This window comes from Chionomys nivalis, chromosome 8 (genome assembly GCF_950005125.1).
Source record: "Chionomys nivalis chromosome 8, mChiNiv1.1, whole genome shotgun sequence".
Taxonomy (NCBI): Eukaryota; Metazoa; Chordata; class Mammalia; order Rodentia; family Cricetidae; genus Chionomys; species Chionomys nivalis.
Window position 1 is genome coordinate 54,591,092 of NC_080093.1, and position 70,404 is coordinate 54,661,495.

The window sequence follows — 70,404 nt, forward strand, 5'->3', positions numbered from 1 at the left end:
AAGTCCATCAACGAGACTATGGAAAAGGACTTAGCTCACACTGAGAAACTAGAGAATGCCTTAAGCATCAGTCAGAACCTGTTGAAGGTTTAGGCCACAATGAGAAAAAGGGAAAGTCTTCAGATTGAGGGAAAAATCTGTCAAAGTCTTCTAGACTGTGGGATAACATGGAAACTTTTTAAAAGCACCCTTGAGACCCTAGGGAATGTCTCAGGTACCAGAAGACCCTGGGCAAGGTTTTCATACCTAGTGATAACATGGGAAAGTCTTAGACCTCAGTTTCAACCTTAAACCACAATGAAAACTTGCAGGAGGTTTTAGGCCTCAATGAGAACCAAGGGAAAACCTGTCGATGGCCTTATAAAATTTGTGAGAAATTGGGAATTTTTTATGTATCAGTAAGACCTTGGGTAATGCCTTAAGCTCCATTGAGAACCTGAGCAAGGCTTTAAGACCCAATGGGAACTTGCATAAGATGTTAGATCCCAATGAGAAGTTGGGGAAGGCTTTAGATCACAGTGACAACCTTCAGAAGACTGGAGGTTCCCATTAGAACCTATAGTAGGTTTTAGTCTCCATTGAGAACCTGGGGAAGGCCAAAGACTTGGTGAGACTTTAGAGAAGGGCTTTGATCCCACGAGAAGGTCTAGATGTATTAAACCCCAATAAAAACATATAGAAGATTAAAACCCACAATGAGAACATGGGGAAGGTCTTTAGGTCCAGTGAAAATCTGTCAAAGGCCTTAGAGACCCTCTGAAAACTGGGGGAAAATTGTGGGGTCCAGTGAGATCCTGGGTAATGCCTTCAGCTCCAGAATGAGAACCTTGGGAGGCCTTAGGCCCTAATGATAACTTGGAGAAGGCCTTAGACCCTAGTAAGAACCTGAAGCTTTAATATGCCGTGAGAATATGGGAAAGATCTTAAGGTCCCATTGAGACACTGAGGAATGTCTTAAACTTCAGCGAGAACCTGTAAAAGGTTTTAGGCCCCCTTTGTTCCTCAATGAGAATTTGGGCAAAGCCTTAGATTCCAGTGATAACCTATAAAAGGCTTTAATTCCCAGTGAAAACTTGAAGGTTTTAGGCCATGGTGTAAACATGGGGCAGGTATTCAGACCTAGTGAAAACATCTTGAAGGCCTTATAGCATCTGTGAGAACTCGAGATTGAGGCCCTAGAGAGACCCTAGATCCTGGGTCAACTTGGTCAGTGCTTTAAGACCCATTGAGAACATGGGGAAGGACTTAGAGTCCAGTGGCAATCTGGGAAGGCCTTTGGCCCCAGGATTAACCTGGAGAAACTTTAAGACCCAGTAAGACCATAGTAAAGGCCTTAGGCTCCGGTGAGACCCTAAGGAATACCTTAGGCTCTGGTGAGAACCTAGGCGAAGACTTAAGGCCAAGTGAGAATGTGGGCAAAGTCATAGATTCCAGTTACAACTTTGGAAGTCCTTGAGCCCCAGTGAGAACCTACAGAAGGTTTTAGGCTTCAGAGAATACCTGTGGAAAGCCAAATACCTAAATAAGACTTTGGAAAAGGCCTTAGATACCTGTGAGAACCTGGAGAAGGCCTTAAGCCCTTGTGAGAACCTGTAGAAGATTTTATGCCACTTTGAAAACATGGGGAAGGTCTTTGGCCCCAGTGTGTCTTAGTGTCCTGTTGTTGTGGAGAGTCTCCATGACCATGGCAACTCTTATAAAAGTTTTAACTGGAACTTGCTTACAGGTTCAGAGACTTAGTCCATTATCCTTGCAGTAGGAAGCATGATGGCACACAGGCAGATAGGAGAATTGACAGTTCTACATTCAGACCTGTGGACAGAGGGAACAGAAACCCACTGAGACTGGCTTGGACTTTTGAAAATCTCAAAACCCACCCTCAGTGACACATCCTCCAACAAGGCTACTCCTACACTAACAAGACCATACCTCCTAATCCCCTTTCAATATAGTGCCACTCCATGGTGACCAAGCATTCAAGTGTGTGAGCCTATGGCGGCCATTTTTATTCAAACTACCACACAGTGAAAGTCTGTTAAATGCTTTAAAGACCTTGTGAGAACTAGGGGAGAAAAGTAGGTCCAGTGACACCCTGAATAATGTCTTAGTGCCAATGAGAACCTGGGAAAAGCCTTAAGTCCCAGTGAGAACATGGGGAAGGCCTTATAACCTGATGACAACCTGGAAAGTCCTTAGGCCTCACTGAAACGTTGGGGAAGACCTTAGGTCCCAGTTAGAATCTGGATAAAGCTTTAAGCACGAGTGAGGATGTATAGAAACTTTTAGAACAAGTGAGAATATTAGAGGATCTAGAGACCCAGTGAAAATAGTTAAAGGTTTTATTGACCCTGTAAGAATTTGGGAAATGTTTTAGGTATCAGTGAGAGCCTGGATAATGCCTTAGGCTCCAGTAAGAACCTGGGCAAGGTTTTAAGACTCACTGAGAACATGGAGAAAACCTTACTATCCAGGGACAACCTGGGAAGGCCTTAAGCCCCAGTAGGAACCTAAAGAAAGTTTTAGGTTCTACTGACAACATAAGAAGATCATTAAGACTCTAGATACAGCCTTAGGACCTGAGGCTTAGGCCCCTGTGAGAACCAGGAGAAACCCAGTAGCAATCTTTAGAATGTTTTAGGCCACAATGAGAACATGGAGAATGTCTTCAGACCTACTGAAAACCTGTTGAAGGCCTTATAGTCTCTATGAGAACTTGGGGAAATTTTTAGCTTTATTGAGAGACTGAGTAATGCCTTAGGCTCTTGTGAGAACCTGGAAAAGGCTTAAGACCCAGTGAGAATATAAGGAAGGACTTAAACCCCAGTGACAACCTGGGAAGACCTTAGGCCAGTGAGACCCTGATGAGTGCTTAAGATCCAGTGGGAACTTCAAGGCCTTAGGTCTCAGAGATAACAAGGAGGGTCCTTAGGCCCTACAGGAAATCTGAAGACAGCCCTAGACTCCAACAAGTACCAGGAGAAGGCCTTCAGCCCTGCTGAGAACATGGGGAAAGTGTTAGGTCCAAAGAGAACATGAGTAAAATCTTAGGACCCAGTGAAGACCTGTTATAGGTGTTAGGTCCCAGTGAGAATACAGTGTAGCCCTTAAGTCATAGAGCAAACCTGGGGGTAGCCTTAGACTTCAGTGAGTACTGGCAGAAAGCTTTAAGTTCCAGTAAGAACCTGAGAAAGTCTTGGGCCCCAGTAAGAATATGGGGAAATACAGTGATACCTGACATTAGATCTTAGTCCTCCATGATATCTTGGATAAGTCTTCAGTATCTGTGACATCTTGGAGATATTCTCAGCCCCCATTGTAAACCCTGGAGGTCTTGATGGCCTGGGGAAGGTCTGGGTCCCAGAGAAACACTGGGAAGAGCTTAAGCCACAGAATGTCCCTGAAGAAAAACTTTGACCTTGGTGAAACCCTGGGAAGTCATCAGGTATCACTAGAACCTGAGATAACCTTCAACCACCTTGAGACCCTGGGCAAGATTCTAGAATCCCCAAGATGTTACTCCTCTAGGAAGGCCCAGTAAGATACTGAGGAAGGCTTTAGCTGCAAATAATATTTGAAGAAGCCTTTCTGCCTCTGTGAGAAGGAGGGAAAATTTTATGTTCCCTTTAGATGTTATGTTCCATTGGGAGGCCTTAAGGACCAGTCAAGTCAGTAAGCCCTAGTGAGACCCTAGGGATGCCCCTTAAGTTCCAGAAAGACCCTACTGAATGCCTTAGGTCCCCAGAGAGTCCATAGAAAGATCTTGAGTCCAGTGAGACCCTGGGAAGTCCTTATACCTTGTTGAAACCCTGAGATGCTCTTAAGCTCAAATCAAACTTTGAAAAAATCTTAGGTTCCAGTGAGTTCTTAGGGAAAGTATAAGGCAAGTTTAAATCCTGGAGACAGTTTTATTCACCACTGAGACCCTGGGGAAGACCTGGGATCCCAGTGAGAATCTGGGGAAGACCTCAGGCCCCAGCCTTAAACTCCTGTGAGAACCTAGGAAAGTCTGATGCCCCAGTAAGTGCCAGGAGAATTGCTTAGGTCCCAGTAGGAACCTGAGAACACCGTAGGTCACCTGATGTAAGACCCAAGTCCTCAGTGATAGTTTAGAATCTGGGGTCTTACACCCCGGAGAAGTTCTCTGTCCCCATTACAGCCCATGCAGGACTGTAGGCTCCTGGGAAAACTTGGGTAAGGCCTGTGCCCCAGTGAGACACTGGGAAGGCCTTATGTCACAGAGACCCAAGGGAAGCCTTTGGACTTCGTGAGACCCTGCTCAGATATTAGACCCCGGTTAGACCCTGGTGATAATATTTGGCCACAGTGAGACCCTGGGGTAAGCCTTTGGCTACAATAAGGCCCTAAGAAAAGAGCGTAGAGAAAATCTTAGGCCCCATTGAGACCCTGGTAAAGCCTGGTCCCGATGAGTCTCTGTGAAAGGTCTTAGGTTTTTCTGAGATATGAAGAAGCTCTTGAGCTACGATTCAGCCACTGGACAGAACTTGGGCCCTGATAAGTCCATCTATAGGTTTTAGGCCTAAGTGATACCCTTGGAAAGGCTTTAGGCTCTTAACAAATACTGATATCTGAGCTTAACAAGATGGCTCAGCTTGTAAAGGAGTTTGCTTCTAAACCTGATGACCTGCGTTTATCCCAGGACTCATTTTGTGGAAAGAGGAACTTGTGCCCCGTGGAATGCCCACATTTGGAAGTGACCAAACAAACTGATTAATTAGTTAGAACATAGAGGTAAAAAAAGAGCTGAAACTTCAGAAGTCTGAGTTTCGCTGAGGTCATGGGACCTTGGGCCATGAAATCTAGTGATACCCTAGTGAAGGCTTCTAGCCCACAGATACTCTTGAGAAAGCCTTCTCCCCTACTGAGACACTTGAGTAATGTTTGAGTATTGCTGAGACTCCGGAAAATTCTCGTGTTCCACTGAGGCCTTAGAAAACGTTGCTAGGCTGCTGAGACCCTGAGAAGGGAGGAGAACACCTTTAGGACACTGTAGAAGGGCCTTAGGCCTCAGAAATTCTTGAAAAGTCCATGAGCCCCACTGAGACCTGGAGAGGAGCATGGAACAATGTTAAATCTTGAGTAAGGCCCTCAATCCCTTGTGATCCCAAGAAAGACTGACTTTCCTGAGCTCCTAGGGAAGTCTAACCCCACTGAGGTGCCAAGGCTTTAGTTCCTTCAGGGCCCTGGGGAAGTCTGACTCACAACACAATTCCCAGCGGGAATTTGGGGAGAGCCATGAACCCTACTGAGTGTAAAAGACGGAGTCTTCATTAAGAATCTGGGACCCCAGGGTAGAGAATAAGACTGTTTAGAACCTGAAACGGTGTTGAGACCCTACTGGAAGCAATGCACCCCACTGAGATGCCTGGCGGGTTCTCTGTTCTTCTGAGACCTTAGGAGAAGCTGTGGGTCCCACTGCAGCCATGGAGTAGGTCTTGGGACCCACTGAGTTCCTTTTGTGATGGTTTGAGTGTGAAGCTTTACACACACACATACACACACACACACACACACGCTCACACGTTTGAACATTAGGTCTCCAGCATGTGGTACTGTTCCTGAAGATTGTGAAACATGGGGCCTAGCTGATAGACACAGGGTCATAAAAGTGAGCCTTAGGGTCACAGGCCCGGCTGGCATCCAGTCTGACCTCGCCTCCTGACCAGTGCCTCTGCAAGCTCCTGCTGCTACAATCAAACCAACTCCAGCCATCATGCCTTCTGTTCCATGATGGTCCATGTCCCCGCAAACCCTGAGCTGAAATAAACTCCTTCTTCCCAAAGTTGCTTCTTTGGGGGATTCATTCACAGGGATATGAAAGGAACTAATGCAGGGAGCCAATGAATTAGATTCTTTTCAGATGTTGGGAAGTCAATGAAGCCCAATGAGACCTTAGGGAAGGCCTTACAACCCCTTGTGGCCCTCAGGAATATCCTGAGTTTGAATGGGGGCCAGGGAGACAATATGAGCCCCACTGAGTCCCCAAGCAGACGGGGCTTCACTAACACCTGGAGAAAACCTAAGTCCCGTTAGTACCCTGGGGAAGGCTGTGAGGATTTGAAATAACCACAGTAATGTAGGACCATGGTGCTTATTAAGACTCTGAGGAAGGTGGCTGTGAGCTCCAGAAATGTCTAGAGAAGGCCTTAGCACCACTGAGAAACTGGAGCTGTCTCTGGGTGTCATTGTCCTTAAGGATGCTCGATAACCTCACAGAGACTTGAGGAAGACATTTGTTCTGTTGATGCTCTAGGGAAGGCCCAGAGCCACACTGACACCTTCACAGGGAGTGGATGCTGAGCCATGTGAGGCCCTAAGGAAGGCCTTAAGTCACAGGGAAACCCTGAACTAGGCAGTGAACCCTGCCGCAACCTTGGGGTGGGGTAAGCCCATTGTAGTGTTGGCATGTTCATGAACTCCTTTGAGACTCAAGTCAGCTGTGATCCCCATGGAAACCCTGGAGAGGTTTGAGCACCTATGATGGGCCTGTGGAGGGCTTAAAGCCCTGCAAGCATGCTCAGGGTTGTCCCTGTGTGTTACTGAAACCCCAGAAAGGGTTTAAATGTCACAGAAAAACCAAGCCTTTTTAAAGTTCCAAGGAGAGCCAGAAGAGGTGATACATACCTGAGTATCAGAACTTGGGAGGATGAGACAAGGAGGTTGTGAATTTAAGACAAGCCTAGCTATACCACAGGACTCTTTTGCCAAAAGAAAATTCTCCTTGGGAAGTTGGAGCCCCAGTGAGACCCTCAACAAGACTCTCTAGCCTCTCTATGGTCCTGATGACACCCCTCCCCCACTGCCCCAGCCCTGTTCTTGCTTTCACTCCTCTTGAGGTACCCACATCTCCCCTGCTCCAGTGGGTCCACTGGAGTGTCCCAGATACCCAGAGTATGAATGGCTGCAGCACTTCTCGGGGGATAGGGAGCAGGGAGTAAGTGGCTCACAGCTCTAGTCTAGTGGCTATAAAGCCCTGCATAAGGTAGAGTCTAGCTCATGCGGCTACACCAAGGTTTTTTGCTGGTTGGCCGGGGAACAAGACAGTCCCAAATCAGGGACAGGAGGGGTCAAGGAACCCCCAACCACTCCAAGTCGAGTCTGAGAAGGGTTTTGTAGCTAGGGTAGAGCCTGCACTAAGAGATGGAGGCAGAGACTCTGAGTTCTGAAGCATGTTCTCTGGTGGCAACCTGCTGGCCTTCGGGTGCTTGTCTTGGGGTATTAGGATAGCAAGGTGTACCACAGGTCTTCAGTACAGTTAACCCCTGAGTGGTCTATGGGTTTGTGAAAGGAGAGACAGAGGGGAAGGGACCAACAAGCATCTTGCTGCCTGAATTCTGCTTTCTTCCTACCTCTGTGGGTGAGCAGGAGTTCTCAGCTGAGCTAAGGACCTAGCTACCAATGGGAACTGTGAAACAGTCCAAGGGACAGAGATATCAGGTCCCCAACAGCTCCAGCTCCCTGGGGAAATGATGTGGAAATTGCTCAGTCAAGGCCAAAGAAGGCCTAAATCTAGCTGGGGCAATGCCCCCTGCTGTGAAGTGGATCATTAGGCCACCCTGCCCCTTGTTAAGACTCTAATTACCCTAGGGCTAAGTAGAGGTGTTGACGTCCAAGGAGAACTTTCTGCAGACCCAGCACCAGGAAAGTGTTCAGAAACTGCAGCTTCAGCCCCTCTGGCCATCTGCCGAGCCACCCCAGGGAGACCTTAATGGGCTGAACACCAGAGTCCAGGGGGCAGAGGGGAGGGGCTTTCAACTATAAAACTAGTGGGGACCCAGTAGCCCCCAGTCCTACTTGACCAGCTACAATCAGAGGCCATCAGCAAGCAGGTACGTACTCTCCTTATTTGACCTGACTCCACGGCCAAGACTCCCCGTACGTAAGGGAAGATGTGCTGGGCTCCTCTCTTTGATGAGCCTTTTGCTAGTCTCAACCCTGCCTATCTTCCAGGTCATCGACCCATCATGGCCCTGTGGATGCGCCTTCTGCCCCTGCTGGCCCTGCTGGTCCTCTGGGAGCCCAACCCTGCCCAGGCTTTTGTCAACCAGCACCTTTGTGGTTCTCACCTTGTGGAGGCGCTCTACTTGGTATGTGGGGAACGTGGCTTCTTCTACACACCCAAGTCGCGACGTGGAGTAGAGGACCCACAAGGTGAGCTCAGCCCCTAAATTCTGTCCCCAGTGCTTATCACCCTGGTTTTCTTTACCCTCAAGACCTCACAGATTGTGTCCTGGGTGTAGAGGGTCTCAGGGTAACTGGGAGGGGGAAAGTGGGGGTATCAGGGTAACTGGGGGGAAGGTGGGCGCACACTTTCATGAGCAGCTGGACATAAGTAAATACGGCAGCTGCCAGGAATAAATGAGGATCCTGCCTTAAGGCTCCTAGGTTCTGGAGACATATGAGTAGGCCCTGGGATAGGCGCCTATTTTGGGCCCCCATAAAGCACTTCACTGATTGGGGGATGGTGGCAGGGTGTGTAGCCTTTGGAGCTCCTTGCGTCCATGCCCAATGACTTGGCCCACATACATGCAATCAATGCCACCTACACTGACTTAGCAGGGGACAAGGTGGGAGAAAGCCTGGGGTAGGCAGGGGGCTGCTCCACTGCTCCTAATTGGATTGTCCTGTGTTTCTTTGTTTCTGTGCTGCTGATGCTCCGGCCTGCCCTGACACTGCCTCCCTGGCAGTGGCACAACTGGAGCTGGGTGGGGGCCCCGGAGCAGGCGACCTCCAGACCTTGGCGCTGGAGGTAGCCCAGCAGAAGCGCGGCATTGTGGATCAGTGTTGCACCAGCATCTGCTCGCTCTACCAGCTGGAGAACTACTGCAACTAGACCCCGCCGCCACCCAGCCTGCTTCCTCACTTTCCTGCAATGAATAAAACCTCTGAAGGAGCATTACAAGTTTTGTGTGTGTGTGTGTGTGTGTGTGTGTGTGTAGGATGTGAGCGGGGATGTCTGGGGTGGCCCCAGCTTCACCTGCCTGACCATGATGGCTCCTAAAGGATCTCCCCAAGACTCTCTCTTCTGGGCTTTCTGCACTCCCAGTTTCTTCTTGGCTCCCCGGGCAACCACAGGTGTCCACACTGGAACATAGACAATTCCCTCCCCAAAGTGGTCCACACTTTCAGGTAACCTATAGCCCTTACTCTGCGTTGTGCTGGCTGAATAGAGAAGATCTAGGAGTCTTTAGACAGCGCAGATGGCAGCTAAGAACTGGTGCTTCATTGCCTCGTAGCCCTGGAACTTCAAGGGCCCCAGAAAACTTTTAAAAGAAAGAGGATCAGAATATTCTAACAAAAGCTTCTAGCTAGCTTTCCTGAGTTCTGTTTCCAGAGCTATTTTAGATGGAGTCCCCAAGGACCAGAAACTGGGCTTGGGAATGTAAGGCTATGGAAACCTTTCTCGGGGTGCTTAGTTCTTAGACAGAGAACATCCCCAGCCCCTCTCAGACACTCCAAGCCACCCTTAGTGCTCTGGACAGGAGAGGTATTCCATAGGGATGAGCCTCAGAACCCCCAGGGCTCAGGAGTGACCCAGTAGTGAGTTCTAGGCAATGTGGGCCATGAGGGAGCCAGATGATACAAGGCCTAGGCCTGGGATCTCCTGTCACTTCTCAGCCTCTAAGTAGGGTCTCTCACCAGATTCCTTGAACCTGACTGCCTAGAAATCCTTCTAGGAAAATCCTCGGTCCTAAGGAAAGGCCACATAACATCTAGGTCTTTGGGGAAATCTCAACACAAAGCATACCTCTCTCTCTACCTCTCTCTCTCTCTCTCTCTCTCTCTCTCTCTCTCTCTCTCTCTCCAGCACCCGCTGAACACAGATTGGGTGGCACCTGTCAGGCAGAGGAGAGCTTAGTGACCCTGGTCACCCCAAAGGGCTGGCTGACCTACCAGCTACCCTAGCCAAACCAATCTGTGTCTCCCTGAGAGCTGGACCCAGGGCCAGAGTGACAGGGCTCTGAGCTAGACATGGAAGCTTCTTGCTGAAACTTTTAGAGCATCCCTGAGGACCCCTTTCCAGTCACCTCCTCTTTGTGACAATACCACACCCCTACCTAGAGAAATGTCATAGGCCCCTTGCAAGCCCTGCTCCTGAAAAAGGGGCCATAACTGAACGGGAGGGTGGATGGCTGGACACAGAGCCTGGAAGAGGAGAGAGGGAGGTGGCTGTGATTCTTCTAGGAGAACACCCCAGCGGTCAGTTAGCATAGTCTGAGATGGGCACTCGGCCTGAGTGGAGGTATGTGAGTCTCTACAGAGCAAGAGCAGAAGCAGAAACAGGAAGTAGACTGGTTGGGAGGGGGAATCTCTTGAGCATCCAGAAAGCCATCGGCCATGGTTGCCTGGGCCTTGGGTGGATGGACAGATGTGGCACCCCACCATTCAGGTGCTACAAACTCTCTAGAGCACATATGAGTCAGGGGTGACGGGAACAAGAGTCTTGGGGTCCTTGGACCTGTGGGACAAGCCCAGCTTTGCCCAATATGCAGGAGACTCTTGCTATGGGTTCTGGGAGTTCAGAAGTATGGCCCAGATATCAGAATTCCTGTCTTTGGCTTCACTCCTGGGGCCTTTGACCAGGCCTCAAGGGAGAAGCAGGTTGCCCCCAGAACCCTTAACCTTCCCAGGCTGAGGCAATCCTCACCTTCCTGGTTTCCTGGGGCCTCCTGAAACTTTGGTTTTGGGCTCTCCTTCTTGGCCTTGAAGAGGAGAAGAGGTAGAATACTACAGACCGGTGTGTGCTGCCTCTGAAGCCCTCCAGGGGACAAAAAGCAGTCACCCAAAGTGGCTCAGTGCCCAGGGAGCAGAGGTTGGATCAGACTCGGCCTTTGATTGGCACCACACTGAGTGCTAACCCCAGAGATGCCAGCAGAGGACTTCGGAGGTTCCCATAAGCCCCTGGGTTGCCCCATGTAGGTCATTCATAGACCTGCCTCAGGTGCTCCTGCTGACCTTGCCTCACTCAGCCACTTCCAGGCACACAAGAGCCTGCAGCACAGAGGCTCCTGCCTGCCCCTGGAACCAAGACTCCCCTTGTCCACAGGGCTCACCACGATAAACGTTTTCTTCAAGCTATGCCTGTCACTTTGGTGTTGGAATTGGGGCTGTATGGGGACCTGCTCCCTAACAACCCCCAACCTTGCTGGGGCCCCGCATCACCTCCGCCTACCATATGGGGGTCCAGGATCTTTTAGATTATTAGCAAGGACAGCCATTATAGCCGTGTTGTACTCTTGCCTGGTCTAATCAGGTGGTTCGGCTCCATGTATGTGGGATGGAGGGACTCAAACCAATGTTACACACAGGGTGGCTGAGGCCTGGAGCCAGGGAAGCCACTCTTTTGCTGTGCACTCACAATACAGGTCTCCAGGCACCTCAAATGATCTGCCAATGTAGCTGCCTTCAGGTTGGCTCCACAAGGTCGAACTGTCTCCTGGCACAGATGACCTGGCACCTTAGCCCAGCCCCAGAGACGGTCTTTGCCTTCTTATGTTATCAATAAATGTTTACTGTGATCATGTTCTCCAGGGCTAAAAGAGACCCTGAGTGACATGAAATGTGGATTCAGGGATGCTGAGGTCCACTTTTTCCCTCTGAGGCCAAGGGCTGGGAAGCTCCACAGAACCAGGTTGCTCTTAAGTCAGCCTGCCCAGAAAAGTTACCACTAGGCAGCCCCAAACACTGGCTTGTAGGTCTCTGGCCTAATTGTGAGTGGAGGAGACCCCTGAGGAGTCTTCCCACAGACTCAAATCAGTTGTCCCTCAGTGTTTTGAGGTAGACGTTTGTGAATTCTGGACAATATAGTCAGAAATGGCTAGTTATAGAAGTGTCCAACAGAGGGCACCAGAGCCTTGCTTTTGAGGCGCTCCAAGTCCAAAGGCCCTACCATAAGCCCTTCTAGTGACTGCAGTTTCTCCCTTTGCTCCCTTCACGCACAGGGACAAAGGGGTTTCCCAAGGGACTGGCTGCTCTGGACTCTGGAGGGTAGGAGGCTTGAGAAGCAGAGAAGGTGTCTGATCATGCTGGGTGTGGCCTTTGGGGTCTAAGCGTCCTAGATGCCCATGGAGCAGATGAACAAATGCCCAGGTAGGTGTCTGCAGTATTCCTGGACTGTCTTAGGTTAGAGTTGTCTACTGCCTGCCTAGAATTGCAGCTGCCGAGAGGAGAGTGTAGGGGTAATCCATGCAACTTCTCACATAACGGCTAAGCAAACAGGCCGGGGGTGCAGACTAACTGTTTCCGGGTAGGACCTTGGTGGTAGTTCTTCAAAGCCCTAGGGGGCACTGAGAAGTGCCCCAGTGGTCAGAAGAGACAGTGGTCTGTACCTTGCTCTTCTTGGAGTTTTCTTAGGCGCATGAGCTGGAAGGCCAAACCTGGTTTGCACAAGAAGTTGGGTCTATAGGGACCCCAGGGTGCAGGATGCCTCAACAGAGCCCATCTGGGACAGCGTCAACCCTTTCCCATGTCTACCTTCCGCCCAGTGCTGAGAGGAAGGGAAGGTCAATTTTGAAAAGAATGCCGGGGGTGGCGTGGCCAGGGGTCTGAGAGCTGAAGAGCAGCCTGGATTCAGTGTCATTCCCCCCCACCCACCCACTATTGTTTCTGGCCCGGCCACAGAACAGCCAGGCAGATTCCTTCGAAAGTGAAGCTGTGGAGGCGGCCCCGTGTGGTCTAGTCGTGCTGTGCTGGAGCCAAGTCACCCAGTGGCGTTGAGCCAGTCCACTTGGAGTCACTGGCTCACTGCCTGGCCCCCAGGTAGCCCACCCTCTCCCCCCCACACACACATACACACACCTTGGTACAAACACTTCACCTGCCACCCTTCTGGTGTAGGTAGCCAGAACCCTGCCGCTGAGCTGCAGACCCCTGAGGCTGACTCTTGAATCCGGGCCTGGACTAAGACATGGGGTTACCAACAAGCCTCTGACTCCAAGGAGGACCTAAACCAGGGCTCCTCAGCCTAAGAGCTGTCACACTGTTGTAACACCCATCCAGTGCTTCCTTCATATGTTCAAAGTGACTAGATCCAGATTCAGGGTCAAGGTTACTGACTCGGGTTGGCTGGGCCAGTCAAGTCCCAAAGGCCATGTGTGACTCCCATCTGTGGACTATCTCCCAGACATACCTTGTACTTTGCCAGTGGCAGAAGTAGGTCTTAAAGTTGCCAAACCTAGACATCCACAGACCCTCGTGTTTCCATCAGGACTCATTCCCCGCAGTCCTGAGGAGCCTTTAGAATCATACAGCTGACAATGACCCACATTCCACCAGGACCTCCCTCTGACTCTCCCAGCCCATCTGTGTTTGTGGACAACAGAGTGGGAGCTCTCAGCCCTGCCAGCTTGTGGCTGTTCATGCTGAGGCCCTGGCACTCCCCCTCTGCTCTTCAAAGGCCACTGTGGCTTCAGAACTGAGTCCTACTCCAGCTGGGTCTCTAGTCTCCTGTCCATCCCTAAGACCCACTGTGACCTGGGCTGCTGGGGACCTGGAAGATTCTTTGTAGCATCTCTGGGACACAGGTCCTCAACATGGGTGAGCAACATCTGGGAACTCAGAAGTAGTGAGAACGGGCCTGGGAACCAGGGGAACACTGAGGCACTCAAATCTGTGCTCTGCTGATTGCTTCTCCAGGTCTGACTTCTGAGGACCAAGAACAACTTGAATTGGCAGAGCTAGGGAACTGGCAGAAGGTGAAATGCCTCCACCTGGACCCAGATATAGAAAAGGAGATGGGAAGGGTGGCTGAATTTGGAAGAAGAGTGGACAGAGAGTCAGCAAGGGGAAGATCCCCATATCCCGGCTCCAGTTGCATAGTCAGACCCTAAAAGCAAGGAGGAAATGAGTGGTGGGAAGGCCTTCTGAAGCAATGTCCATGCTCTAGTTCATAGCCTTGAGACAGGTCCACTATGGCCTCTCCATAGTCCTGGCGAGGCACAGCTAAAAGCCACTATTGGGTTTATGCTCTTCCCTAAGACTTAGCATATGGGCTGGCCATGACATAAACAAGGGGTGGCTACAGCTACAAATCATACAAAATGTGTATCTTGTGAGTATAAGAAGAGATTCTTGTCTCCCCTTTCACCCTCAGCCTCCTTGGGTCAGTGGGCTAAATCATGAGAGCTAGTGGGTCAGAGAGATGGAAGATTATGTCTCGGACCTGGGAGTCTCTGGCTTTCATCTCCTGGAGATGACACTGGCTCCCATGTGGGTTTTGTGGAGAAAAGGAAGCTGGTGTACTTCCTGCATGTGTTCCCCGCATAGCCATGGTGACATGACTGGGAGCTTATGCAGGATCCTGTCTCCAGGGATGGAGGTTGGAGCCCTATACTCATCTTAGAGTAGATCAGGGAGAAAGGGTTTAGCCAAGAGCAAGATCTTGGGAAAGACCAACAGTGCCATGGTGCAGACGAGGGATGCTCTGGTCATGACCAGCAGGGCCATGCTGCAGACAAGGGATGCTCTGGTCCTGACCAGGAGGGCCACGCTGCAGACGAGGGATGCTCTGGTCCTGACCAGGAGGGCCACGCTGCAGACGAGGGATGCTCTGGTCATGACCAGCAGGGCCATGCTGCAGACGAGGGATGCTCTGGTCCTGACCAGGAGGGCCACGCTGCAGACGAGGGATGCTCTGGTCCTGACCAGGAGGGCCACGCTGCAGACGAGGGATGCTCTGGTCCTGACCAGAATGGCCACGCTGCAGACGAGGGATGCTCTGGTCCTGACCAGGAGGGCCATGCTGCAGACGAGGGATGCTCTGGTCCTGACTAGGAGGGCCACACTGCAGACGAGGGATGTTCTGGTTCTGACCAGCAATGCCACACTGCAGATGAAGGAGTCCTCTGGTCCTGACCAGCAGGGCCACGCTGCAGACAAGGGATGCTCTTGTCCTGACCAAAAGGGCCACGCTGCAGATGAGGGATGCTCTGGTCCTGACCAGAAGGGCCACACTGCAGACGAGGGATGCTCTGGTCTTGAGCAGAATGGCCACGCTGCAGACGGGGGATGCTCTGGTCCTGACGAACAGGGCCACGCTGCAGACGAGGGATGCTCTGGTCCTGGCCAGAATGGCCACACTGCAGACGAAGGAGTCCTCTGGTCCTGACCAGCAGGGCCATGCTGCAGACAAGGGATGCTCTGGTCCTGACCAGAATGGCCACGCTGCAGACGAGGGATGCTCTGGTCCTGACCAGAATGGCCACGCTGCAGACGAGGGATGCTCTGGTCCTGACCAGAATGGCCACGCTGCAGACGAGGGATGCTCTGGTCCTGACCAGCAGGGCCATGTTGCAGACGAGGGATGCTCTGGTCCTGACCAGCAGGGCCATGCTGCAGAGGAGGATGCTCTGGTCCTGACCAGCAGAGCCATCCTGCAGACGAGGATGCTCTGGTCATGACCAGCAGGGCCACGTTGCAGACGAGGGATGCTCTGGTCCTGACCAGCAGGGCCACGTTGCAGACGAGGGATGCTCTGGTCATGACCAGCAGGGCCACGCTGCAGACGAGGGATGCTCTGGTCCTGACCAGCAGGGCCACGCTGCAGACGAGGGATGCTCTGGTCCTGACCAGCAGGGCCACGCTGCAGACGAGGGATGCTCTGGTCATGACCAGCAGGGCCATGTTGCAGACGAGGGATGCTCTGGTCATGACCAGCAGGGCCACGCTGCAGACGAGGGATGCTCTGGTCCTGAGGTCCACTGTGTATGTTGGGACAAGAAGGTTTTTGCAGTTTTCTTAAGTCCTAACTCAGTTCTTAAGGCAGCTCTAGCCAGTGTTCCACTCCAAATCCCAGAGTCCCACCTTGAGTAAAGTTTTGTCTGAACAGGTAGAAGAGCTGTTATAAGCAGGTCTCTCACAGCCATGGGCTCTGGATTGTTTCAGCTATAGTTCCACATGGTTCCAGAAACAACCTGTGAGGTCAGGAGGGAAAACGGAAGCTCAAGGTAGATTGCCCAAAGTAATGAGCAGACTAGGTATTTGAACCTTGGCAGTCACCAGTCCGTTGGACCCGGTCTATTCCTGTGTGATACTCAATGAGTATATAGAATGTGCCCCTCATCCCCGAGCACAAGGTTTCCTGGGTTCTCAGCTATGGTCTTGTACCTTTTGAGAAGGTGGCCCTTTCCTGCCTGTCCACCAAGGGGAGGAAGTCAATGTGCAGGGTTAAGGACAGTTAGGTAGATTAAGAGGAGATTTTTTTCTGTGTTATGGATTGAATCATGGCCTCCTGCTTGCAAGATACTCTACCACTGCATGACATCCCCAGCCCTGACACCTGCCCTCTTCTCTCCATTCCCAAGGCTTCATAAAGCACCCTGTAATTATGATTGTGGGGAGAGGTTTTCTGAAGCTTCAGTGTAATTTCTTAAATGGCCACCAGATGTCGAGCTTAAGCCAGGTTTGCAAATTCCCTTTACAGATGCAAGATGGTGGGGCTGCCAAGAGGAATTTTTTTTTTTTTTTTGGTTTTTCGAGACAGGGTTTCTCTGTGGCTTTGGAGCCTGTCCTGGAACTAGCTTTTGCAGACCAGGCTGGTCTCGAACTCACAGAGATTCACCTGCCTCTGCCTCCCAAGTGCTGGGATTAAAGGCGTGCGCCACCACCGCCTGGCTGCCAAGGGGAATTAAGAACAAAATTTAGCCCACCCTAGTACTCCCTAGGGTCCCCACTTCTTATCTGGGATCCTGGGATTATGCCTAGAAAGAGTTCATAATAAATTTATTTTTAATATAAATATGACATAGTTTTTATAGAACTAAGTGGATGATTCAAGTTGTTTGGAGTTTATGTAATTTGGGGTGCTCCTAAGTCCTAGAACAGGAAGATAAGCAAAGAAAAAAATGCCTGAGAGACCAAAAAAAAAAAAAATCCAAGTACAAGGCTACAGAACTCACTCATACCCTGATGTTACAGAAGGTCTCTCTGTAGGGTGAAAGAGTCATAGTGTCACCTATCACCAGTTCGCCTCCCTGAGTACCCCCAAATTCCTGCAGTTAAGAACTTTAAATTGTGCGTTGTAATTGCAGATGTGGCCACTAGATGTCAGCATGAGGCCACTTTAGCAGTCCAGCAAGGCCAAGTAGATGCTCAGCATTTCTAGGGGTACCTCAGCTCTCTTTTCCATAAATGAGAGCTCAGATAGATCCCCTGAATTAAGTTACTCTTCTCTCCCGAAATATCAAGTGAGTAGATTGTTTCTGTGCCGTGTCTTCATGATTGTACCCCAATATTAGTTCTTCTTTTATGGTCCCTTTCTCCTGTGTCCCATAAACTGTGTCCCTCAATCATGGAACACCTACGAAATATAATTCTGAAAGATCATGCCCCTCAAATTGTAGCTCATTGATGCCCGGTGCCCCATTTATTTCTGCCTCGGTGGCACCATGGTTTAGTTGCTCCATGGGCATTCTTCACCTGCATTCTCCTCTTCCTTAAATACTCTGTGTTATAAGACCCTAGTAGAATAAAAATAGCCCTGGGCCTAGTCAGAGGTAGGAATTCGGGGGACAGAACTTGGATTCATTTGGAAGAAGTTAAGACTGTTTCTCTGACTGTGACCTTTTTCCTCCAGCCCCTTGGCCTTCTACTTTCTCAGAGTACCTCCTCTTATGGCACTTCCAAGGAATTGCTTCATGGGTTTGGAGTAAGCCTTCACCTTCCCAATGCCAACTTCTGGCTTGTAAATCCCAGCCAAACGTTCTCAGAAGGCCCTAGCATCATCCAGGCACACTGCAGCAGACAACAGAGGGCAGCACTTGCCACATACTTCTGGTCACCAGCCCCAAAGCACAGCTAGAATCTTCGTGAGGAAAAAATTGCCTCACCTTTGTGAAGTGTGAGGTGCCCTCTGCTATGTACCACAGATATGACTTGGGAGTCATCTACAAGCATAGTGAGAAATCCCATCTGCCCTTTTCCCGTGAAAAAGGATGTCCGTATCATGTTGAGTCACCCCCATCAGATATGAATTCCTCTAAAGTTTGATTATCTTCCCCTACAGAATGTCTCATTCTCCCCAAACATGCCTATCTCTGCCACTAAGTAAAGAAGTTCAGGTAGGACTTGGACAACAAAGGGAGAGGGAATCATTAAATCTTAGCTTGGGCTGATAAGATAAGTAAGATAAAAAGATTAGCTGGACTTCAAAAGTGCAAAGGGTAGAGACTAGTGGGTTTTGGTGGAGTACACCTTTTTTTGTTTGTTTCTTTTTTCTTTTCTTTTTTGAGTCTCTGCTCTTCCTGCTCTCCCTCAAAACCAGGGGTCAAACATTTCAGAGTACAAATGAAACTTTAGGCAATGCTTGTATTTGAGTCCCATACCAGCTGCTGTCAGTTCTCAGTCTGTGCCTTGAACGGAGTTGCAGCTAGGCTAAAAAGGAGTGAGAACCCAGCCAATCAACATCCTAAAAAGGGTGAACAAGTGTCACTATACATGCCATCTGCATCAGTATGTTTAGTGCTTGGCACTACTCACAGAGGGCAGGGGGCCAGGTCAGATGACTGATGACAGAGAAAATTCTAAGTTGAGTAGCCATGAAACATGAAACAACAAGATGGCGCTGTACCACACAGATGCACCGGAAGCATTTTAAAAGTAATTTTAATATTTATTTTGAACCCGGCTTCTAATTTAAATAGGCCACGCCCCCTTTTTACCTGTGCCACGCCCACAGACATTCCAGGGTGTCAAGTGACTGCCAAGTGTCACTCTAGTGAAGTCCTACCCAGTCCCCACCCCCTGCACATAGTCTCCACCCCCTAGCTAACAGGAAGTGCTTCTAGCTTATGTTCACGCCCACATAGATGTCTTTCCATTTGACAGGCATAGGCCAAAGCCCCACCCCTTAATGCCCCCATGCCCTAGTGTGGGAAAGTGCCATAGTCAGCTGCCCCAGAAGTCTTTGCTGCACTGTGCAAGCACATTATTTCCCAAATTTGGAGGGGCCGGGGGCTGGGCGTGGAGGGGACGAGGAGGTGAGGGGCAAAGATATAGTGTCAGTTATCATTTGAGCAGGTGCCTTGCTCAGTGGTGGAGAGCAGGACCCACTTTTAGAGGCTCTGTTATCATGCACACTCTAAAAGTTCCTTTAACCGTCTCTTCAGCCTCAGCCTCGTCCCCTTCCACCTCTTCCTCAACATCGACCCGGGTGGAGTGTCTGGACACGGCAACCGGAGCACCCCCTGCTTTGGCGGAGGCTGCTGGTACTGGCCCGGCCAGCAGATCATCGCCCAAGCAATTTCGGAAGAGGATCTTTGGCACCAGTGAGTCCCCAGTTCTCTTTATCCACCGTCCGGGAACTTCAGGGACTACGAGGCGACTAGAGTACAGGTAACTAACTGGCTTTTCATTCCTTCTGTGTATGGGTGAAACTATAGTTTAAATATTCTCCTAAGGGTAAATGGGCTGGGGACTTGGGGCAATTAAGATCTTGATCTCTGAAGTGGGAAAAACAGCCGCTGGACTGGACGGATCTGAGTAACTTCAGCTTCTGATAATCGGGCTGGGGACTTAGAGGGCTGCACAAAACTACAAGGAAAGTAACCATTCCTTCACTAATCTACCATGCAAAAGGGGAGAGGCAGATCTCTTGCTCTTCCCAGCAGGAGTACACAGATGTTTTCACAAATGTGGAAGTTTTTCTCTGTGAAAAATTTCCCCTTGGTGCACACTCCTTTCCACTCTCCCCATCCCAACTGTGCAGACAGAAAGAGATTCTGGGGCAGCGTGGGGTGTATGCGTTATATACATGCATAAAATGCACATACATAATACATGCGCTTTATATATATATATATGAAATTTAAAAAGCAAAGCTTCCCTCTCTATATCCTATATCTGCTGCCACCAAGAGATAAGTAGAAGAACCATGAGGATGTTATCCCTTGCTGTTCCCTAGCAGGGTTTAAAAAACAAAAGTTGCTCCTCTGCTGATAGGCCAGTCCCTTTATGCACTCTCCCTCTAGCGTGCCCTGTCTGCAAATATAAATTTGGGGCAGTAACAGTACTCCTGGGTGCACATTTGTTTGTGCATAAAGTGTGTTCTTTCCTGCAACTGGGATCCAAGATGCCTTAATCCACCCATTATAGCATTCACGGGGAGCGGGGCTGTTTCCTGGAGAAGCCCCTACCACCCTTTCCAGACGCTGCCCTTCCTAAAGCAGAGCCATGTGCCCTCTTGATTTTTGTTCCCATTCAAGGTGGGAGTGTGAGGACAGGAGTGGGAGGGATTTCATAGCTTTAGCTGCGGCCCTTCAAAGAAACCTTTTTGTGTGCAGCACCCTTACCCATGCCAAGGCAGAAGCCCACCCCTAATTAGAAAGGGGCCAGCTTGTCCTTTCCAAAGGAGGGTCTCCTGCCTCTCCCTGAGCAGTTGTCAAACTTGGCAAAGTGACTTCTCACCAACTGCTTTCTCCCTTCTGCTTAGAAAGCGGGAGGCAGGCAGCTGAAGGGAAGGGGTGTGGGAGCAACCCTGACAAGCTGACCCACTGGCTTCTCCATCCAGCAGCAAGGGGGGAAGAGGGCCAGCCTCAAGTAGAGAAGACTTGTTCTTGATAAAATCTCAAGGACTTTTGCTTCTCCTAGGGGCCGAGTAGTCACCACCGAGCTCCAGCTCATTGTGCACGAGGAGGACCCCAGGCGATTCCGGGGTGCTGCAATTTCTAAGGCTAGAGCTCTTGCCCTGCCTGCGCCGAGGCCTGCACCAAGGCCTGCACCAAGGCCTGCGCCAAGGCCTGAGCCGAGGCCTGAGCCAAGGCCTGAGCAGAAGCCGGAGCAGAAGCCCGAGCCAAAGCCCGAGCCGAAGCCCGAGCAGCCACCGGCCAGAGCAGCCCGGGATCGTGATCCCAGCCCCGAGGCCCGCTGCTGTGGCCTGTGGCCCAGGAGATCCCCACGCTCTGAGAACTGAATGGAGCCGCCCACCAGCCCCAGTCCTTCCCCAGAGGTGAGTGTCCATTGCACATCCAGCAGGGCAGAGGTATCTCTAGCACAAGAGTCATATCCAGACTCCTGCAGATACAGGGCTCAGCCAAAGTCCCTTGCAGCCAAGGGGCCAGCAGAAGCTAGGAAGTCTATTCAGTCACACAGCTGGTATCTGGAATTCAGGTGGGCTCCAGGGTGCCTCTCCTTGGGCAGAGCAGGCATCCAGCAGTCTCTATAGCCTGCAGGTACTTGAAGCTGTGCTCCCAGAAGTGTAGGGGCAAAGGTGGCAAGGGCTGAGGGTCAGACAGCCCCAGAGGGAAAGGCAAAGGTTCCAGATCAGGAAAGAATCTGAGGAAAGAAAAAGAAAATAAACGGTTAATTAGAAAGAATTGGGAGACTGTGGAAAGCTTGGCGCAGGGGGCCCTGCCCCCCCTTTCCCGGGCCGTGCAGTTGCTGCTGCAGTGCCTCTGCACCAGTGGCTTGGCCTTTCTGTGTCTATCCCCATTTGTCAAAGTGTATGACAGTCTCAGGCCTCCTGACTGAACTGTGAGCAGAAAATGAAATAATGACCAAAGAGACATTCTGAGACTTGTGAAGGGCCTTGGGAGAGCTTGTGTCCTGATTCCATTGTGTTCTGGAGGCCATGGGCTTCCTGTGCGTGAATAGGGATGGGAGGTAGCTAGAAAGAGCTTGGGGCCAGAAGCCCTGTGGACTCTGCCGGAGTAAGCTCTGCTGCTTGGTGACCCTGCAGTTCACTGTTCAGGTACTGGGGATCAGGAAGGCAAAGGCTCTGTGTCTGGCTGAATGTCGGAGGTTGGGGGAAGGGGCAGCGTGTGGCTCTGTGTCCTTGTGCCTTAGCCTCAAGGGCACAGGATTCCCAGAGTTGGTGAGGTGGGGCCCAGCAGGTGAACTCCTACTCCACCTCCAGGCTGCTGTGCCCATGCCAAAGGGAAGCCATAAATCTTCTTTTAAAGGATGGTTCAGACACTAAAGGAATTAACATGACCTAGCCTCTGTCCATCCCCATCCCAGCACACCGACCTTCTCTGCTGCCCCATTTCCAATGCCCCCACAGTAACTTTTACTTACTTTGGGGTTTGAGTGTGTTGATCTGGCTGATTGGTAGGTAGGGCAATCCTCATGTTGGCGGTTTCAGGGGTGACTTCCCAGGCTTGCAGGATAACACAGAGCACTGCCTGTGTCTCCCTGGTCTGGAGTCTCTGTGTGGTGGCCTCTGCAGCAGTCATCCCTCCAGCAGGGCATGGGGGAGAGCATACTAGGGACCCTCATAGAGAAGATGGCTGTGCAAAATGCTGGGCTTGTTTCCAAATTTAGGCAACAGCAGAGCTGGGAAAAGACAGAGAAAATAAGGAAGGCCTGAAGGAAGATAGAGCCCCTGGCTAAGGGTGCGGCCAGGCTTAAGGGGCGAATCTGAATCTTAAAGGGTATTTAGTTTCTTCAGGATTTTAAGCCCAGAAAGACTTGGACTGTCATGGTGGTGGGGCAGAGCAGGGACTGGGGGTGCACTGAGGGCTCATGTCTAGTGGGTCCCCTGCCTAGAGAAAACCACAGCCCCCTACCCATAACATCCTAAGGCTGTTGTAAGGGGTACGGGGAGTAGGGGAAAGGAAAGGGCCTTGGAGGGAGACTGACTCCTGTCATTGATCCTGGCTAAGGGTGGGTTGTGCACTTTTGAGCCCTAGGTTGACTGGGAACTCTACAAGCCTCTTCCCTGTCCCTTGAGCCACACTTTGACTAAATAAGGCCAGGTGAAGGTTCTATGGACAGCCACGTAGAAGAAAGAGACTATGCATGTCCCAGCCCCCTCCCTACCCTGCCTGCATGCCCTGGTGGCTCTTCAGTGAGCACTCAAGGTGACCCCAGCATCTCCCTACCTGGCAAAATCCAGGAGTGCGTCTCCCGGGTGTTCCTGTAGCTTTCTTCAAGGCACCTCTGCAAGGTAGAAAGTGGAGATTAGGCCATGAAACAGGCCTCTGGTGTGGTTGCTGCCTTCTCAGATGCCCCTTAGGAGCAATAAAGCAGGACTCCAGAAATGGGGCTCTGGTCCCAGTATCTTGATCATCCCCCAACCTGTGCCACTTCGTGGGGGAAAGGTAGAGAGCCCTAAGCTGGCCCCTGGGAGCCAGTTTCTTCCTAAAGGAGACCCTCAGGAGAGGGCTTGTAGCCTGCTCTAGCTTCACAAGGACTGGGAGGACTGGGTGTTCACAGACACCTTTTTTTAAAAAAATGTTCCTCACTCCCCCCAAATTTACAAGATTCCTCCAGAATGGGGAGCATTATCATACCCCAGTCTTTCTAGCTGGAAGCTTCCTCAAGTCTATAGGCACACAGGCAGGCAAGCCAGAAAAGTCAGGGATAGAGGTTGGTGGGAGGGGGGCAGCATGGGGGGGGCAGACCAGATGTTCTTGGAATAGGACACGGGGGTGATTGATGCGGACTGGAATTTGAAAGGGGAACATTCCCCACGTGCCTCATGCTCTGGGTGGAAAATGGGTGTGGGGGGCTCTCTCAATCTTGCCAAGCTAATATGAAGGCAATGCCTCACCCAGCCTGGGTCCCCGCACCTGTCCAAGGACATTAACTCCTGCCTCCCCAGTGTCAGGCTTTGAGAATCCTCTCCCCATACTATCCTTTTATGGGTCTTTCTATGGGTGACTATAGAGACAAGCAATGCTTACAGTCATGGTTCCAGGGTTTCCCCCACTTCGCTACTCCCCAGCACCTCCCCTATCGAACACCCCACCCCAACACCCAGGTCCCGCTAGAATTGTGGCCTTTCACCTCCAGCATTGCCCAACTTTGAGGGGGTGGCCTTGTTCCCAACAACAGCACGGTGAGCCTGTGTGTGGGTTTAATATTTGCCTTTAAGAAGCTGGACTTTCCCCAGCCAGAACTGAGAGGCTAGTCGCCGAAATTTTCTGAGAAAACGAAATGAGGGCCCTGGCACCCGGCCACTGCTATCACTGTGTCATTCTGCGCTCCTCTCACCCCCCCCCCACTTTCTTCTCTGCTCCCCCACGTTTTACCCTCTTTCCATACTGCCCAAACAAAACAGATTCCTGCGTTGTTAATTGTTAGAGAGCGGGCAAGGCCTGATCGGCGCGTTCGGGACACGGGAGGGGCAGGGGTGGCCACTGGGGGTGCTCCGGGTCCCCAAACCGAGCCAGGGACGAGCCTGCCCCCGGCGGCCGCCTGGCCGCGGCTTCGCCTAGGCTCGCGGCGCCTGAGCGCGTGGGGCGCAGGGGCGGCGGGGAGTCGAACGGGGCGCCGGGAGTCCAGGGAAGTCTCGGGGAGCAGCGCGCGGCTGCTTGCTCGACGTTCCCCTCCCTCGCCCATGCCCGTCCGGCTTTGCCTCAGCCACCCAAGCCCTCTGAGTAACTATCAGGCAAAAGAACGAAAAATGCGCGCGCTCCGCGGCGCGGGTGCTCCCAGTCTGTTTCGCTTGCGCCCCTTTACCGCGCCCGGGTTCCCCCGTGAGGGCGCCCCTGCTCCGTGTGAGTTCCCTGGCACCGCGGATCCTGGCGCCCCGTCCTTCGCCGCCTTGGAGTTCAGTTTCTCAAATGCAGCTCTAATTCTCTGTGGTGTACGTGCAGCCAGAGCAACTTGCCGGCTTCTCTGCACCTCAGGCGTTGTTTCCTTGGGAGCCTCAAAATTTAAGCATTGCTTTCCGGGGGCCCTCCAAAATCATTCCGTGTTTGTTCTCACAAGTGAAACTTTTTTTTTTCTTTTTTGACACTTGATTTCCAAACATTTCAAAAGGCGGGAATTCCGCCTCCGCTGGCTCCCCAAAATTAGATTATGTGGCCTGAGCCCCCAATTTTGCTCCTGTTTCTTAAGTTTCATATGCAAGCTCCTACCTCAGTTCCCTAAAATTTAAACGTAAGTCCGGGTCCTTAGTCCTTCTGACAAATTTTTCTTACTCTGGAGAGTGGACAGTTTCACAGCATTTAGGCGCAGTACCCACGGGGCGCGCGGGGGGGTTATTTTCCCGTGTCCCTATCATTTTATATCTGCAGCACTGACCCGCTAACTCTCTTTTTCTGCCACCCGCCCTCCAGTTTTATTAACGTGGAACATAATACACTAGATTCTGTAGTTTGTTCCCCCAAGCCCATTTTTTCAATTTTACAAGTTGAAACCCACCCAGACCTCCCTAACAATTTTCCTGGAACCCTCATAGTTGTAGCCTTCTTTCTATGTCCTTCCCTAAAAATGTACGCAGCTCAAGCAGCCGACACTCTCATTTCCCGGACTCCAGGAAATCGAGGGAGTGTTTTCAGCAATTACCCCTAAAACTCACTCAACAAGAACCCCAGCCGCCCCCCCCCACACACACACACAAGGGTCATGGTTGGGGTTTTCTAGGGCTCTTGGAAGCTTTCTGGCCACAGTTAAAGTTCTTTAAAATGCAGACGCTCTCACTCAAGCCCCTAAAGCAGACTAAGCAATGATCTAGGTGCTCACATGTGGCAAGAGCTTTCCGTGCTCTCTCAAGTCATACATGTCTCTCTGGGTCACACAAGAGACCAGATTACAAAATTAACGCTTGGCCAAAGCCTTTTTCGTTATACTAGAATGTGGAATGTCCCCAGTCTTAAACACTCTGAGCATTTTCTCTGCACCAAGTATTAAGAGTTTCTGGGTCCTTTCAGCTTAACAATTTGAATTTATTTATTTTTTTTTTAATTCAAACACCAGTTGCAAAGTCCAGCACCATCCTGGACCCTTCTCCTCACTCCCCCATGTTGGCCCATGCTGAGCGTCCTCAAACATTAGGCAATGTTTTCCAGGCCCCCAAACACCTTTAGTTAGCTTTGGGTCACAGAAAGGTTCTGCTATCTCCCAGTGCAGTGCCAGCTGTGCACCCACACAGCCTCTTACATTTCAACTTTTTTTTTTCCAGTCACCCTGCACAATCTCTGCAAGTTACATATCTGGGACACTGATTCTCAGGTCCTATGATTTAGGAACTCATAATCTCTATTCTTTAAAATGTAGGAGTTGGTCCTAAAGTGTTCCAGGGATAGTGGGAAACTTTAGATTCAGAAATTATTTTCCTGGGGCCAAATTCAGGTACTCCAAAACAAAATGAGATTTTTTTTTCTTCCAAAGAGTTTGGGTTTTTATTAAACTTTAATGAACCTTGTTGAATTTATGACTCCTGCCAGAGTCTCCCTAAATTTGGACAATGTTTTATGGTCCCCCAAAAGCACGGTGGAAAATGTCCCAGATCCCCCAAATCCTAGGTTTTAAAGGTCTGTATCTTACAACTTTCCTAGCTACTAATTCTGCTCCCCGCAATTTAGATTTCAACATCCATTGGGTAATTTTTATTGATCCCTAAAACTTGGAGTACATTTCTCCAAACGCAAACATTGTCCAAGAAAACATACAAACTCCCCCCTTGTTCAACAAAGAGACCAACTGAAATCTTTCTAAGAAATTAAAATATTAAAAAACATTGATTTTCTGTCTTCCTCAAATGGACTGCTTGCACTCCCAACTCGCCCACATTTAAACAGCATTTCCCCATTCTCTGAAGGACTTCTTTGAGGCCACGGAAATTATAAAGGTGATTTTTCCCGGGTGCTACAAGATCTATTGGCCTTCAGGGTAAACCTTAGTCTCCACTCCCACCCCCCAAAAAGAATTGACCTAGATCCCTAAAATCCCTACTCCCCATTTTAAGCAATTAAAATGAAGTTTCCCCAAATTTCATGTTGGGAATTTTCTTAAACTCAACAGCAACTATAAACCCTCTAACTTCTACAAACTAGTCTAGGATTTTGTGGGTTTCCCAAGCTTGCTGACCAAGATGTTGGGTTCCCCAAGTTAGGCCTGGATTACAATGTTCCCTGTTTTTGCATAGAATAATTTCCCAACTTGGATTCTAATTTTTCTGGAATCTCAAATTTGTCATTAGCCAGTTTCCCCATTTCTGGAGTCTCCCTTGAGTTCCCCTACTTCGGGACACTCATTTACAGGGCTGCAAATCAAACAAGGGTCTGACTTGGGATCCCCGAAATTTGAGCATTGTTTCGGCTGGCCACTCTCGGCAGCTTCCCCTGTCCTGCGCATAACATTGGTTTCGGCCTCTTCATTTTCTTACGGTGTCCGGGCGGCGGCTCAGATTTTGGAAAAGTCTGTGTGCCCAAAACACGCTCAGGACACCGCCGACGGCCAGGACGTGGGCAGTGCTGCTCCCTCGTCCAGGAAAACGACTGGGCATTGCCCCCAGTTTCCCCCAAATTTGGGCATTGTCCCCGGGTCTTCCAACGGACTGGGCGTTGCCCCGGGACACTGGGGACTGCCTTCGGGGTCTCGCTCACCTTCAGCAGCGTCCACTGCGTTCCACAGAGCCTCTCCGGCCCTTCTCCTCGGATCCTCCTGCGCCTCCCGACGCGACCTTCGGCCTTGCGGTGAGCTCCCCATGGCGCGCTCCGCGTGCCCCAGCTCTGCGGCTGCAGGCACCCGGCTCCTTCGCAGCTAGTCCCCAGGCCTGCTGCCGAGTAACGCGGGAGCGGGCTGATGGCTTCTTTCTTGGCGGCTGGGTGCCCCCGAAACACGCGCCACTTTGCATGCACTCTGCAAACAACTAGATTGTAGGGAAAGCGCCTGGCGGCCAGGAAGCGGGAAGGGCAGAGCGTTGGGCGAAGCTAGTCGGGGAGAGGCGCTGAACTCTCCAGCGGCTTGGAGCCTCCAACCCTGCGGGTCGAAGGCTTGGGGAAGCGTGCGCAGAGCGCGGACTAAGTGATTAATGGCCCGGCCCGGAGGTTAGCCCCGGGCACGCGGGTTTCCGCTGGTGGTAGCCCCTTCCACTCCTAGAGGTGCGCGGCGCGGGGTGGTGGGAAGCAGGCTGCACCGGTTTATGAGTGGTTTTGACTCTGTAAAAATCACAGTGGCTTTTTACATCGTCTGAACCCTTCAGGAAATAGTTTCCTCAGACCCCCCAAATTATCGTGGTGGCCCCTGGGGCCGAACCCGCGTCTATGCAAGTTCAACACACAGAGGACGGGGTGACTTTATCCGGGTATTCTGGGTGGGTCCCAAAGGCGCGCTGCTTAGACGCACTCCAGTGAGTTCTAGCTTACAGGTATGGTCTTGAGCTATGTTTCCCGTCCTGTTTTTTTCGACATTGCGCTGGGTCCCACGCAGGGCCCAACTCTGGCGTAGCCAAATCAGCCTTCCCTTAGTGGCACACCTGATGGCCCCCCAGACTGCTCAGGTACCCTGCGCAAAGCACCGGGGGGCGCTCGGGATCTGGCTGCTACTCAAGGTGCCTTGCAGCTCGCCAGGCTTGCTCAGGCAGGTGGCGGCTGAGCGCTCCGCCCTAGCCGATCTTGGGAACCGTCCACTGTCTGGCAGGTAGGTCCCTGTGAGGACCCTTGAACCAGCACCCAGCTACCTGAACTCTGCCCGCCAGTTTGTGCCTACTTTGTAACCCCCTAACTGAGCACAGTTCCCTCACTACCACTGAGGCCTAGGGTGCCACGCACGTTGGTTCACACCATGCGCCCCTGTCGCACAGCACAGGGCACCCCGGAAACATGACATGGGGCCTCGATTTTTTTGGAACGTGTACCCGGTATTTCGTGGGCATGCTGGGGCTCCCAGCCCCCCACCCCAACTTCGGGACCACGCACTCCACGCACTCCCCCCCCAGCACACCTCCCCGTGCCCAGGGCCCCCGGCCCTCGCTCCCCCCCGCCCCCCCCGTGGCTCGAGTTGCGGGGGCGGTCCCGGGGCGGGGCGAGGGCCCTGCAGACGCCCATTGGCGCGGGCGAACGGCCAGCGGGGCCCGAGCGGGCGCCCAGCCGCGGGGTGGCGCGGCTATAAGAGCCGGGCGTTGGCGCCCGGAGTTCGCCTGCTCTCCGGCGGAGCTGCGTGAGGCCAGGCCGGCCCCCGGCCCCCCCTTCCGGCCGCCCCCGCCTCTTGGCCCACGCCCGCCCGCGCTCGGCCCGCCAGCGCCTCCATCCGGGCTGGCGGCCCCGCGTCGACGCCGTCCGCCGCCTCGCTGCTAACTCCCGCGCAGGGCGCCGTCGGCGGGGCCGCGCTCCGTCGGGCCTGCGGATCTCCCCGCCGCCTCCTCCTCTATCTACCTCAACACCCCATTCCTGCTTCGCCAGAGGAGGCGGTCCCCACCGCAGGCAGTCCGGCTTGCAGGTCGCCGGCGTTGTCATCCCCCGCGCTCCCCCTCCCAGCCCTCCCCGGCGCGCGGCCCGGCCGCTCCCCTCTATTCGCTGCAGTCCCGAGTGGCCGCGGCGCCGCCACGCCTGTCCCCCCCCCAAGAGGCCCGGGCTTACGACGGCCGAGGGCTCCGTCGGCCCTAACCGAGCTGGGTGCCCGTGGCCGGGGTGACGCCTCAATTCCTCCCCCCTCAGCACCGTCCTCGGCCCTTCGAAGTTGCATCCTTTCCTCTGCTCGCGGTGCGCCCCTCGCGCACGCACTTACCCGCCACCTTTCCTAGGCTCCCCTCCTACCCCCTCCCCGCTCCTCCTTGCCTCAGACTCCCTCCCCCCTCACGTCCTCCCTTTGCCTTCGCCTACCCAAGTGGATTAATTATACGCTTTCTGTTTCTCTCCAAGCTGTCCTCTCCCGCTGTGAACCTACCCGCCTCTCGCTGTCCTCTCTTCCTCTCTCCCTCTCTGTGGTCCCCCCCGTTTTACGTTCACTCTATCTCTCACACTATCTCTGCCCCCCACTATCCTTGATACAACAGCTGACCTCATTTCCCGATACCTTTTCCCCCCCCGAAAGTACAATATCTGGCCCGCCCCAGCCCTAAGATAGCCCGTCCTCCCTAAAGAAGCAGAAGAGACGTCGTCCCCCCCCACCAAAAAAGCCATCCCCCCGTTCTGCCCCGTCGCACATTCGGCTCCCGCGACTCGGTCAGAGCGGCGCTGGCAGAGGAGTGCCCGGCAGAAGGGCCTTCGCCCGCTGTTCGGTTTGCAAACCCGCAGCAGGGAGGTGGGCGGCAGCGTCGCCGGCTTCCAGGTAAGGGCTCTGGGAGGGGGGGGCAGGCGGGTGCGGGTGCGTAGGGCCCGGCCTGGGTTTGGCGGGACTCGTGTGGTAGGCGGTGGGGGCTGGGGGCCCACTCCCTCTGCAAACTCGCGCTCCCCCTTGCGCTATGGGGTGGGGGAGGGGGCAGGGGTATGGGAACTGGTGGGGAGGGGGTGTGTAAGTTGAACTCACTGGAGACTCTGGTCCTTTGGTGCGTGTTGGGGAGGGGAAGTAAGCTGCTTTAAAATGTGTGACTCGTGTTGTGCAGGCACTGTCCCCCCAGGGTGCTGAGTGATGAGGAGGGGGGATAGTCTCTGAAGCCCACCCTGGTATGTTGACTTGGTGCCAATGAGACTGAGAGAGAAAAAGTGGGTGGGCGGGGCAGGAGCGCCTCCAAAATTGGCAAAGGAGTCTGGCCAGACGTAGCAGTTCGCTGTTTCCCCCACACATTGCACACCCCAACTCTGTCCCCAACATTCCCAACTTGGAATGTGGGGAGAGGGGCCAGTTTCGGGCTCAGAAGGGTAGAAATGTTACAGTCTAAAGAATAACTGCCCCTGCCTTTTACTGGGTGGAACTTTCCATAGGAGGACGAAGGAAGGAGCCCCCTCCCCGCCTCCATTAGTCTGTGCAGAGAGGGCTGGGGGCGCACGGTGAGGCCCCCCTCCCACTGGTGGTGCTTTGCTAAGGAATGGTCCAAGGCTAGCTGTTGGGGGTGCAGGAGAGAAGGGACTGGCTGGAAGGAGGGAGGGGGCGGGTGCAAAGGGGGCGGAGGGGGGAGTGGTCAGTAGGGAGGGGGGTTGGGTAGGGTGGAGTCGGGACTGGGAGGAGCCGACTCAGACATAAAAGCCGAGGCACTGACCAGCTCGCAAACTGGACATTAGCTTCTCCTGTGAGAGCCTTCCAGCCTTTTCCTGTCTTCCTCCTCTTCCAGCCCCAGCGGCCTCCTTATCCAACTTCAGGTAACCAGGGCCGTGGAGCCAGGACCCTGCTGCCATCCTGCTCCAGCCTGCCCCGTGGGGTGGTCAGGGCACCGGTTAGCCTGGGGCCTCTGCCCTTGCAGCCGGGCCTGCTGCCTCTCACAAGCCTTCGTTCTCCCTCGGCCTCTGTCCTGTGCCCCCTCCTCCCAGCCCCAGGCTTCCTCACCTGCTCCGTTCTCCCCTTTTCCTTCTCCTCTGCCTGCCCCTTGAAGCAAATTTGGGCCTTTCCTGGGCCCTCACCTATCCCTTACCTCTTGGTCAGTATCCTGCTTGCTTCTGTTGGCCACCTGGGCTGGACCTGGAGCCAGCGTGATCTGGCTTTGGGAAGGGACTTCGAGGTCAGCTCGGTCTACACCCACCCACCCACGACTAACGGCTACAGCTATGGTCAGCTGATTGCAAGCAGCAGCGGTGGTGGTGGTAGCATAAAGGGTATTGGGCGGTGGGCCGGGTCTTGTAGAGGAGATGGGCAAAGGTAACTTTCAGTTACCTGAGGGAGCTCAAACAAATTTGTTTCTTGACTACTCCGCATTAGTCTCTCACGTGTTTTCTTTGCAGCAGGAAATCCTCGGGGACTGTGGAGCAGAGGTCTGGGGCTACGGTCTGGAGGGCTCTACTTTCTGCAGGGTCAAGGGTGGCTTACTGTGGGCCACTGTGGCCTCTTATCCCTAAAGAAACCAAATAGCCATTGTCCCAGCCTGTGGCCACACAATCTGTGACCTGTGGAGGGGGTGTGTCCCTCCAGATTATGGAGTTCAACCTCCCAGGGACCAGAACTGCTGTCTCTAGTACCCTGGGTAGAATTTAGTTTCTGTCATAAAGAAGATCCTATGGGCCACAGAGGAATTCTCTAGGGTCCCTGACCCTGGATAGTAAGGGTTGAGGCCCAGAACAGGACTTTAGGCATTCTCTTGAGCTCTGAGGTGCCCAGGGAAGTCTGGATTTGGAGGACTGGGTGACCCTGGAGAGCAAGGCTCACAGGAGTGCCAGCAATCCCCCCTTGCCCTAACCATTGGATTCTTGACCTGGGCCCTGCTCAGCATGGCCTGAGAGTGGGGGTTGGATGGGTGGTGTTGGCTCTGCTGCTTAGGGAGGGGTGGCCAACTGGGGGGCAGGGAGGTTGGCGACTGGTCCCTTTGGATGCACATGCTACACGGTGGGTGGGGAAGAGCTATCTGCCATCTTGGCCAGTGCTTGGAGGCCAGAGTAGGAGTGGCAATGGTGATGTGCTCTTGGGCTGGCCCCACCCCCATGATGTCATAACATGGAAACCAAGTCCAGTGTCCAGCGTTGGCCCCTGCTGCTGTGGGTGTGGTCAAGCTGCAGTTGCGCCTATGGGTGGGTGGTCCTAGAGGGCTTCATACTGTTCACAGCCACCACGGGGTGCCTTCCTGAGCTCCACTGAGTTTCTCCACACTCAAATGGTTTTTGACCTCAGCAATTCAAGTGCTCCTGTTTTCACAGGTCAAATAAATAGTGAGAAAGCTGCCTTTCAGATTTCAATTGCATTTTCAATTAAGAGGCGATAGGTATCTTCGGTGCAGAGGAGCATCTTGGGACCTCTAACTCAAAGCCTGCATCTCTTCTTTTCAGTTACCAATGGGGATCCCAGTGGGGAAGTCGATGTTGGTGCTTCTCATCTCTTTGGCCTTCGCCTTGTGCTGCATTGCTGCTTACCGCCCCAGCGAGACCCTGTGCGGAGGGGAGCTTGTTGACACGCTTCAGTTTGTCTGTTCGGACCGCGGCTTTTACTTCAGTAAGTAACTCCAAAGAAATGGGGATGAGGGGGGAGGTCAGGCCTCCCTGGGTGGGATGACAGTTAAGGTACACTGGCTTAGCCTTGGGCTTTCACTTCCCCTCCCCCTTGGGCAAAAAAGTCTGATCGCTTTAAAAGTTAATAAAAAGAAAGCCAAATGCGGTTGTCGGGTTTTGACCAGGTTGAGAGTGTACATGCAGATGGGAGTACAAGGGGAGAGCTTGACCATCCAAATTCAGGGGTTCCCAGAGCTACAACATGGGATGCTTATCTGCTTTCATTATTGCTCACACTTCTCTTGATTTCCCAGCCTGGGGGTGGGGACTGAGGCTTGTGCTCCCTGCTTACAGAAGACAGTGATGGGGGACACCCAGAAGGGGCATGCCTGGGAGGGCAGGGGCACCAGAATGGATGTCTCTCCTTGCTGGCATGGGCCATTCTATCTTCCTCACCTGGTCCTGGACTCGCGGTCTCCTCTTCTGCATCTCTACCTACCTGCCTGTGAACTGCTCTGAGTGTGCTCCTGCTTCAAACCTCTGGAAACAACTCCTGCTCTTGGGCACTCTGAAGCTTCTCTGCACCCTCTGGCACTGCAGGGCCAGCCCTTGCTATAGGAGCCACTCCTGCACAGAGGGGCTTCCAGAATAGAGGGTCCAAGGTGAAGCCTTCAATGGCTCTACCCCCAGCCCAGCCTCGGACCTGAGTGCGTGGGGGAGAGGGGGAAGACGGGAGAAGAGAAGGGAGTTGGTTTTGGGCCTCACTCCTCCCCTCCCGTCTTGTTCTCTCCTACCCTATCTTCCCTGTCTCAGCTCAGTGCTGGGGGTTGGGGGTGGGCCCCTCAGGCTCAAGGTGGCACCAGGCCAGGGCCCCAAGCCCAGGACCACACCTGTGTCCACCATAGCTCCCTTGCGGGGCTCACCCTCTCCTCCTCCCTGTTTTCCAAACCACTCCAGTGTGGCCTCTGGTCTCCATGGAGTTTGTGGGACAGAGAGGCTGTGCCATGTTAGTTGCACAAAGGCACCAGAGGCCAGGGGCTGGTCCTGCAGCATGCACCTTCATTTCTCCTTTCTGGGCGTCTTGGCCCACCTGACTCACACTTCTAGCTCATCCCGCAGAGCGCAGAGCAACCTAGTGTCAGGCCAGGACCTAGTGGGAGGGCTGGGGTAGTTCCGTTCTTCTGCAGCCTGCCCTGTGGGGTTGGGGAGGCTGCCCCAGTGGGTGTTGACCCCAGCTGGTGCTGATTAAACCTCTCTGTCCTGTGGAACTTCCAGGCAGGCCTTCAAGCCGTGCCAACCGTCGCAGCCGTGGCATCGTGGAAGAGTGTTGCTTCCGCCGCTGCGACCTGAGCCTCCTGGAGACATACTGTGCCACCCCCGCCAAGTCCGAGAGGGATGTGTCAACTCTTCAGACCATTCTTCCGGTGAGGCTTGGGAGAGGGCGGATTTTTAGGTAGTGGGGTGGGGTTGGGGGAGTGGTGGGGGTGGGACAAAGACGATCAGCTTCTTGATTTGGGGTATCACGGAGTCCACTCACATATCACTGTTGGCCTCTGCCCACGAATATAGATATTTGTGGGGAGTTGCCACGAGCTGGTGTGACTCTAGTGGGGATGGGGGCAGATGAGACCTGACTGGGTACTCAGGCTAACTTGATACCCTGACGCCCGCTGACCAGCGCCTCCTCTTCAGGACGACTTCCCCAGATACCCCGTGGGCAAGTTTTTCCAATACGACACCTGGAGAAAGTCCGCCCAACGCCTGCGCAGAGGCCTGCCTGCCCTCCTGCGTGCCCGCCGGGGTCGCATGCTCGCCAGAGAACTCCAAGCGTTCAGAGAGGCCAACCGTCACCGTCCCCTGATCGCCTTACCACCCAGAGATCCCGCCCACGGGGGAGCCTCTTCGGAGATGTCCAGCAGTCATCAGTGAACCAAATTGTTTGGTAATTCTGCAATGTAGCACCATCATTCTGTGACCTCCTCTTGAGCAGGGACAGTTCCATCACGTCTCACACTAAGATCTCTCTGCACCACTTCCTCCCCTAGGCTTCTCCCCACCCACCCCCATGCCCCGCCTCCCCACATCAGGCTGCTCCCCTGGCCCCATACCATCGGGCAACCTTCAAAACTAAATTGATTGGCTCTAAACAACCCAAATAACTCCACCCCCAAATTGTTCTAAAAGAAAAACTTTAAAACATACAGTCCCTTTAAAAAACAAATTGACTTTGGATTGGCTCGAAACAACCCAAGTAACTCACCCTCCAAATTGTTCTAAAAGAAAAACTTTAAAACATACAGTCCCTTTAAAAAACAAATTGGCTTTATAGAAACACCAGAACTGTTAACTTAAAAATTTAATAACTAAAAAAATCAATTGGCTAAAAACATACTAAAAATTAATTGGCTTAAAAACAATTGGCAAAATAAGATAATTGGCGCCCCCCCCCCTCTTCTTCCCATTTGGATCTTTAGTCAAATTGGCTTAGACTTGGATCTCAGAACCCAAGAAGAAAGGAAGGGGACCCAAAGTTTTTCAGGTGGCATGTCATTACTTCAGTGCTATCTCCTTGTCACCACGCAGATAGAGCGCCTTAGCGCAAACTGACTGAGAACAACAGCCACCCAAACTTTCTCCACTGGCCATTCCATCCTAGATGTCACCATGTCGTCACAGGGCTGGGTGAAAAGAAAGAACACAAGAAGAGGAACAGAGCATGGAAACTGAAAACAAAACTTAATTGGCACAAGTCCCCCAGTCCCAAAATCTTATTTTTTCGTACCTAGCTAAAATGCAGATGTTTTTACTTATCCCTACAGACACACACAAACACAAGTATGCGCCATATTTGCACACACATAAGCACACTCACTTACATACTTATACACACCCCTCACAATTAGATGAGAACATTGAAATGGCTGAATAGCTCCTATTCAGACCACATTGCCCAAACCAAGATTCATTCCCAATTCGCCGAGCAGTTTGCATGGTTTGAGCTCCCCTCCCAGTCCATCTAGTTTCTGCTGCTGCTTGTGGGCCCTGTGTATGACCAGGCTGTAAGTTCCATCTTTCCCAGAGAGGGAGGTGTTCCTACAAGGCTCACTTCCATCTGGGCGCCTGTCCCCAGGGACCCCTACAGCATGAGCCCAGTGCTCCCCAGCCCCCCACCCAGTGTGGGCCAATGCCTATCCACCTTGTGTGTTGGCCTCCTCCAGTGTAGAATAAGTTTGGCCTGATAAGGAGATGGCACTGCCAAGTAAGACATGCCACCCGAGTAGCCTGACCCCTGGGTGTGTTCCAGGAGGAAAGATCTGGGGGACATCCCCTGCCCTGAGCATACCTATGGGCCATCTCTGTCAGTCTCCTGGGGAGCCCCACTTTTTAGGGGCTCCCCAGGAGACTCACACTGATGGTGGGGAGTGTGGGAAGTTTGGCGGTTGGAGGGGTGGGTGGGGGGCAGTGGGGGCTGGGTGGGGGGAGCTATGGGTAGGAAGTGGTCCCAGAGAGGTTTTGGATGGAAGAATCAGGAGGAGGCACAGGTCAACTTGCAGAATTACAGAAGAATTGGGAGCCCAAATTTTACGTCAATTGATCTATTCCCCTCTTTTTGTTTCTTGGGGCATCTTTCCTTTTTTTTTTTTGATCCCTCCTTAGCTTTATATGCGCTCATAATCAAATTGTACCCACTCCCTAAGTAACAGGGGAGCAGTGATGAAGTAATGAATGCTCTGAGCCATCATCACAACTACCACCATGTCCTGCTCTCCGCCATTTATCGCCTTTAATTGATTTTTGTTTTTAATCTATCTCTGTCGCTTGGCCTGAGTTGGGAGTGGAGTCTCTGTGGGGTGCTGGCCACGCACCCACAGAGAAACAAAAGGAATTGAGAAGGCCGCTGTCTGGCCTGACTTCTGAGGACAGTGGCTGGTCCCCAGGAGTTCTGAGTAGTGGAGGGGGCGTGGGACAGTGTCCCCTCAGGTGTTAGGAAGGTGCTCGGAGGCCACAAAGATGGGGCCCCCATCTGGTTACTGCCAGCTGGGGGGGAAGGGGATGTAGATGTGAGAGTAGACCGGTTCCATCAGGCAGGAGCAAGTGGCTGCTTTCTGAGCACTTGGGGAGTCATCCCCCCGTCCCTCAGTGTCATCTTGCCCATTCCTCAGCACCCCACCTTGTCCCCAGGAGGTCTGGAGCTCTACAGACCTCCTCTGGCCAGGGTGGGGTGAGGCCTGGAGCTGGGGAAGCTAGGAGGCTTAAAGCCTGCAGAGCCAGGAGAGCTGTCCACATGGGGTCACCTGGACCCCGAGGCCCAAAGGTCTGGCAAGCCATAGCAGCCACTCCATGGTGCCTAAGACTGTGGCAGGGACCAGGGCGGCTGGAGGTTTACCTCACCCCCACTTCTGCCTCCAGTGCAGTCCCCCTGCCCAACAGTCCACTAGTAGTCTAGAGGCCTGAGGCTTCTGGGCCCAGGTGACAGGACTGGCATCACCCTGGGGGCGGTGTGTGTCAGTCCGACCGTGGCATAGAGGGTTCCTTGGCAAGTGCCTGAAGAATGGGCCATTCGGAACATTGGACAGAAACTTAAAAGAGTAAATTGTTATAATTGGAGAATGTGGATTGGCCCGATACCCAAAAGATCTCAAGGCACCCTAAATTACCTGCCCATTTGACTGGACATCCACCCACCCAGTGTTAGTTTGCCTTGCCGGGATGGGTGCTCTCAGGGGCATTTGCCAACTACCCTCTGTGTCCCCAAATTTGCAGTTCTCCCCAATCATAGATCACCCTGATGCAGGCACCTCCCTGACCTCCCGTGCCTAGTGTGGCCCTCCATCTTGTCTTTTCCATGCTGTCTTCAGCGGGATCCCCTCTTGGGTCCCTCCCTTTGTCATCACTTGAAGACTCCCCACGCGTCAAACGCCGTATGTCACCTGTGCCACTGTCTGTGTCATCTGTCAGTGGCCCCAGGTGTTTGCCTCAACTCAGTCCCTTTAACATGCTATTTCTGGCAAAATCCAAAGGCTTGGGTTTTGTTTTTAACCTGTTAACGCTTGCAAACCTAATAAAGCATTTAAAATACTATTTTCTGAGTTCTTTGTTATTTTATTTGGGGGTGAGGAGGAGGGAAAGTTGGGTGGGAAGGAGGGAAAGAAGGGTGCCTGCCTGGGAGGCAGCAGGTGAAGAGGAAAGTCTTTGGAGTATGCATCCCTCTGGGTCTGCCACAAGAAATGGGCTCAATGAGGCATTCTCTGAGGACCCCAGAGGGTTGGGGACAACCTGAGGACTTCTCAAAGATGGGGTGCTTTGTGGATAGAGGGATCCCATGATATTTTTCCAATGAACCATGTGCCATGAATACCCAACCGGGAGAACATTGCCTTTAGCTTTGGGGGTGGGGAGGAGGGTCTTTTGGAAATCTCGTTAGTGTTGGACAGCCCATGTCCAACTCAGGGTGACAAACACCTGGGATGGGTTCCCTGCACATGTAGTCACTGCCACTGTCCCCTCTCTGAAGGCTATGCTGGAGCCTGTCCCCAGTAGTCAGTAGATCAACCTGTCCAGTAGCAATGGTCTTCAGGGTCCCTGACCCTGGGAGAAAAGTGAGGCCTGCCCCTAGATGCTTGGAGCCTGGCTTGGATATCATTCCACTTCTTCATTCTTCCCTACCCTCTCCCCAACTTCTCCCAGGGCAGGTAGGCATCTGCCCTTCACCCATGTGGGAGGAGCCCAAGCAAGGGCTGCTAGTGAGGCCCGGTGCCTGAGACCCTGCCCTTTTCCCAGCCATTCCTTTGCACCAGCATTTCCTTTTATTGTATGTGGCTAGTTTTTTGAAATAGGGTCTCACACTCTACCCCAAGCAAACCTGGAACTGTGTATGGATGTCCATGCTGGTCTAGAACTCAATGAAATGCCAATTCTCCTGCCTCAGCCCCTCAAGTGCTGAAATGACAGGTGCGAGACAGCATACCGGTTAGCATTAGTTTTTCATTTTGTGTTTACTTGAGGGTCTCTTTGCTGGCCATGCTGTGGGGTGTGGCTTCTGGAGGTCTGCAGTGGTATCTCCAGGCAGCATACCTATCCAAGGGCTACTTCCAAACTCAGGGTGTGCAGTGCTCGTGGGGGACTGCTTGGAAGAAGCAAGCTTATCCTTAAAGAGGAAAAACTGGACATCAGCAAGGTGGAAATAAACTGCCCTAGCTTGACAGTTGAGGCTAGGATGGGGCCTGGTATGAACTCCACACTGTGGGCAGACCACCTTCCCAGTCAGTGAGTCTTCTGAAAGACATCAGCCCAGAGCTGACCACTCCCCTGAGGACGGTGCAGTGTGTTCCCACCCACTAACTCCTGAAAGCCCACTGTGTGCCTGTCCACTCTCTGTCAACTCCACAGTGACCTAGGCCCCTATGGAGCAGGCATTAGGGTGTCCAGGCTCCAGACTCTCACCCCGTTTCCCAGGCTGGTCCCGTTCTGACTTGCTGGCCAAGATCACCTAAACCTGGAGTTCTTGGCACCTTCTGCTATCCTCCCTTGTCCCTTGCTACACCCTGGAGCTCCCAGGGTGGCTTCATACTGCACTGCATTGTCCTCCACTCTCACAGCTGCCTTCCCTAGTGCCTGCATGGCATCCTATGACCTCCCTGAAGTCCTGGGTCTAATCAGCCGCTTTGCCCAGACCTTTTGGATTAGTTCTTACCTCTCAGAAACCCCCTCAAGGCTCCCTCACCCCCACCCAGGGTGTTTCAGGACAGTCTCGGGCTCTCTCCGTTTCTATCCTTTTCTTGCTTGGCCAATTCTGTTTGTCAAAGAAGCTCTTCCCTCCACATATCCAGTTACCTGTCTATCTGTCTGCCCAACTTTCACTCATCCTCTTGCTTATCCATCCTCCAACCAATTATCCATCAGTCTACCTTCCCACTCATCTGTCCATACATATATCCATACGTCTACCCAAGCATCCACCCATCTATTCCATACATATATCCATACGTCTACCCAAGCATCCACCCATCTATTCCATACATATATCCATATGTCTACCCAAGCATCCACTCATCTATTTCATACATATATCCATGTCTACCCAAGTATCCACCCATCTGCCTTCTCATACATTTAACCATTTATTCATCCATCCATCCATCCATCCATCCATCCATCCATCCATCCATCTCTTTACCCACCCATCCATTTGTCCATCCACCTACTCATCCTTCCATCTAATGATCCACTGATACATTTCCACCCACCCATTTGTCCACTTATCCACCAAGCCTACCTAGCCATCCACCATCCATCTCCCTACCTACACACCCACTAATCTACTTATATCCATACATCCACTCACCTATCCTTTCCCATTTACCCACCTATCACCCATGCACCCGTTCACCTAGTCACTCATCTATCTCCTATCCACTGATGCACACACTCATCTACCATCCATTCATCCATATATCTATAGCATCCATACATCCATTATATATCTACTCACCCATCCATAGCATCCACACATCCATTATATCATCCATCCACCCATCCACCCATTCGTCCAGCCATCTATATGCCCATTCGCCCCCACACCCACCTACCCATCTACCCATTTACTCATTCACATGACCACCCATCCACCCATCCATCTACCTGTCAATTCACCCATCCATCTACTTAACCATCATCTCCCCACTCACCCATCTACCCATTCACACATTCCACCATAAATACCCACCTATTCATCTACCTAACCTCTCATCCATCAATCCATATATCCACACATCCACCCACCCACCCACCGCTCTACCCACCCATACACTAATCCACTCATCCATTCATCCACCTACTCACCCATTCATTCACCCATCTATCTACCAATTCATCCTGCACATACACCCATTTATTCATTCACACATCCACTCATCCACCAATCTATCCCTCTACCTACCTACCACTCAATCATTCATCAACCCACCCACCACTTGCCAACTCATTAAGACGCCTGTTTACTTACACATCTGCCTACCTGCTCACCCACCAACCATCCATCTATCTATCCATTACCCACTCACCATCCATCCATCTACCACTTACCCCATCCACACATGTGTGTGGGCAGTTACAATGTTCAGGGTGCCTCGGCAGAAACCGGATGAGTATGGTAGAAGTGCTGATTAGGTCTCACCGAGAAGATGACACAGAGAATGTGGCAAGTGTAGAGAAGAGTATATAAAGGGAGGGATGCACATTACTGGACGTGGAGTATCAGAGCATCACTTTGAATGGGGTAGGGCTGCAGCAGGAGGAGATACAAATATAAGAAGTGAGGCCAGAGCTGGAACAAGGTCAATCACATGAGTCATATTGGCCATTGCTGTTCACTCAACAAATACTTACAGACAACTCTTCAATGGTGTAAACGGTGCCCTCCAGAAGACATATTTACCTCCTGACCTAGAGACCTATGAATGTGACCTTATTTAGAGAAAGGAAGGATCTTTGAAAAATACATAAGGATTTTGCCATGACATTGTTTTTAGTTTACCATAGGCCTAACTCGGATGACAGGTATCCTCAGAAGACACGAGACAGAAAATGTTACAGAAGGAATAAGATTATACAAAGACAGAGGCAGGGGCTGGAGTGATGTAGTCACAAGCTGGGGGATGCCTGAGGGCCCTGGAGGTTGGAAGAGGCAGGAAAAACCACTATCTGGATTACTGGGAAGAAGTGTGGCCTTGGCCCACCTTGATAATTGATGATAGGCTCCTGATCTCTAAACGAATGTGTTCCTATTGTAGAAGCTCCCAGTTTGGGGTTGTTTAGGAAAGGAATTGCACTGGAGTACCCTCACTCTGCTACAGCCCAGTTCTGGATACAGAAGGCCCCACATCAAGTAGCTTCAGTTGGAACTTCTATTTGGTGGTCTGAGCCCTGTCAGGCCACAGTCCATTGTCCCACCTGCTCTACTCACCTCCTTGCAGCACCAAGGTAGTGAGAAGAAGACCAGACACCATCCCACTTCTGCTTAAAACATGCCAGCAGCTTCTAGGTAAGCCAACCAATTCTGAGTGACGTGAAGCCACCCTGACACACCCAGTCAGCCACTAGAGCCTGACATCTGGGGACCTGTGAGCCTTTGCAAGGGCTGCCCTGCCTGGATCAACTCCTCTGAGAGACCTGACCCAGGTAGCCTTTCTTGACCGGGCCATCGTCCACAAAGCCTACCCTGAGCACCCCTGAGGACCCTGTACACAATGCCACTCCATATGTATGTGCCCCCCCAAAGGCAGGCTCCAGGAATGAAAAGAACAGGCTTCCAAATGGTACCTCCTATGCTCATTCGTTCCCCAGGACTACAACCTAAAGACCCTTCTACCCACACACCACAAGACAGATTCTCAACCCCCTCTAGACATAGTCCTCATGAAGCCAGAAGGATGGATCCAGAGCTTGCCACTCTCTACCTAGAATCCTCTGTGGCTCACATGGACTGTTGGGTAAAGCCCAGAGCCCGAATCGGCTTTGGGTTCTTCAGCACATGACCTCTTCCCCATATCTCAGCTGTGGCACACCCTGCCTTCATCCCCTGGGTCCTCTCACTTAGTGTCCCCACACCCAGTCCTCTTACGCTGCCCTCTCTCCCAGACCCTTCGGTGTCTGTCATTATCCTGGTGGCTTTGGCATGCCTTCTGCTATCCTGGGTACTTCTGAACCCCCCAAATATTTGGTCTTCTTTAGATAGCGGTCAGGCCGCTGCCCATTCTGCAGAGATGCAGTGACCACAGCACAAGATGACTACTGTCAGATCCTCTCAGAGTTTGTCTGGACTTCTCTGTTGTCTTATTGCAGAGCTGACAAGAAAGGTGGTGCATCTGGGGACCCCAGGGCAGTCAAGCTTCTTCATTTCCATTTTCTTCAGGGGTGAGTCCTACTCTTTGGTGGCCTCTTACTCTTGGACCAGTTCTGTGGACCAGGCCACCAGATTCATCTTTAAGCACTTGCTTCCACCTGCCCTGGTGCCCTGGCTCCCAGGGTTCTCAGGTCCTGAAGCCTGGCTCCTGGCAGTAGCTCTTGCCCAGGCAGAAGCAGGCTGGGGTTGGGGGTGGTCCCATGCTGACAGTACCCCCAAGCCTGGCCTCTCTACCTGCTTTGCTGAGCCCTGCCCCTGCCCAGCCCCCTTCTGGCCGTTGGGATGAGGCCTCAGGCCTCATTAGCGCAGCCTGCAGCCTCTCCCGCTCCCAGCCCCAGCCAACCCAGGCCTCTGCCAGCCAGAAACCAAGAAGAAAATGCCTGTTTATGCCAGTTATGCCGAAAGCAAAACAGTTTGTGGTTTGTGACCCAAATTTTTTGCCTTTTTTTTTCAGAACATAACAAAGCCCAAGACAACTCCCTCCCTGCCCCCACCCTCCCCCCAGGCAGACCGAACTGATCTGTTTACACCGGCTGCTATGCACCCCCACTGGCCTCTGCTTTGGCTGTGCCCTCATCCTGGGTACTGGGAGCCCCCAGGAAGGGATTGCAGGCTTGGTGAAATAGTGGGAAAACGGAAGGAACCGGAGGAGGCTCTGTATCCCCTGGGGCAACAGAAGGATGGATCTGGAGGCTAGCAGTATTAGGATTTGGTCAGATTGGATCCATCCCGGACAGAGCAAAAAAACTGTCTGGTTGTTCCCCAGGTCTGCCCTGAAGTACCAAGTGCCTACCTCTATTTCACAGGGCTAGTGCTTAGACCAATGGGCCCCACCTGGCTACTGGCCTCCTTCCTGCATCTCCTCATCCCTCAAGGCCCATGATGCCCTGAAACCCACAGAGCAGGGATGTCCTCTGTCTTTGTGGCCTGGATTGGTGGGTCCAGATGAACGGCCAGGTGTTTTGTGGCTGTTGTTATGAAAGTATGAGCTACCCCTGGGGAGCTGGTTGGGACTGATGGCTTGGGCACTGTGGAAGTCCAGTGGTCAGGGCCCTGGCCAAACAGAAGGAAGCACAGGGTCCTTGCTTGCTCTTGCTCTTTAGGGAGTCAGGAAGGTTAAGCAAGCTTGTCTTTAGTTTGAGCCTTACCACAGCCCCCAGTTCCTATATCAACTCACTTCTGCCGGGCAATCCTGGTCTTTACTCATTTTCATTCTCCTGTCTGCACCGTTCTGGATCATAGAAGGGTCTTTTCTGAGTCAAGGGGACCCTGTGATAAGTGCCACTTACACACCAGAGGGGTCAGAAGGATGACACCTGGACCTGAAAAGGATGTCCCTCCCCCATGAGAAATTTTCCTCCCTCGCATCTGAAGAGGGCAGAGCAGGAAGTTCTAGACATGGAAGGCTGGAAGAGTCTCCTTTTAGAAGGAACAACCAGGAGCTCAAAGCAGCACAGCGTTGAGTCCTGGCTCCGAACCTCCACTCACCCTGCCAAGAGCTCTGGGTGGCAACAGAGAGATTTAAGAAGAGGTCAAGGCACCCAGATACAAGTTCAGGAAAGATGCTGTAAAGTATGAGGTGCACTGTGACTAGGGAAGGTTTGTGGAGCTGTGATGGTTGCAACCGGAGGGCAGGATAGGGTGGGGAGCACGGTGGTGCTCCAGCTGGGAGGAGCACAGTATGGACCAACACCACTGGACAAACTAGGGTGGGGTGTTCTTCCCAGCCCTCCCAGTTCCATAGAGGGCAGGCCTGGGCTCATCTGCTGGTGGGGTTGAGGGGCAAGCAGAGAGTACTGTCCTGAAGGCCATTGGGGGCTGCCCTTGGCCAGGCTGGTAGTCTTCCTGACTGGCCTGGAGCATTGCTTTGGGAAGGTCTGGCCAGTACCTCTACTTCCCCCTCCCCTGCCTGTCATCCCTGGCCTCCCCTCGATCAGGACCAGATGTGCCTTGGAGCAGGAATTCTAGCTATTTGGTTAGCCAGCCGCTTGCTGGACTTTCTGATAAGGCAAATTGGTTCTCTATAGAGTTGGTCTTGAAAGCAAGGAGGAGGAGGAGAGAAAAAAAGATGCCCACCTTCCCCATCTTCCTGTGTCTATGACACCCCCAGACAGGTCCTTGGACCAGCTCCAGAAGCTTCTTTCTGATCCACACTGGGATGACAGAAGGTATGCCAGTGCTCAGAAGGTGGGGGTGGGCTAAGGCTGGGGGGAGCCTCCCTATTCCCTGGGTTCATAGCCCGGTGGGGGCGAAGAAATGCAGAGCAGAACTCCTACAGTTACAGGCAGCTGCTGCCATGGCTACACTATTTCCTCAATGGTTCTACAAGCCCAGATCCAGGTCAGCACAGGGATCCTCTGTGACATCTGGAATGGAGAACTTACTGCTTCCTAGATGTGGTATCCTCCCTCCCTCCCTCCCTCCCTCCCTCCCTCCCTCCCTCTCTCCCTCCCTTCCTTCCTTCTTACCTTCTTTCTTTCCTTTCCTTTCCCTATAAGTCAACATTCCTATTAGACCTCAAAGGAGCCCTTAGAACCAGGATGGAGTGATTGTTTGATGGACAGATATGTGGATGGACTGACTCATGGAGGTGCTGATGAATAGACACAAGGATAGATGGATGGATATATGCATGAATATGTAGATGACTGGCAGATGGAAGAGTGGGGTGGAAGAGATGTATGAAAGTGCATCAGTCAAGTGGATTGATGCATAGGTGAGTGGATAGATAGATGCATGAAGTATAGGTGGTTAGACGGATGGATAGAGGATAGGTTGGAGGTTGGATAGATGTGTAAATGTGTGAATGGTTGAATGGATAGATTCATGAATGTGTGAATAAGTTGACAGGTTTGGAAAGGTGAATGGATAGATACTATATGAATATATGACTATATAGAAGGATAGATAGAGGGAAAAATGAATGGGAAGGTAGATGGGCGTGTCAACTGTACAGTCACAAGCATCCACCTGAGTTCTCAATGAAGAGTGAGTGAGGAGAGTAAAGTAGATGCAATTTATGGAGTACCTGCTCCCATAGTGCATGTAGATGCTCATTCTGGTTGCACCATATCCTCCTCCCATAGTCTGCCCAAGCATAAGAGTTGAGAAATATTTATTAAATAGAATGTAAGGTAAATATCTAGATTTTTCTGGAGGACCTAGAAAATCCATACACATCAACAACAAGGCTTCTACCTAGAAGTTATATTTAAAAAAAAAGTATAATAGCTTCATGGGCAGGTTTTTAAACTCTAACAACATCACTATGCCACGCAAAGCACAGAAGATGGTTAGCAGAAAACCCTGATACCAAACCCAATCTTGGTAGCACAAAAAATAAATAAATAAATAAATGAAAATGAAAATCCACAGTCTAAAGTGACATGTGAAGAAAGAAAGAAAAATTGCCCATTAAGAAATTAGCAAATTGAATCTGGCACTGTGCTTAAAGTATGATATGAGCTAGTAGCATCCGTTTCCAGGAAGGCAAGGGTAACTCATCACTGAAAAACCCATTTGATAGGTCAAAGGAAGACCAACTGTATAATACTGAGATATCTCAGAAACATAGTTGATAAAATCCAAAGTGCATTCCCAGTATTCCCAGTTATAATATATGCTTAAGAGACTAAGACTCACCTGGGGTGTGTGTGTGTGTGTGTGTGTGTGTGTGTGTGTGTGTGTGTGTGTGAGAGAGAGAGAGAGAGAGAGAGAGAGAGAGAAGGGGGGCACACACCTTTAATCTCAGCTCTTGGGACACAGAGGTAGGCACATCTGTGAGTTCAAGGCCAGCCTGGTCTATAGAGCAAGATGTAGGACAGTCAGGGCTACATAGAAAAATCCCTGTCTTGAAAAATACAAACAAACAAACAAACAAGCAAAAATCTAGGTCTCAAAATAACTTCCCTGAACCTAAGAGGAAACCTGTGATCCGGAGTCCCCTGGTAGCCCATCACCCACCACCATGTCTTAGTCACTTTCTGTGGCTGTGATAAACACCATGACCAAAAGCAGCGTATGGAGGGAAGTTTATTATAGCTCCAGAGGGTAAGAGTCCATCACGGAGTGCAGGCATGAGCGCACATCCTCAACCACAAGCATGGAGCAGAGAGAGCAAACTGGAAGTAGTTCAAATTTCCTTCAGCAAGACCACACTCCCTAAGCCTCTTCAAACAGTATCACCAACTGGGAGCTAAATTTTCAAACACCTGAGACTATGGGGGACATTTCTTATTCAAGCCACTACAACCTGACTTCCTCATATCCTGACACACCATCCCCCAAGTCTCCTTATATTCTTTTTTTTTTTTGGATTTTCGAGACAGGGTTTCTCTGTAGCTTTTTGGTGCCTGTCCCGGAACTAGCTCTTGTAGACCAGGCTGGCCTCGAACTCCCAGTGCCTCCCGAGTGCTGGGATTAAAGGCGTGTGCCACCACCGCCCGGCCCCTTATATTTTTATATCCCATTACTTCACCACTCAAACTGCTTGGTATCCCATCTCACCACCCACCATGTTCATCAAGGTCACTCCAAAGCTTTTTTTAATTGATGTTAATATTTTATACGCAAAAGTGTTGGGCTGCATGTATATCTGTGTACCACATGAGTGCCTGGTGCCCACACAGGCCAGACAAGTCATCAGATCCCCTATAACTGGAGTTACAGACAGCTATGAGCTGTTGTGGGGCTACAGGTATCAAACTAGGGTCCTCTGAAAAAGCAGCCAGTGTTCGTAACCTCTAAGTCATCTCTCCAGAACACCTCCAGTTTCTTACAGCCAAATGTAATGGTTGCCAGCTCAGCTGCACTTGTGGCTGCTAAACTCCCACTCATCCTGAAATTATCTGAGTTCTACCTCCTGCACTATCAAAATCCTAACCCAGAAGCACTGCCACAGAGGGAAACTATAAGCCCTGAGCTGCAGCAAACAGAAATGACCTGGGGTCTCCAGATAATGAACAAAAGCAGGGAGATGCTGAAAGGAGACTCAGGGCGCAATGTGGTTACCAAAATCTGAACAGCAGCAAGTCAGTAGGCTTTCTGATTGGAGAACATTCCTACAGTGATGGGAAGTTATTAAAGAATGAGAAAAGAATCCTCAAAAGTGGTTAGAAGAAAGTGTACTAGTTACTTTTGTCTTTGCTGTCACCAATACCTGACAAGAAGCAACTTAGAGGAAAAAAGGTTTATTTTGCCTAACAGTTTAAGGGAATGTAGTCAATCACGGTGGAGCAGCCATAGTAGCGAGAGCAATTCACAGCGGCCTTGGTGGAAGCTTACTTACATCTGGATGGATCAGGAAGCAGACAGGAGACTGGAAACAAAGATGGACTATAAACAAAAAGTCTTGCCCCAAAGTGACCCAATTCCCCTATCTATGCGTTGCTTCCTAAAGACTCATACCCAACCCCCCCACCCCCCCACCCCCGCTTCCCCAAACAGCACCACAGCTGGAGACCAAGCATTCAAACACGTGGATCTACAGGGACTATTTCACGTCTAAACTAGACAAGGCATCAACTCCACTCACCTTCTGCTGGGGCCAGGTTGGGCAAAGCTGAGAGCTGAGGCGAAACAATTCACAGGTGGTGCTGGTCATGCCAATCACCTGTTACTACAGATGCCTCAGTATTCTCCAGAGCAGTGCAACAATATCTATGGGTAATGTTAAAATGCAGGGCACCATGTCAAATCACATGACAGAACAAGACAATACATCCAATGTGAGTATGACAGAAGAGGCAACAAAGACTCAGATGAGGGCTGGAGAGATGGCCCAGAAGTCAAGAGCACTGGCTGCTCTTGCAGAGGACCTGGGTTTGGTTTCTAGCACCCACCTGGAGGCTCACAACTGGCAGCTTTAGGGACCCAGTGCCCTCTTCTGACCTCCTTGGGCATCAGGTATGCATGTGGTGCATATACATACATACATGCAGGCAAAAAAAAACCAAATATACATAAAATAAATATTTAAAACTTGAAAATAGTAGTATGAAGATTGAAGGACAAATGGATGGTGTGAGAAGTTTTAATCCTTGGTTGACTAACTGGAGCTCCAAGTAAGGAGAGAGCAGGAGGTGGTGTGTGCCAGAGGACTATGGGACAGCATAACTGTATAACTATAGTCCAAGGGCTATAACTGGGAACCTCCTACACTAGTTAAAAGCCTACACTTACCATTTCAAATAATTCATAAAAAAACAAAATAGGATCTGTTGAAAGAAAATAGTGCCTGAACTCACCAAAGTCAAATTGATAAAAGTAAAAGCACAAAAGAAAATCTCAAGCAAAGAAAACGATATGGAGCCAAACAGGAGGCCGAGTCAGAGGATCGAAGACAGCTCCTAGGGAAACATGGCGGTCAGGAAACAGCAGAAGCACAGTAGTCAGAGTCTTGAACCTGCTCATGCTTTGCCTGTTCTGTCCAATTTGCCTGGCTTCCTTCTTAGCTGTAGCTGCCAACCTGACCCGGCCTAGACTCACCTGAGAAGGGAGTGCCAATAGAGCGATTGCCCAGATCAGAGTGACCTGTGGGTGTGTCTGTGGGATATTGTCTTGGTTGTTCATTGATATAGGATGGCCCAGCCACTGTGGGTGGCACCATGCCCCAGACAGGTGATCCTGTTCTATATAAGAACGCTAAGCACAATCCTGTGAACAAGTCAGCAAATGGCATTCCTCCATGGCGCCTGCCCTGAGTTCCTAACCCTGATTTCCTTCCATGATAGACTATGACCTGGAAGTGTAAGCCAAATATACCCTTTCCTTCTCTAAGCTGCTTTTGGTAAAGTGTTTTTATCACCGAAAGAAGCTACGACACCTGTTCATCTTGCTTCATTTTTGGTCCCCCTTTCATTAAAGGTCATGTGCCTAATTCTAACCTTTCTCTTTCTCTGACTTTCTCAGATTTACATCCCAGGGTGTGAGTCTCTGGTTTCATGGTCCTGGCTTTGAATTCAGGTTCCCACACCTGCCCAGTTCATCTGCCAGGGTAGCATTCTCAGGACTACACACCCTAGTGATGCAGTTGCCTGAGCCAGGATCCTATGGTAGAATATTGTCATCTGGGCATGACTCTACCACTGCTATCATTGGTACTCATGAGATCCTTATGAGATTGGGCCTGTGAACATTCGTTAATAGGAGGGGGAAGGCCTGTCATCAGACACTCTCCTGAGTTTCGAGCCACTCTCCCACTCCTGTTCCCCACTCCTCAGCTGTATGTAATCCCACTGACATGATCTTGGGAAGTATTTGATCCAAATCAAGGGGGTGAGGTTTTGGTGATGCAGCTATTTGGTCACCCCTCACCCATGTTCCTATAAGCAACCCCCAGCTAAAGGCACTTGTTCACACAGCTGTATTTGGGTGGAATTAATGCTTCCTTTGATCTGCTGGTGTTGTCCTATCTAGAGTGAATTTGTTTACATCACTCCTTCTCTCTTGCCCTTCACCTCAGGCAAAGGACCCATTGACTCTCTAGTCTTCCCGTCTTCACCCAGAAGTTTTCAGGGGCCAAGGGCCACTTGATAATACCTGCTGCTCATTTATCTGTTACCCCATCCTCAAAGTATAGCTCATTCTCCCTATTTGTTGACTGAACCATGTAAAGAAAGTCAGTCAATCATTTCCTAGTTCTGGAGTGGCCCAGGCTAGGCACTGTGCTGGACATCACCACAGAAAAGCCAAGGAAGGACAGGAATGCTGCATGACACCTGTCCCTGCAAACTCACCATCTGGAGGTGGGCAGTGACAGCTACTAAGGACTTTAATGAGCTGAATGAATAATTATGGGCTGTGGGGAATAATGATGCCTCTGGGTCGGAACGCTCCTACACCTGGGGCGGTACTCAACTTCTCTTGCCGCTGAAGTCCAAGGCCAGAGGTATTTGAGGACCTCTCATCTAGACTGTCCTCAGCTTTGGCTCCCAGGCATAACCCCTTTCTTGAACTCCATCAGACAAAGGCTCTGAAGGTTGAGGTGGAGTGGGGCAGATCATTGAAATGACTGGGAGCATTCTACTGCACCCCCTTGGGTAATTACTCCTTGGGACGGCTCCTGGGTAAGTTCTAGGGTTGGCATAGTTTCATGTGCCATCTCAAAGCTGCCTCAGGGTTCTCTGGTGTGGGTCTACTCTCACGCTCCATTTTCAGCAATTTCCTCACCGTGGATACAGAGGTGACCAGCTTCCATTGCCAAGATGTCACATTCCCCCAAGCCCTCATGGGCTGAAAGTGCTCCATAGTCACTGGGAAGTGCTCCTGACACCCCCAGAGGTATTCACCAGCCTCATCCCCCAGCTGGGTAGATTGCAGCTCCAATAGGAGAGCTCAAGCTTGAGGATACCTGGACTCCTGCTGTTGGACACACATCATCCTAGCCAACAAGCACCTCTGGACTCAGGGGTAGAGAGGCACTGCTTGGAGCTTGGAAGAGCTAGAAAAGAAGGAAGAGGGCAACCTGGGAGCAAAGGTTCCAAGGCCCTGTGTTCTTCTACATTATAAGAAAGGCAAGGACCTCCTGATGAGCCTATGGCCTAGGCAGAAGGATGGAAGAGTGCCTCTTCCCCCAGGGCCTGTGCTGCTCAAGCCTGCTCTCCTTCTGGCTGTTTGTGGCCTCCCACCAAGGGGTCTATCTGAATGCTCCATTGAAGTCAGATTTGAGAAATCCCAGAGACCTCCTACAGTTCCATGGCATCATTCATGGTGGAGTCGGGCCTTCTGTGCCTCATTCTAGACAAACAGTGAATGGGAATATTGGCTGTCCTGGAGCAAAGGTGCTGTGGCTCAGATGAGGAGGAAGGAAGGAGCGACTGGGTTGGGCATGACCCCTCCTAGCCTCCCGACTTATGAAAAGCACAGGAGCCAGACAAGAAGCCCAAGAGAGCATAAGCGGTTTAATCCTGATACATCTTGTTCACTGCTGTTCCACAGAAACTCCTTATAGCCACTGTGGGCTACCGAATTTGCCACCCAATTCATGTAATCCCACGACATTCTAGGAAGCTCTTCATCATTTTCCAAGGGAAAAAGCTTGGGGCAGGCCTGTCACAGTGACGAGCCATATGCTTGTTTTGGCCACATTCCATTTGTCATTAGCAGAGAGACAGATTTTGCTTAATAGGAGTAAAAAGTCCAGGAAACCCCAAACTCCATTGCTGCTGGATGAGCAAGGGGTCTTAACAGGCAGTGGAGGGGCACTGGGTAGACTGAAAAGAGCACCTCTAGCTCGTAACAGGAGGGGATGAACATCTGCAGAAGAGGAGATGGGGTAAAGCTTCCAGCAGAGGCCCAGCAGCAAAAACATTCATAGCTTGGGATAATGGAAAGAAAGGGAAAACAAGCTTGATAATGACAGGTGGGCCATGGGATTGCTAGGACCAAAGTATGGAGAGCAGGACAGGTTCATGGTGGTAGGAGCGATGCTGAGACACTCCCACAAAGGCCCTCCAGCAAGGGCAGTGTGGCTGGGGGCAGAACAAAGGACCTAGTCTGGAGACCTCTGGGGACATAGGGTCCACTTTGAGCAGTAACCTCAAGGCACTGGCCAGCTGACAGCTAGCTGAGGAATGACCTTGATGGACATTAAATCTCAATCCTGGAGTATATCATTTTAATATTCAATAGATGTAGCTTTATATCAACAAAAGCTCTTTTGGGGAGCCTACATAATTTTTAGGAATCTAAAGTTCTGAGGCCAGAATGACTGGGAAATGAGGTCATAGAACACAGGGCTCGGGAGTCACCAGTTCTGCCTAACATCTGTATAAAGGATAGTGTGTCGTCTATAAACGTTGGTGTGTTGTCCAGCATCTGTGTGCTTCAGTGTCCCCTGTGTCAGAGACTCCATGAGGGCGGGCCTCACACAGGATGAGTTGTGTAAATAGCCCAGTTTTTGTCTGTTCCTCCATGAAGTAAAGCTGATGACATCAGGATCAAATACATAGTCAATCACTTCACAAGATAAAACTCTCATTAGAGCCAGCCTAGAGAGATGACTCGGTGCTAAGAGCACTACCCGCTCTCACAGAGGGCCTGGGTTTATCTCCAGAACCCACACAGCAGCTCACAACCACTCTAGTTCCAGGGGATTCAATGCCTTCTACTGACTTCCGTGGGTACCAAGCACACAAGTGGTGCACTTATATGCACACAACACACTAACAGACATAAAAAATTAAATAAACATTAAAAAATTAAAACTGTCATTAGGTCTATAGAATTGTGCAGATGTGTTCAGTTGTAGTGTGTTCCCCCAGCAGGTAGGAAGTCCTAGGTTCAATGCCTAGCATGGCATAAAGAGTGTGGTAGTACCTACCTGTTATTCCAGGGTGATGGCTGGAGCACCAGAAGTTGAAGTTTAAGGTCTACTGGGTCTTGAATTCAAGGTCATCCTGAAAACAAGAACCCAAAAGCCAGCTTCTCCTGTCGTTAATCGCTTCCACTGGTGTGGGATTTTGACTTCAACTGATCAGTCCCTGTCACACTTGGAATCATATAGTCTCACAGATGAGACAAGTGTATAATGTCACATGTCCACACCTGATAGTGTTAAACAGACTCCTTCCACCATCCTAGACATCCTCTGAGCTCCACCCTCCCCACTGCTGCCCTGAGGCCTGCCAGTCGCTGATTCTCTGACCGGACGGTGACTTTGTCCTCTGTAGAAGATTGCTGCACGGTGGAGTCTTTCCCACCTGGCTTCTTGTTCCCGTGTGTCTCAGTTCCACGACTGACAACTTCTTGTGAGCATGGAACCGCAGCCCATGGCATCCGCCTGCCTCTAGCTGTTCACCCACTCACCCTCTGAGGGACATCTAGGCAATTATGAACCAAGCTGCTGTAAGCATTTGGGTGCAGGTTCTGTGGTAGTGAGGCATCTCAAGATGATTTGTAAGGTCAATTCCCTTCATTCCTGGGAAGAACTCTCTCGAGGTGGGGGAGTATGCATGTCTACACAATCTGTCCACACAGACAGAGGCCAGAGTCAATGTCTAGTATATTCTCCAGATTATTTTTTGAACCAGAGTCTCTCACTGGTTTGGCTAGCTGGTGACACTTAAGTCTAAGGAATCCTCCTGTTTCCACCTCCCCAGCTTTGGGATTGTGTGCAAGTCTTTTGATGTAGGGCCGAGTCCCAGAACCCAAGCTCAGTGCATTTCCTTCTCCTTAGGGATGAAATCCCCTCCTGGGGTTACATTTGTCTCTCCTCCAAACCAGCCGGTTGAGATGGCTCTGCTGGGCTGGCTGCCCATTCCTTCTCCTCCAAGTTGCTTCCAGAGCCTCCTTGCCTCTGTCGGCCATTTCCCAGGGTTCAACCTCAGCACTGCTACAGAACAGGTCCACCAAGACAGCCACCTCCACCAGAGGCTAGGAAAGGTAGAAAGCCATCTCCCCTCTTTTCAGATCAAATCAACAGTGGGGCTCTAGGCAATAGGAGAGGCTATTGAGAAAGAGCAGGCCCCGGAAGCCAGGCTCAGTAGCACTCCCTTCTCTTTTAGTGTGGGGGCTCTACCTTTCATCTACTGGTATTTATGCTCACCCCTTTTTAGCTCCCATTAGAGAACTACTGGTGGCCCCAGGATCGAGAGAGAGAGAGAGAGAGAGAGAGAGAGAGAGAGAGAGAGAGCGCATGTGCAAGCATGCCTTGGGAAGTCACTCTTTCTGGCCTTACCTGGCCAATTAGGAAGCCCCGAGGTCCCCAGAGTCCTGTCTGGACATGTCCTCAGTGTCTAGGACAGCCCCCAACCATCTGAGTTCTTGGCTCCAACGCCACCAGCTAGACAGTGGGTGTCTTGGAGACCCCAGCCCTCCCCTCACATTTAGAGAAAAACAGCTGCTTCCTGTTTGTGTCCAGATTTCAGTTGTTTTCCTGTGCTAAGGGTCTAAGTAACCGTGAGTTGGTTGTCCCAACTCTGCAGGGCCCGCTGCTCTGAGGAGAAACTTAATCACTTTGTTTTCTTGGTTTAGGTTTTGCTTTTTAATAAAAAAATGACCCTGCTCTGCTCCAGCCCTGGGGCCTGCAACGTTCCTTGCATAATAGGCGTCAATTTAAATGCTCTGCCCCAGCTGGCAGAGCTGGGCCATGGGCTCCCAGGGGAGGGTGGTGGGCCTCCAGTACTGGACTTGCCAGGACTAGAGCATTTGGGAGGGAAGGAACAGGCCAGAAGGAGCTCCTCACCCCCATCCTTGGCAGCAGAGCCCCAGAAAGCCCTGACCTCCCCCAGTCATGGGTCAATGCTGAGGAAGACTCTCCGTGTCATGTCAGGTCTGGGCCCCACAGGGAAGGAGGTAAGGGAAAGCAGGGTGGATGCCTTCTGGGGCCCCTGACTTCTAGCTAGCCCTCCAGCAGTCTCCTTCCACCCTTTCTTTCTTCTTCCTCCCTCACTCCTCCCTTCTTTGCTCAAGGAAGATAGGGTGGACCCGCCCCCCCCCCGACCCATGCTGTCTCTAATTCTCTTTTCTCAGAGTTGTAGTTAACTTGTCTTGGTCCAATGGTATTGCTTACTGCACAGGGTTCCAAAGTGGGTCCTGGGGTCTATTATACACCCCACAAAGCACCCCAGTTTCCCCTTCCTTGTTGTTAATATATCTACCAAGTTATGGGGCCAGGAGTAGGGGAGAGTAGTGAGTACCCCTCCTATATGCCAGCATTGGGGCTCAGGGCACAGAAGCTCACTCTCAGAGTACACATACTGTTCTTAAGGTTGACATTCAGTGTCGCCTCGGGAGCGGGAAGGGGGAGCCTGCTTCCAGAATAAAGGTCAGGAAGTGACAGGGATGGTGGAGTGGTAGTGAACTGGGCAGTGTGATGTGTGAAGCGGTACACCCTGAGAGGGCAGGAGGGACCAGAGAGGGTAATAGACAGGAATCCAGGCCCTGAACAGTGATGGGGCTGGTGGAGGGGGCAGAGGATGGGAAGGGAAGCAGGTAGGACTCCTGGGAGGGGGAAGGAAAGGGCCTGGGGTGTCAGGAGGGCAAGGCCTTTGGCATGAGAAAAGGATGAGGGATACCAGGCTACAGAACTTGCTGCTTCTCTCATTCCAATCTAAGTGTGGAAGAATCCAGTGGCCTCTGATCATGAGAGCCATCTTCCAAGATGGCCCCAGGGAGCTGCACTTCTTCCCCTCTCTGCTATCGGGACAGTATAGTCAGCACTGCAAAGGGTAGGTAGGTGTCTCTAAACAGTCACACAAAGCAGAGATGGGCCTGCCTGTCTGTCTTTGTTTCTTTCTGTGTCTCGACTCACAGGCCCTGTGCTGAGTTCTGCACGGAAGGAACTGAGGCCTCCCACCCGTAGCCTGACACCTTGTGGAGCATGGTTCCATTTCAGCAAACTTCCCAGGGTGTAGAGCCCTGGGAAAGAAACCTAGGCCAGTATGGTGACTCGGGACCAGGCTCTCTCTACGCCTATATCTCTGATGGTTCCCCATAAAGGGCTGAGGCGACTCAGACCTGCCTAAAAGGAGTCTCAAGCCAGGTTTCTATAGCACCGGCGACTGGCACATTCTAGGCTCTGGAAACTTGGTGGGCTAATCTGGACACTAATCCTAGCAACGGACTGGGCCTGCAGCTGTGACAAGCCCCAGGGGACACTGACATGAGATCCTCCTGTCCAGGGCTGGCTCCCCACAGCCGGCCTGGTTCTGCATCTTGCCACTGGGTTATATGGGCCCCAGAAGTAAGACTTTCTTTGACCTTTCCTGGGCCACATAAGGGCTACTGAGGACCCCATGGTGGCTCTCACCCAGAGGTTGCCAGGGATCACAGGAGATTAGCAGGTGAGGAAGGCTGTATGCGGTATGAGTCCCTGTTGTGAGGTGTCAAGAACCTAGTGACCTTTGAGGAGAACTCAGAGACCCTGGCATAGTCATGGGGGGGGGAGGTTCTAAACTGGGGCAGGCAACAGAATCAAGTTTTCTGGGCTCCCAGAGTCCTGAGAAAGGACAGAGCTTGGAGTCTTAGACCAAGGTGGCCTTTAGTATGTACAGGCATGCATACATTCATGCACGGGTGTGGATGCATGTGAGAGAGAGGGAGAGAGAGAGAGAGAGAGAGAGAGAGAGAGAGAGAGAGCATGTACATGGTTCACATGAAAAGAACATAAGTTTCTACACCTTCATCTTTGGGTTTCTTTGGATCTTCCTGTGTGTATCCTCCTGTGAAATTCCCTTCATCTAACAATGATCAAGAAGATGCTGGCTCTGCCTTATGGGCACAGTCTATTTGCACTGACTTCGGCTGTGCCCACCTGTGTGACCACAGCAGGCAGAAGGAATACAGGGCCGGTTTCATGCAGCTCCCCACGAGCTTCTCCAGAACTCTTCAGGCAAGTGGGCAACTATGGCTCAATGGTCAGATTCTACTACCAGTGGCTGGAGCACCGGGTCTTGGACTGGAGCTTCTGGCTCTCTCCGGCACCCTAGGCAGGAAGAGAAAAAGAACTAGCTAGAACAGCCTTAGTTTCCTGCCTGTGACCTGAGACTATACAGCCACAACTTTCTCACGCTAGGATGAGATAGTGAGAATCACCACAATTCCTGGCCATGGAGGAAGCATGAGGAAGGAAAGCCACTGAGGTAGCCACAGGCCAAGTCCCCTTAAATAGCCAGAGACAGATGGGGTAAGAGCTGGAAGGTAGCAGGGCCCTCTCGGTCTCCTTTACATTTGTTCTTCTGTGTTCTTCTCCAGAGAGGCTCCGGACCCACCCTGTTCCACAGCAATCCTCCTCTGAGGTCAGTATGTGAGGCAGTATTGCATGCTCATGGGTCATGGGTCCTGGGAGGCCTAGGGACAGGAAAAGCTCCTGGATCCATCTCTGCGTTCCTGGAAGCCCTTGAGGATTAGAATCTCTGGTCCTGGAGTAACCCAGCTTTCCTCTGGAGACCTGGCTTCCTCTCCTCCTGCTGTCCCCAGGAATGGTACACCTAGGGGCAGAAGCTGGAGCCCAGCCTTGACGTGAGTCTCAACAGGAGGCCAAGAACTGGGACACCAGCAGGAAGTACTGGACCCAGAACCTCTGTCTTCCTCCCCAGGGTCAGCTGGGCAAGTGGGCTGAGAGGCAGAGGATGGGGTGAGGAGGGAGTACGAGGGAAGGGAAGGGAAGGGAAGGGAAGGGAGGAGCCAGAGCAGGATGACTGTAAGGAAGAGGATGAAGGGCCTCCAGTTAGGAACTTGAAGGAAAGACAATAATAAGAAACCAGAGTGCCTCCTTGATGGAGTGTGGGGAAGGCAAAGCATCACCTCCCATTCTCCAGAGGTCTCGGTCCCAGGGGCTGCATCTCCTCACAAGGAAGCCTCAGACAGATGTGCTTCCTTGGTCTTTTCTGCTTTCCTGCTCCCACCCCTAGCTCCCTGCATCCAATTCTTAGGGCTCCAGCACCCCAGCAGATGGGGAGGGAGCTTGGGTGGAGCAGGGTGGAGGTGCAGCAAGGCCAGGCCAGTCCCATTGTTTAGAAAAGGAGGAACTGACTTCAGCTCTGGGAGCAGGGCCTCCCACCCCTCCCAGGCTTCCTGAGCCATGGCTGGCCAGAGTGGGCTTTGTCCACCTTATTTGGGAATTAAGAAGCCACACAGCTATGTGGCCTGGGGGCCAAGGCATGAAACCACAGTTATGCAGTGTGTGTAGAGGGGATCTCTGCAGTCATTCTCTGTGCTCAGAGCTTAGCTAAAGAAAGAACCATTAGAATATCCATTTAACATTCTTATCTAGCTGACCACAGCTCTTCCTTGTACCTCCTACCCATCCATATACATCCTATTCCTCTTCCACTCACTCGCATCTTCAGTCATATCCAAACACTTATACCCAACATCAACCAATCCACCCATCTCACCTACCTCCTTCACTATCCATCTATTCAACAATCTACCTACTCACCCACCTATATATCCAGCCAGCCACCATTCATCTACTTCTATCCCTTCATCTACCCACTCATTTATACATCTATCCACCTACCTATCACGCTATCCATCTACATATCAGCCCATCCATCTATCCATCCACCCACCCATCTGTCCATAGGTCCATCCACCCATATGCCTACCACCTATCACATCTACTCACAACTCCGTGTTTGTCCTTTCATCTGCCTATAATTTATCATCCATTCATCCACCTAAACTTCATCCATCATCTGTTCATCCATCCATCTCCATATCCTTACGTACATCTCTGTAACAGTTTTAATGAGAATGACTCATGTGTTTGAATGCTTGGTTTCTAGTTGGTGGATTGTTTAGGGAAGGATAAGGAAGGGTGGTCTTGTTGGAGAAAGTGTGTCCCTGGGGGTGGGCTTTGAGGTTTCAAAAGCCCGTGCCAGGCCCAGTCAGTCTCAGTCTCAGTCAGTATCTCTGTCTGTCTGTCCATCTGACTTGAGTCTTTGGATCAGATATAAGCTTACAGCAGCTACTCTAGCACCATGTCTGCTGCCGTGCTCCCCACCATGGTGGTCATGGACTCACCCTCTGAAACTGTAAGTCAGCCCCCAATTTAATGCCTTCTTTCATAAGCCGCCTTGGTCATAGTATCTCCTCAAAAAATAGAAAAGAAACTAAGACAATCTCCCAACACCATTTCTATTATTTTTTGTAGCATCTTGATTTGATTTGGCAACTGGAAGTCATTGCTAAGAAAATGTCTTCAGTGGGCTGGAGAGATGGCTCATAGGTTGAGAGAACTGACTGCTGTTCTGGAGGTCCTGAGTTCAATTCCCAGCAACCACATGATGGCTCACACCCATCTATAGTGAGATCTGGTGCCCAAAATGCTATATACATAATAAATAAATTTTAAAAAAAAGAAAATGTCTTCAGTGAAGGTTTTTTTGTTGTTGTTTTGTTTTGTTTCTTGTTATTGCTGTTTGTGGTGGTGGTGGGGTAATGTTGCCTTCATTTCATGCGCCATATTGATGACTTGTGGATTTGAGCCATCAGGCCCAGGATATGAAACTGCCCCGTTATAGAGATGGAGATGATGTCATTAAACAGGAGACACTAAGAGGGCAGGGGTTCCCAAGGCTGCCAGTGTGGAAAGGATCAGTCTGAAATCTGATAGACTGTGGCAGAGTGTCTTTCTCCTCTGGCCTGGCCTTCTCTGTAAAGGGGGTATAGATTGCTGTGAGGGTTGGTAGAAGGAGTCTGCTGGGCACCTTCAATATGCTTCCTGGAGGTGAGGGCCACTCCTCTCTTTGACCTGCTCTAAAGTCCCTTGGGCTGAGACTAAACTTTTAGCCCCAAATTGAATCTTGGAAATGATTTAGTGAGTTTGTCATGGGTAAGTCTCTAGCTAGGAAAGATGGTACATCCAGTTAGGACCACAGTAGCCCTGCTAAGATGTCTGGGCCTGATATCTTCTTTGGTGCCATGTGTGGAGGGCCTTGTGATTTTTCCTCTTTAATAGTTGATACTTCTGAGCATGGTATCCTGGGTCTGGTTTGAGCCACTCTTTAGGACCCCACTCCTCTGCCTCTTAGGTCATCCTGATCTTCCCTCGCAATACTCTTGAATCTTCAAGGTTGGCTCTATCTTTTCCTTCCTTCTAGATTCCATCTACCTAAACCAGGGAGCACCTATATGCTGGGCAGTCTCTCATTATAGGTTCCTAAGTGTCTCCCATTTTCTCATTCAGTGATCAGCAGGAGTCCAGATATAAAGCACCTGTGAACTGATCCTCTGACTCCTGTCCAACCGTCCTTCAAAGTGAGACTCGGGGAGATTTGGAAAGCACAGGAGACAAGTGAGATATTTGTCCTACAGGCTTTGAACTTGAAGAAAGGGTGCAGGGCTGTGAGGAGCAGAAAGCAGGACTAGGCTGGCCTGGGAAGACCAGCATGGGAGCAGAGGGCCCCAGTACCATGGACTCAGAGGGAACCTCCTATGCTGGGTAGGTTTCCTGTCTGGCCTAGGGAAGTGACCCCCCTTCAGACCCCCCACTACAGACAGTGACGTCAGTGTCTGAGATAACAAGGCGCTGTCCTGGTACAACCCCTCCCACCACCCCCACATAGTCCCACTGTAATCTGGGCTGTCTGGGACAAAGAGGTCACCTCAGTAAAAGTCACCACTGGGATGGGCTTCTGGTTGGCTTGGTGTGACAGATATGCGGATCCCACCTAGGAAGGACTGGGTGTTTGGCACTCCGCTCATGTTATCTTTGCTGTATGTATGTCAGGACTTAGCTGCCTTTGTCGGAGGCACATGGCACCTGGATCCCAGCTAGATATGCAATGGATGTTCAATAAATGTATAGATAAATAAGTGTGGCCTTAATGAACTTGGCAAAAGGGATGAGGGCCATATATGAGCCTCTTTGGGGACATTTTGCTCAGGCCAGCACAGGTTAGCCTTGTAGATCTGGCCGCCCACGCCTGGCCATCACAATGGACATGTGGGGCTTAAACACTACTGATACAGACAATCCTGTTGTGCTGTTGTAGGGCCTGACTACAGGCCGCCCCTCCCTGTAGCCCACATGTGCTGCCCAAGGGAAAGCACAGAGCCAGCTGAAGCAGTAGCTGAGCTACTTCTGTCTTCAGACAGGTTGTGTGTGACATCAGACTCCTCCTCTCAAAGCGCTGTGGCACAAGGCGTTGCCAGCAGATGAGTGGGCAGAATCGTACCCTGGAGGCACACAGCTCAGTTTCCTGGCACGAGCCAGTCCCTTGGCGTCCAAAGCCACACCTCACTGAGATGTCCCGTGCCAGCTGGCAGAGCCAACCTGGGGATGTTTAATTGTATTTTGCAATGAAAGCCATGGGCAGAGAAGCTATTCCTAGAATGCTAGGGCTTAGATAGGACGGCATGCGCCAGGCTGGTGAGGACCCGCCATTCCTGAGGACCCAGATGACCTCAGGTTGGAGGAAGCCAGAGTGAGGGTCTCAAGCAGAAAGTGCTAGACACAGAGGGCCATTGGAGCCAGGTGGGACTCTATCAAATAGACTACAAATGAGCCAGGTTGGATCAGCACACCGGGCACAGACCTCACCAGGACAGGTTAACAGCAGGGAGTGGAGGCAGCCACACACCACCTCAGCCTCTCAGTCACTGGGGTAAGTGGGAAGGGACACCTGAAGTCAGATGCCCACGAGGTGAAGGATGACTGGAGATGGTATGGGTAGGCTCTGGGAGCAAGGTGAAGGGGCTATGATAAGGATCTTGGCAGAAAACAGTGCTACTGACTGAGGTAGGGACTGGCTAGAAGGATCGAGGAGCATTCACTGTAGTCAGAGCTTGGTACAGGCAGGGACAGTGGCATAGCTGGGGAGGGTGCTGGTCAGAATGAGGCAGAGGCCCACGTGCGTGGGAGATGACAAACAGTGGTCACTCTGTAGGGGAATAAGGTCCCAAGTGTTCACCTGATATTGGGACACGCGATGCAGGCTGGACTTGGGGTACAGATGTTTTCTAGGATAATAGTGTAGCTCTTGTTCTTACTTGGAAATGACTCTCCAAGGAAGCCAATATTTCATGGACTCTCTAGGCCTGCCTGGGCCTATTCTGGGCCCCTTGGCACACAGAGGCAGCCAACAGGGTCATGTTTTGGGGCCGGGAACTTGGCATATCTTTGGCATATCTTTGACATCCTGGGTGCCTTGTGAGATGTGCTGGCAAAGTGGGGCTCAGGAAGGAAGGGTGTTATCTGGCAGGGGCTTGTGCCAAAGATTCATATGGTGTACCTAGGTGTGACTGGCAGCTTAGGTCCTCAGCTATACTTGTCCCAGTGTGCTGTCTTTCTTGGCTCAGTTCTGCTTGCTGGGTAGCAGGCAGCTTGGTGGACCCTATTCAAGAGTCAACACCAGTGATGTTGCCCTGTTAATGGCCCAGCCAAGCCTGTGCTCTATTCTGGCCATTATCCAAGCTCCTTGGCTGATTCCCTCCAACTCCAGCATCAGTGAAAAGAAAAGCAGCCCCATTTTCTGAAGCCAACACAGGGGTGACCACAGGATAGACAGTCCCCCACGCACCCAGGGCTTGTTGTGTGGGAGGACACAAGAGGAAGGCAGGATGGGGCTCAGCAAGTATAACCATCCTGAAGGGGCAGCATGAGCCTTGTACTTGAGATGGGGAGCCTTGGACAACCACATTTGCCTTGAGTGATGGTGTGCGTTTATTCTCACCACTAGAGCTTTGCATAGTGAATTAATGTCCTGATGCAGTAACTATTTGAAAGGCTGAGTCTGTGTCCCAGTAAAGTCCTGCAGGCCTGGATATTCGTTTGTAGACGCCCAAAGGAAAGTGAGATTCCAGGGGCTCTGAGGGTCCATAAAGCCTCTCCTGTGAGGGAACCAGCTCATGAGGGGTTCCTCTGGGCTCCATGTTGGCCTCTTGGGTGGGTAGAGCATCATTCTATGTGGCCAGACTGTTGATTGGTAGCTATGCTATCTTAGGCCCGTGGGGCAGCCATGTGCTGGGCTTTGGGGCAAAGAATTCCCAGTTCTTGAGGCAGGGAGTTATCTTGGATACTTACAAATAAATGTACCTGGCCAAGGAATGGCATCTCTCAGCTGAGGCCATCAGGCAGCAAAGCTGACCTCTACCATCTGGCTAAGCATCTTCTGGAAGTAAAGAGACGCCAATGGGCCTTGGAGGTGTAACCTGTAGGGTGAAACTGGAGAGGCTCTGAGATAAGACTTGGATCTTTTATCAGGGTTCTGTCCTTATCTCCACCCACAGTTCCAGGTCTTCCAGTGCCAGATGCCTCTGGGAAGGTGTCCTCTGTGTTCTATAGATGGACGCTTGATCAAGGGCAGGATTTCAAGACCGCAATGCTCATTCATTTTTTTCTACAGTGGCCTCAGGGTTCTCAGCTCCCAGGGTCTCCTGGGTGGGTAGGGGGCACAGTGTTGTTCATGTGACCGTGCTGGCTGACAAGCAGAGCCTTCTGATATCTTCCCCACTGGGTTCTCCAAAGGAACTCGGGAGGTGTGGGGGAAAGGATGAGAAAACAGGCAGAGAGAGGCCAAGTGGTTGTTAAGATCCCCAGTTGGCTCCAGCACCTTGTTCCCAACCCTTCACCAGAACTTCTTCACCAGGATAAGAAACAGGTTGCCTAACTAGTATGCATGTGGTTGCCTAACTAGTATGCACGTGTATACTTGCATGCATGTATATCTCATGTACACATAAGTATGTATTATACCAGCGTACACACACAAGTATGTTTTCTGGTGAGTGTGACATGCATCTGTGTGCACAAGCGCACGTGCACCATGGCCACAGGGAAGTTCTGTGCCCCTCACCCAGCTACATCTACAGCGCTGTGTATCTTCTTACTTGTGTTTGGCATTTCTGATGCTGAGTTGGGGGGCTGCGGTTGTAGGGGAAGGCTGGGTGGTGGGGGAGGGGCTGTTTATGCCAGACATCTACCCAGGCTACACATTCTTGTGGTCATCTCTTTAACTTGGTAAAAATTTGGGAAATTTCTAAATAAAACAAAGCAAACATTTTCAAAAGGATTTCAAAATCAATACTGCCATGTCTCCCAGGAATTGAATCACGTGGGGGTAGGAGTGAGGGGGAAACCTCCTGCCAGTCAGTACCCTCCAGAGGGCCACGCTGTAAGGTTCCCCATCAGAAGAGCATCTGAACTCAGGAGATGCTAGGCAGTAGGCTCTGAGACCTATCCCTCACTCCCTCTGAGAAGTGTCCATAGCGTCGGGATCTGAACAAGTCTCAGTCTTTGGGTTCTTATTGCCAGGTAGGAGGAACTGGTCCCTACCCTCTATGAGATTGCATAAAGCTGGGAGGTGGGAAGGAGGGGCTAGCAGAGGGTTTGGTTAGGGACTGGGGTTCAGGCAGCTAAGACAAGGAAAGAGAGAAAGGAAAGAAAAGGGTGATGGTGGATGGGGCCAAGAGGCAGAAGTGTGTTCAGTGGCATAGGTCCAGGGTCACCTCATCACCTAGAGAAGTCTAGCTTAGACAAGATGAGTGTCATGGTTCGAGCCTATGAGCTCTTTGTGGTCCAGGAGACCAGCATGGCCTCATGGCCATCTGTGGTCCAGAGTGGCACGGGGGCAGGGTTAGCACATGGGAGTGCAGCGCCTGGGAGGATGTGCCTTCCACAAGGCACTCTGTCTCAGTATTCCTGTATGCTAATACACCATATCCTGCATGGTGACTTCTGGCTTTCTCCCCCCAGAGCAATGGATGATTGTTTAGTGAGGACCTTTATCAGGTCTGAGATGGGAAGAACCCTCCTGGCGGGAGTAAACCAGGACTGTATTACTTCTATGACCAACACCTGACAAAAACAGCTTAATGGAAGAAGGATTTATTTCAACCCACAGGAAGAGAGATATAGTCCATCTTGGTGGGAAGACATGGCAGGAGGCAGTTCCAGGTTGGCACAACTGTATGTGGTTTGCCTTGACCTCAGCAGACCAGGAAGCGGAGGGAGGAATGCTGGTGCTTAGCTTGCTTTCTGTTGTTTCCTTTTCCTCCATCCTGGATCCTAGCCCGTGGGATGGTGTTCCCCACACTCCCCTCAGTTAATCCTCTCTGGAAATGCTCGCACAGACTGTTCATTAATATCCTAGGTGTCTCAATCCAATCAGGTTGATAGTCAAACTTACAGGGCTACCAGAAAGGTGGGGACAGGTGTGAGCAGAATCCTGGAGGTTTTGAGCTGCCCTCAGTAGACTGACCACAGACCCCACCTCCGAAGGCAGCAGGAATTCCCAGACTGTGGCATCTCTGTGCCAATCTGGCTGTCATCAGTCTCAGGAAACCCACTCCCTGGGAGCCATGTGTTAGCAAATCCACTGCTTTCCTTATTCTGCTTATTATTCCCAGACTTAGTGTGCCCACTGTGTATACATACACATATACATACATACACATATACATACATACACACATACATACATACACATATAATACACTCATATATATACATATAATACATACACATATACATACACATATGCATGCATATATACATACATACACATATACATACACATAGGCCACCGATGTGTATCTGTGTGCTCACACTTGGGGCACAGGGGACAGCTAGGATGACTCTCCATTACTAACAGTTGTGAGTCACAGAACTGAACCCAGGTCCTGTGCAAGAGCAACAAAAACCCTTAACCACTGAGCCATCCCCTCCAGCCCCTGGTGAGTTGTTCTCTATGGAGTGGGAATGAAGTCATCCCACCTCAGAGGCTGACAAGTTGTCCCTCTGGCCAGTCCTGGTTGTCCTACTAATACAAAACATCAGTCAGGAGGGGCGTCTACTGCAAGTCTTAGGAAAAGTGCAGGTGGTGGAAGACTGGATTCGAAGTCTCTACATCTTCCTCAGAAGAAAAGCAAAGCTCTAGGTCTTTCGGGGTGAGCTCTGCAAGAATCCTCAGCTTGGGGTGTGACGTGGGAGGTCAGTGACTCCTTCTTTGTGTTTTCAAGTTGTTCTGGTTGTAATTAAAGGCAAGGCATCCCACAGCCTCTCTGAAGACCAGTGGATCTGCTTCGGAAGAAGACGGGGATGGGATGGGAGGCCAGGAAGGTGTGATGACCTGAGCAGCAGGCAGGAAGTTTTCATTCCAGTGTATCTCTGCTCCAGTCTGCAAGTCCTCATGGAACCTTTGGGGGATTTCTCATATTCAAACATCTTCCCCGAATCTAAAACATTCAAGATTATGGGGTGACATCTGAGTGCCAGGGCATGCCTCCCATCATGACTTCTGCTGCACTGGAAGAGGAGATACAAGAAGCCTCCAGGTAACTGTGATGGCAAGAATACTCAAGTTTTGCCACCTGTGGCTCTAAGATCTGGGATGGGTCAGGGATCTCAGGTGGAAGATTTTAGTGGATAAGTCTTTGGCTTCTCAAGGGCTTGAGATGACCAGGTGAGGAAGGCATGGAGGAGCATGGAGGTGACTGTGAGGTTAAAAAAGGCAGGAAGGGGCATTTCTGGAATCCCATGGGATTCCTTCAGGACCTGAAGTTCCTGGGAAGCCTTCAAAGAAAGAAGGGACATAGTAACGAATACCTGAGCCAGACCCACAGGGACCGCAGCTACTCACATTATCCTGATTTTTCTCCACAGTGTTGAGATGCTCATTCTTCCTTGCCTACATTGCTTTGGCCATGGAGAGCATCTGAGCTACCTTCTGGCTTCCTGGGCCTACTTATTTCTTTCCAGGTCCTCCACACTCCCCAAGATGATCTCTGGAATACTCTGGCTCTCTAGCTGGGTCCCAAGTTCTGTCTTGTGTGTCACAGATCACTCCCAACATTCAATAATGGTTAAACAGGATATGCGGGTGTCTCACCCCAGGAGGACAAGGGGAGACCAAGACAGGTCAGTAGAGAGGGCCTTGGCAGAGCCAACCTCACAGAAAGATCACGCTGATCTCTCCCTGACTTCTTGTTTGGCCCTTCCCTCACCTCCACCTCACAGTGCCAACTCAGATTTGACAAAATCTAGTGACCTAAGAGAGCACATGCTTAGGCTGGGAATCAATTACCTCCAGCAGAGAGGAGGAGGCTGCTCAGATATACAAAGTGATGCTTGTGGTCCGGGATGGAGAGACTGCTGTGGGTGAAGGACTTGCCATGCAAACATGATGACCTAAGCTTGGCTCCCCAGCATGTCAAAGCTAGGGTGGGTGCATCTGTAACCCAAGTGCTCAGAGCAGAAGTAGTGGGCAAAGTCAGGAGGATCCCCGGAGTTCACTGTTCAGACAGTCTAGCTAATCGGTGAGCTCCTTGGCTCAAAAGAATAGTGTAAGACAACTGATGTAGGCCTCTGGTCTCTACATGCATGTACACACAGATGCATCGATGTGTACTTATACATACATACACATGAACATGCACATATACTAAGCTCCCCACCCCCACCCCCCAAAAAAAAAAACACAAAGGGGTAGATGTGTTCAGAGTGACAGGAATGATCTCAGGTCAGAGAGTACTCACTCTCCCCAGAGCCTTGGACTCCCACTTGGTCACTACCACTGTGTGCCCACCTGCCCACCCAAGGCAGCGAACAAAACTGAGCATCATAGGGAGCCAAATATGGGGAGTCAAGTTTGTCTGAGGGCTTTCTCTTTGAAAGAGACTTTAGGTGCCCTTGAGAGAGGAGCTGGATTTCAGATGCCTAGGGAGGAGCCCATTAGGTGGGCCTGAATCAGCCTACAGATGCCATCTAAGTATGGCCAGTGTTTGCTTGAGGCAGCTTTACAGGAAGCAAAAGTGGGTGGAGTTGGCAAACAGACCGACAACAGCATGTAGGTGGGCTTCATGATACCAGGTGTCTAACACAGAGAGAACCAAGGACCTTCCTGAATCCAGTGCTATCCCCCACAGCCCACCACCTTCCATCCATCCCAGCCTTGGAGAACTCACTGCTTCTGCCTCTAGAACACTGGGCAGATCTGTGGAGTTGCTGATGATGCCACCCTCCTGGGGACAAAATGTGACTTACCATCACCTGCCCACGTGAGAGAGAGACTGAGGGGAGTGAACCCTCCGGCTGTGCAGGAATGGTGCAGACCAGGGAACTGGCCCCAGCCCACCAGTCTCATTCTTTCTGCTCCCAGGGAATGTCAGGTCCTTGTGAGATGACCCTAGGGCTGGCCAGGGCCCAGACCTCCTGTCTTCCTTCCCTGTTCCTACACTTGGTCCTGGAACTGGATGACTGGAGACCCCAGAAGAAAGGGTCTACTCTGTCCCTCCTCAGTCATCACCTTTCAAAGGCCATGTCTTGGGTCATCAGGTCTGGTGGTTGCCCCTAATGGCCACAGAAGGCTTAAGCTCCAGGACAAGTGTCTGGTGGCTGACGGCAATGGCCAGTTCTAAGATTGGTAAGGAGCAGTTCCTCCTGCTGGGCCTGTTCTAACAAGAGGACTCAGTTCCTCAGCTGGACCTGTCTTCCACCCCCGCCTTGAGGGGTGGGCATCCTTTAGATGGGCACCTGTCCTGAATTATCAGTACAAGCTCATGGTGGATGGACAGCCCTGGACATAAACCAGAGCCAGATGTGAGGTGCAGGTGTGGGGGCCCCAAGAGGCTGTCTAGCTACCCTACTTCCCTCTGTGGAGGCTGGCTGGCAGCCACTGTCAACGCAGCAGCTCCCAAAACACACACACAAAAACACAAATGCACAAGGCACGTTCCAGAACCACTTTAGGACAATATTTGCTCTGAACCAGAACCCCGTGGCCACAGCTGGCTTCACCTCCTGCCACCAAGCATGCGTGGGCGGTGGGACATTCTTAGAGAACAGTCTTCCTGCTCTGTGCATGCACATGGTCCTACTTCCGGGCCAGTGGCATGGACACCACAGTGGACAGGACTCTGCCCTCTGAACCTCTCTGTATGTAAGATAGGAAGTGGCCCTGCAGGGCCCAGGTGGGACCCTGAGATCTGGGATCATCTGTCAGTTAAGGAACCACAGACTCCATTCTGGATGTCCCTGGCCTTGTTTCAGTGTTTCTATCCCTGGGAGGTCTCACATGAGAGAAGGCTGTTGTGATTCGCCAGTGTCCCTATGTGCTCCTAGTGTGTCTATGTCACCCTGGGTGACAGGAGGATGGAGTCTGACATCCAGTGCTTTCCACTAAGCCAAATCCAAATCTGAGTTCTCAGGAAGCCTCTTCCCCCATGCCTCAGTTTTCCACTCTGTAAATGGAGACACTTTTAGCACCTGCCACCTACTGAGGCTTCTCGGGCACCATGAAGGGGAGAGAAAGGATGAATGTGGTGGGCTATGGTGTGTGTGTGTGTGTGTGTGTGTGTGTGTGTGTGTGTGTGTGTGTGTGATGCTGTGTGTTTGAAGATGCATCTGTACACACATTTGAGTACAGGTGTGAGTGTACATAGTGTCTGTGACGGTGTATCTGGTGAGTGTGTTTGTGTGTTCCAGTGTGAATCCATCCTGCACTTGTGGGTTTCAGCGAATGTGTTGTGTTTGAGTGTGAGATATTAGTAGGCATACGTATGAGTGTGGATCAGTGTGAATAAGGGGTTATGGGGCACAGACATGATAAACTTCAGGGACTTGCCCCTTCTGCATGCTCCCATACACCCTTCCTGGCTGTGTGGCTCGTGTTTCTGTGCTGAGAGGCTCCTGTCCTGCTTCCAGCTCTATGTTGTACCATGTACCAGGCCTCCTCTCCTCAGCCCTCTCTTTTCAGCCTCCCCTGAACTGCAGGCTCTGCAAGGCTCTGTTCTAATGCTCAGCTCAACATTGACGACCTCCTTGACATCCTCCTGCTTCCTACCTGGAGTGACCGGGTGTTGGGCCGCCCTGACAGAGAAATGCATCAGACAGCGATACCAAAAGTGTGCCAGTGGAAGCTCACAGGACAAATCAGAAAGAACTGCTTTAAAGAAACTATCATTCTAGAAGAGAACTGATTCACAGGGATGAGGAACCCCAAATGCTGAAATTCATTATTTGGAGCAAAAGGTCAGTAAGCAGGAAGAGATGGGGAATTGGCACCACAGTGAGGAACACCAGTGGGGACCGGCAGAGGCTCCATGATCACAAGTGACATGCAATCTGCCTTACCCAACCCACCTCACAGCAGTTTCCATGTCTCCGGGAGGCCAGACCCTTGGAAAGAGAGTGTTGAGCTTGGAATTTATAACTCTCCACTTTCAATTCCATTTCACCCAAGAAAAATGTACATGACCTCAACTATATAGGCATATAAGGTGGGCAAGTAAATCAAGCATTTACTCATCATAAACCATAAATAAATTTATTTCAAAGCAATTGCTTGATATACATATAATTTTACCATTTATTAAAGATGAAAGAAATTTGCACACTAATAAGATGGACGTAATCGTTTTTTA

At 51.3% G+C, this 70,404-nt stretch overlaps 2 protein-coding genes across 4 annotated transcripts; both read left to right on the forward strand.

The window, feature by feature from the left end:
* The first annotated feature begins 7,982 nt into the window (after window positions 1-7,982).
* On the forward strand, window positions 7,983-8,851 carry Ins (insulin). The gene is made up of 2 exons (XM_057779943.1): window positions 7,983-8,169; window positions 8,706-8,851. The coding sequence occupies exons 1-2, from the start codon at window positions 7,983-7,985 to the stop codon at window positions 8,849-8,851; spliced, it is 333 nt and encodes a 110-aa protein (XP_057635926.1).
* A 20,898-nt stretch (window positions 8,852-29,749) lies between these two features.
* Window positions 29,750-36,120, forward strand: Igf2 (insulin like growth factor 2). 3 transcript variants are annotated; one of them, XM_057778476.1, is made up of 4 exons: window positions 29,750-29,952; window positions 32,532-32,694; window positions 33,966-34,114; window positions 34,383-36,120. In XM_057778476.1, the coding sequence occupies exons 2-4, from the start codon at window positions 32,538-32,540 to the stop codon at window positions 34,617-34,619; spliced, it is 543 nt and encodes a 180-aa protein (XP_057634459.1). In that variant the 5' UTR covers window positions 29,750-29,952; window positions 32,532-32,537; the 3' UTR covers window positions 34,620-36,120. The 3 variants fall into 3 exon arrangements, with proteins under 3 accessions (XP_057634459.1, XP_057634458.1, XP_057634457.1); XM_057778475.1 differs by lacking the exon at window positions 29,750-29,952 and adding an exon at window positions 30,838-30,920 and having other exon boundaries at window positions 34,369-36,120; XM_057778474.1 differs by lacking the exon at window positions 29,750-29,952 and adding an exon at window positions 30,838-30,920.
* The last annotated feature ends 34,284 nt before the right edge of the window (window positions 36,121-70,404 follow it).

Bases quoted from the DNA above. Each gene is read 5' to 3' on its own strand.
- Ins (XM_057779943.1), top strand. From the start codon at position 7,983: ATGGCCCTGTGGATGCGCCTTCTGCCCCTGCTGGCCCTGCTGGTCCTC. The intron at 8,170-8,705 runs GTGAGCTCAGCC...CCTCCCTGGCAG, and splicing joins TGGAGTAGAGGACCCACAAG to TGGCACAACTGGAGCTGGGT.
- Igf2 (XM_057778476.1), top strand. From the start codon at position 32,538: ATGGGGATCCCAGTGGGGAAGTCGATGTTGGTGCTTCTCATCTCTTTG. The intron at 32,695-33,965 runs GTAAGTAACTCC...TGGAACTTCCAG, and splicing joins GGACCGCGGCTTTTACTTCA to GCAGGCCTTCAAGCCGTGCC. The intron at 34,115-34,382 runs GTGAGGCTTGGG...CCTCCTCTTCAG, and splicing joins CTCTTCAGACCATTCTTCCG to GACGACTTCCCCAGATACCC.